The sequence below is a fragment of the Centruroides vittatus genome, unplaced genomic scaffold, assembly GCF_030686945.1.
Source record: "Centruroides vittatus isolate TY-2023 unplaced genomic scaffold, ASM3068694v2 contig_717, whole genome shotgun sequence".
NCBI classification, from domain to species: Eukaryota; Metazoa; Arthropoda; class Arachnida; order Scorpiones; family Buthidae; genus Centruroides; species Centruroides vittatus.
The window spans coordinates 1480019-1552107 of NW_027122456.1; the positions used below are offsets into that span (position 1 = coordinate 1480019).

Below are 72089 nucleotides of genomic sequence, written 5' to 3' on the forward strand. Positions count from 1 at the left end.
CTGAAAAACCAAAAACAAATTCAATTTTGTTTTCAAATTTAATTTCTTTTTTGAAAAAGCATTGGAATTTGACAAATACTTGATGAAACTATAATATATGGAAATCAGGATTTCGATTACGATACAAAAACTTACAACTGTAGACAGTCTACAGGGGACGGTTGGCAAACGTTTAAGATTACAGCTTATCACTATAAATGACCCTGTATAGAATCCTGTAAGGAAATCGATCCGTTCGAATTCTATTAACATACAGATCTAAGAATTTTTCGGAAGGTGGTCTGTCCGGATATGTCTCTTCTCGTTCTTCACCACCGGGCCATGGGTCTGACCTCAACCCAAAATGGGCTTGATAAAAAAAAGAGGCATATACACATTTTCAGTTGAGGAACCAGATTGTTTAACTTTATTTCATTTCCTGGAGAAACTTTCCCTGAGAAAATTTATTCTACTCTTTACGTTTTTCATAGTAATTTTGTCAGAAGTAGCCAATATTTTCGAAGTTTTTCCTATGCTTCCCGTCTTTTATATTTATTACTATAATCTTATGACTTCATAAATAAAATTTCTGCGTAGATCTAGAAAATCTGTTGTAAAATTCTAGGACCGAAAGAATCGAAACATTTTTCAAATACGACTAAAAATATAAATGTGCCAGCCTACAAGTTTCCGAGACGACTACAACCGAACAAATATGCTATGCATGCGCTTATCACTCGTTGACACGAAAATTACAAATACACCTTCACTCTTTTCTCATTCTACTCCATGACAAGCAGAATTCAATTAGAGTCGTAGTGCAAGCCAACGCTTGAAGGAGGCGTGAATTTAGGAATGAACGTACTGTAGGGCACATTGCACTGGCGAACTTTGAATGAACACTCAGTCGCGTTGGCGGTGATATTGTAAAATCAGCTTAACTCCGAATTATAATCAGGGGCAAATTCTCTGGGCTTGCTTAGCACGCGTCACACGCTTAAGAGAAAGGTTTGACTGTCAATGTATTTTTTATATGAGAACATATATGCCAATAATAACTTATTCTAACGTGTAAACTCTTTTATCATTTGTGTTTGCGCTTACATCGATAGCTAGCCGCTAGCCGTTTTAAGTTAGTGCCATGCTTGCCGGAGCTCGATCGCTCGCTCGTGTGAAGATTGCCACAGCAAACAAGTGCGCCAGTCGAAGCATTTAATAAAATAGATGGATTTAAGAAAAAAATTAATTTTTAGTTGGATAAGGTAAAAATAATAATGTTGATATATTTAATAATTATTCCGAGTTTGTTACTTCGCAGCAAGATATAAACTTATCAAAAATAAATATAATCATCGAGCAACACTTACAATCTTTAAGTAATAGTGTCGAAAAATATTTCCCGTCAGAAAAAAACCACACGTGAAAGGAATTTGTGGATAACAAACCCTTTCATAGTATATGATAGTAATAAATTATATTTAAGTAACAGAGAATACGAGTCCATCCTTGAAATTAGTTCAGTTATGCTGAAAACTAGATTTTCAACAATGTCTATAGATAAATTTTCGATCAAAAGGAAAAATGAATATCCATTTCTACACGAGAAAGGGATGAAAATGTTAATCCCCTTCTCAACAACATATTTATGTAAAGCGGAATTTTCGACTATGGGGGTAACAAAAATTAAATTTAGAAATCGACTTTCAATTATTTTACCGCTCCGACTCGGCTCGACTAATTTACAACCCACAGTTGAAAAGTTAATCGAAGAAGAGCAGCAGCAATCTTCTCATTAGCAATGTATACCAAATGAACAAAAATTTTAAATTTATAGTTTCTAGTAATCATAAGATTGATTTTTTTTGTTGTGTAAATATATGCAATAAATTTGTGATGTGTTCAAATAATTTTTCACAATATTTTGTTGTAATTTTTGACAAGGGTTTGTATTTATTAATAATTATAATTAAAAACAAGAATAAACTTTTAGTAAATACTATTAATTTAATTTTTTAGTAATCATAAGACTGATATTTTTATTGTCCTATATGCAATATTTTTGTGATATCGTGGTTTTCTGTGATTTTTGTCAAAGATTTATTTATATAAAATAATTATAATAATTACTTATATCGTACTATAATTGTTTCTTAAATTAATTTATCCAAAATCCATTTATTTTTTACGTCGGCTAGTCCGAAAAATCCATCGGAATAAAATGAAACGATAAATAATTTCTGGGTTTGTAAGCTGGTTCGAATAGCAGTCACATACCTAGAATTCTAGGTCACACCTGAAGCACCACTGCCCACGTACTTTACAGAAAATTCCTGATTAATTTATTCGATAGACAAACATTACTTATTTTATATATTTATTATAATATTTTATATTTTATAATTATTAATTATTTTATATTATATTATAAACATATAATAAATATATATCATTATATAAATTATAATTCCTTCGAGTTTATGAAAATACTGTATCAATACCCCTTCCGAGTTATCAAAAGTTTCATGAATTCGAGTTAACCGGCTTGATTTAACATGTAAATAAATCCCTATGCTAGTTCGCATATCTCAATCAGTTATAGGTTTATCACTGAAAATTTCTTGCGAATCTCTAGCCCCTGTCTCCATCTATCCACATCATCCACATGTGTCAATAAATAATACGCTATATTAGTAACATCCATACGAATCGTAACGTACCGTACGTATGTACATTCATAGACTAATAATAAAATATTATTACCAAAAGTAAAATGGCAAATTGTTTATTAATAATAATATTTTATTTACAAAATGAATTCTTATGTGAGCTTCTATTGTCTATTGTGTTATATTTACTCTCACATATTTAAAATATTTGCAAATAATGAATATATGACATTATTATTACAGAACAGAACACGTCAGTTCTGATTTACACTTCTTTGCAGGATTTTCTGCAGAATTTTTTTTTTTTTTTTTTGCAAAATAGATATATTTTTACATTTAAACAATTATAATTATATATATATTAAAAAGATAAATAATAAACATTAAAAGAGCATTTCAATTAATAGACATGACATATTTTACTTAAAACTGTGTTCCACGAATAGAATAATCTTATTACTGTAATTATGTTTTCAAGATAAACATATGGAGTGCCATCTATCGTTAGAAAAACCATTTAAGGAAGAGTGACCCGCCATCTATCGTTTGAAAAATCAGTTATATTAAGTAAGAGTAACCCGCCATCTATCGCAAACAATTTGAATTATTTATACGTTATTCGGAAAATCGTAAATAAAATATATTTTTAATAGAAAATGTGATTACATTCTTAAAAAATAACAATAAAAGACAATTATCATAATAACGGAGTCGATTCGATGTTTAAATAATTTATTATTTCGAAAATATCAACACAGTAATAAATTCAGTTTATTTATAAAAAATATGCTAATCTATCTATTAAGAAAAACCATTTCAAACAATTATGAAAGAATATAAAATTAAGTGAAATTATTGTTTATAATGACGAAACACGAAATACGTCACCACCCAAGATCACGTGAATACTCTATTTCCGCTACGTCAAACTAGTCTGACGAGTAACCGTTTAAATCTCTTTGTGTTTAAAAGGACAAAGAGAAATTTCCCTAAACGTTATATTTTAAAACTTTCTATAATAAAATAAAAATTTCAGTTTAATAATACTTTACAATGAAAACATATTAAAATATAAATATATAAATGAATTTTGTACAAATAAAATTTAAAAAAAATTATAATATAGCTAAAAATGTGTAATTTAATTACTACTAATATCTACCGATTAATTAAACAAACTAATTATATATTATAATAAATCTAATATATATTAAAGAATTTACGTAAATGTAAAAGCGTACGAAGACTGGCAGCACGGTAGAGAGTTTGACAAACAAAAAGACCGTTAAATAAAAATGAAATTCAAATTCAAATAAAAATAATTTACGATAAATGTAATATACTAATATTTGCATATAAACAGAAATAAATAGTATACTATCAGATAGTACAATAATTAAACTTAAAATTGTATTAATTGCATTCAAAAAACTCTTTTAAATGCCAATATATCGACTTTCTCACAGAAAAAAACAACTTAAATATATTACTTCTGACATTCTAAAAGTTAAGAATATTAAATAATATAATATTTAGAAGAACTGATAGTCATATCTCTAGTATAAAATTTAATATTCGACAAATTTCACGTCATCAATAATATGATCACAAATTTACATAATCAGCTTTTACAGGTCAGAGGATTGTTTCATATAATGTCTAATAATTCGCGAAGATATATAACTATACAAACATAATATATATGAAAATGTAGAAAACAAAATTCTTTATTTAAATAGCATATAGCCAAACAGAAAATATGAGTATAAATGATTTTCCTGCAATTTGATTGGACACGATTTTACAAGTCGTTAATGTAAACAAAACAAACGAATTTTTTTTGAAAAAAGTAAAAAATACAAGCGGATGTAAAGTGTACCAAACAAAACTACTGATATTTGCGTACTAGCAATATTTTTTTCATACTTCTAATATAAAAATTTGATTTTATACGAATTTTTTAAATAATACAAGTACATTCACTCAAATGACCTTCAACCTGCCCCGAGTCTTTTAGTGCAGGTCTGTAAAACAGCTTCCCCGCTACACGAGAGCAAGAGGGTTTTTTTTTTTTTAAACTCTTTCCGCCCTGTGGACACTAAGAGGGCCTCTTATAGACGGCCCATTATGGGTTCGGCCAGGCCCACAATGGGGCGGCCGGGTGGTGAGGGACGGGGACCGACATATCCGGACGGACCACCCCCGAAAAATTCCTGGGGATTTCTTCGTCCGGATTCGATCCCGGGTCCCCCAGGGCGGTAGGCTGCTAACCTTGACCGCTCGGCCATCGGCCGAGAGCAAGAGGGTTAACAACGCTGCTTTTTCATCGGAGGCATCACTCCCCATCAGGTAGTAAAACAATTAGATAGTAAAGTGATTAAGAAGGAAGTCTTTTTTTTTGTCAACAGGAAAGGGAGAGAAACAAAAGAAATTTTAAACCTAACTTAAATTTATAAATTTATCAAATACAAAATATACATTAATATGGCCAACGGCCACATCCCCTTTTCTAGACTAATTAAGAATTTTTAGATGGGTCTAAATATATGTTCGATTTCCCGCAAAAATGAAAAAAACTGCATCTGCGTCTTGCACGTCGTTCCTTTTAACACTTCCATTGTTACGTAGCACTTCCATTGTTGACACTTTCATTGTTACGTAACACTTCCATTGTCACTTAACACTTCCATCAACAATGGAAGTGTTAAGCCTTAATCCTGTCCCTCTCCCCCGTGGGAGGAATTTCGAGAAATCCCTTCTTACTGGGCGTTCTCGTGACATACCCTAACTATGTACCAAATTTCAACTTTCAACTCCTAACCGTTTGAGCTCATAACATTTCCATTGTTACGTAACACTTCCATTGTTGACACTTCCATTGTTACTTGACACTTCCATTGTTGACACTTCCATTGTTACTTGACACTTCCATTGTTACTTGACACTTCCATTGTCATTTAACACTTCCATTGTCACTTGACACTTCCATTGTTGACACTTCCATTGTTACTTGACACTTCCATTGTTACTTGACACTTCCATTGTCATTTAACACTTCCATTGTCACTTGACACTTCCATTGTTGACACTTCCATTGTTACTTGACACTTCCATTGTTACTTGACACTTCCATTGTCATTTAATACTTCCATTGTCACTTAACACTTCCAACAACAATGGAAGTGTTAAGCTTTAATCTTGTCTCTCTCCCCCGTGGGGAGGAATTTCGAAGAATCCCTTCTTAGTGTGCGTTCTCGTGACGTACCCTAACTGTGTAAAAAATTTCAACTTTCAACTCCTAACCGTTTGGGTTCTGCGCTGATTATTATTATTATTATTATTATCAACTCGTCTGGATTATATATATAGATTCACCATCAGTGCATGCTGAATGTCGACATTTGCCGGTATAAGTGAGAAATAATGGTATTTAACAAACATTTCGTTTATACGCGAAACGACTGTGTGAATGCTGACATTGACCAGAGAATCTCGACATTTTCCAGATATCGGTCTTTCGCAGTAACGTATATAAAAAACGAAAAAGTATTTGAATCGTGTCACATTTGATCCTCCGAGTTTTGAAGTTTAATAACTCCCGTGTTAAACCATCAGACTCCGATTCAAGATCGTGCCTTCCATATAGATCTAGCATTCGTACACGCAGAAAAAAACTTGAATCTTCGACTGTGAAAGAAAGTAAAAATGTAATCCCTGTGTGCTAAGTCACTAAGACATATTTTGTATTAGACGGCGCTATGTTGGCGAGCTTCACGTTTCTTTGGTCATAGGTCACACACCGTCTTGTTCGGTCTCCCCTCGTTCAGCTTTTATTCGTGTTACATTTAACTATATTTCTGTGCATCGTTAGATTCGTTTATTTTCTGACATCGATATTTCGAGGTGTCCCGAGTTTAAAAATGCAAAAATTTAGGGTGGGATCGTTTTTTGACCGATCGCTACACTTTTCGTCTGTTATATATAACAGCCGGAGAAGTAAAAATTATCGAATACATATTTATATATTGACTATGTCGTTACTTAGAGGAGTATTTTATCTTTGGAATAAAAAACTTTCTACGTTCTATCTTTATTGAAGCTTATATTCTGAGGTCACGTGATGACGTCAGAATTTTCGGGCCTACTTTGATAAAACCGTGCCAGTAAACTCCTATCGGTTGGGTTGTTATAAATCTAGTCTAGGGTGGGCAACCCTTTTTATAACATGGGCCAGAATAAATTTTACGTTTTTTTCCGCGCCGTAGTAGTTAATTGACGCCTTCTTGTGACTCGTAATTTTTTTAGTCTGCAAATATGAAATAAATAAATAAAAAGTTAATTACTACATTTATTTTTTTTATCGTTTTCGAAAATTACAAAGAATTGGAAAAATAACTAATTAATAGTTATTTTTCCAATTTAATAATCTATTAAAGATCTCGCGGGCCGGATAGAAACTCTTCGCCAGCCGTAACTGGCCCGCGGGTTGCCCGCCGTTGATCTAGTCTGCTTATGATTCACATAATCGGGCGAGGGTGGCCGAATATCTAGCAGGCGGCTAACAGCCCACAACCGTCCGGGATATAAAGTCGCGTACTCTTTACGCGTGTGTCGCTTCTACCAGCTAAACCGGGTGAGGTTGGTGCTCTGTAAACCGCATGTGCTAATGCCTATATAATCTGGCTGATTAGAAACTGACCCAGTTTTGACATTCCTTCCGCCACCGAATTATTCGAATATACAATAGCAATCTTATCGTTTTTTTTTCACATGTAGTATAGAAATTTGTAAAAGATACATAATGCAGTTATAATAAAATATTCATTTTAATTAATTCAAAGTACGTTCAAATATGAAAATTTATATTTTATAAAATACAAGGGAAGGTCATTGGAAGGTGGAATCGGCGCTTCCATCGCTTCCAATGACGGCACGCCACTGCTGCCGACCTAGAACTTCCAAAATCGCGGAAATCTTTTAAGCTTCTTTCGTGTCAAATAAACGGTTTCTTGTAACCGTTGAGTCTGTCTCAGTGCCGATCGCCCACATACGACCCTTCGCGACCGTTCGACCCTCTTGACATAGTCGGCACCCTGTCGGCAACTTACACATAGCATTTAGGCAAATGCGCTTCAAACGTGGAAATATATAATAGAAAAAAGAATGGCACTTAAAAACCCTTAAATCATTTCTTTCTACTTAGCTTTGTTTTTTATTTTTTATTTGTTTATTTATTTATTTAATATACACACTTCTTTCAATTTATTTTAAAGTTAAATTATTTTTTGAATTTTAAATATGTAAAATATTCGAAAACGGTACGTTCCATTTTGGAACATTTATAATATTAAACCTGACGATGGCCTATATTAGATAGGGTGAACACTTTCTATTCTAACAAACTACTTTATACCCATAGCAGCCGCCATTATGTAGTTCGCGCTAATACCGCTAGGTGTCAGATCTATCGTTGGCACAAACGAAAAATGTCTAAAAGAAACGTGAGATTAAAAAAGAATACACAGTATTTTTTAAAAATTACAAATCAGTTCACAATATAACTTAAAGCTTTCATAAACTATTTTATTCTTATAAATTACTTGGATTAATTTTTTATGAATCGATATTATTTTGTAAGAACTTAACATATGTTAATGAATTTATTGAGAAAATATTTTTTTCATAGGCAATTTTTTAATACTAAAATAAAAAACAAAGAAAAAAATTATTCTTGGGAAGAATAAATAGCGTGCATTTTTAAAGTAACGAAGATTTTTAAAAATACTTAAAAGCATTACGTTATTTATCTGATTTTATTTAAAAAATAAAAATTAATCGTGCAAACTTTGTCATTTATTAGGAAACGTGGCCTTGCAATTTTGAAAAAAGGCTTAACAGTTCCTTTTTCTGAATTTAAATATATTCGGAAAGGTCGTAATTTATATTTAGAAGTCAAGTTACGCGTTAGTTTCATATACGTTTTGTATACAGTCCCGTCTGCTTTGTGTGTGAGCGCTCCTATTGAGCAAAATGGCTAGACAGAAACTTCTGCTCTGCTCATAAACCAGATTATCTAGTAATCATGGTGTTCATAAACACTTATTTTTTTAAGACAGAAACTTCTATTATTATTGAACCCATTCAAAATGCAGAAAAGAAACTACATTCACGGATGCATTGAGCAAATAATACCCTTTTTTAAGGATAATAATTTGAATTACTACTTTGTCATTTTCTTATCCCGGTTCGAAAAAAAATAAATGTGGTAAGCCTAATTAGACATATCAGCAAGCAGTGTTTTTATAAGTTATTATAACTATGCCATGTTGAAAAAATGTTCCTATGCCCTTTTATGGTTAAAATTATTCAAAGAATCAACTCTTGAAATTCTTTGAATGAATTTAAAACCACATTGCATATGACCAATGATATTTAGTACTGTATAAGAATATTTTTAAACTACATTGCACTTTATATTGTATTATTCTATGAGATTAATAAGAATTTATACAGAGTTGGTCAAAATGTTTGGCCAGATAAAAATGAAGTAGCAAATAACCATTTTTATTTTTGAATATACAGTATTTCAAAATAACATCAGTATGCAGCCAAAGATATGCAACTGCAACTGTTTTACAATTGCACACAAAGTGATACAGCAGCACTCTGTGCACAGTTGCACTGGAGAAGGAATGCCATTGTGAAAAATGTCACTGTAGCCACTAAAACACCATTCTTTTGCTGTGGAAAATTACATAAAAATGATGAGTATCATCATTGTGCAAAGAATCTTCTATTGCTATTTCAAGCTGGGGCAGCATGCTAAAGTCCCTGACTGCCACACATCATTGAGGTGGGTGACACAGTTCCAGACTGACAAATTCAGATCATGCAAAAGTTTAAAGGGCATGGTAAAGTGTACCAAAGAATCTTTGTCGTGAATTTCCTAGGGCTCGGGCTTTGTTGGACATCACGACTGGCTGCCATTTTGAACTATCGGGGAGTGTAACAGGCAAAAATTTTCAAAATTTTACATTGGACAACCCTCCTGCTGCATGAAACACACATGGTGAAGTGCAGCATTGCATTGTTTGGTATGATAGGCCCATATTTCTTTGGTGACACTCAGGGTTATATTATTGCTGTTAACAGCAATTGCTATGTAATGATGTTAAATGAATTTTTCTTTCTGAAGCTGACTAATCTAAACTTACAAGTATGGTTCCAACAAGACAGAAACAGCCTATACTATGCAGCAGTCCATTGCAATCTTGCAATGGACTGCTAGTAGGCTGATTTCCAGATTTGGAAATATTCACTGCCCACAAGAAGCCTGAATCTAACCACTCTGGATTTCTTAAAAGGGGTACCTGAAGAATTAGGTGTTTGCTAAATGCCCTCAAACCCTGGTGGATCTGGAGAATTTTGTTTTTTGTTTTGTTTTTATTAAGTTATGGCAATGCAACACTTGGGCAATCTGGGGAATGCCTTCCAAGAGGTCTTTTTAAGAGTAACTGGCCCCTATTAAGGTGTTACATACGTGGAGAAAACCCAGAAAACTCAATGTGATCAATTAGACATAGACAAATCCTGTCTTGATGAGGCGTGAACCCACAACCAAACTCCCAGTGTTCAGGAAACAGAACCGCTTGGCCACTGGTGGGTGACGGATCTGAAGAACCATATACACAATGCCATGCAGAACATTCCCTTAGATATATTGAGTGTGTAAGGCAAACTTTCATCTGGCTCTTAGAAATGTGAAAATTCGAACCCGCCGGAACCAAGCCGTTAATAATAAAATTATTTTATTGCTTGGTTCCCACGGAGAAAATATGAATCAGGAGGAACAAGAGTCGAAAAACGCGGGTTGGCGAAACGGAATAACGTGACCGAGAGGATAAAAGGGCGACAAAGGAAGACAGGGGGGCCGGTTACGTTCTGTCAATTAGACTGTGTGTGTGCGCAATATCGAGGGAAACCGCCCGAAATCGACGGAATACGTTGACTACGAGGACCGACCCGGATCACGAGGTATGACCCGAATTTTTGTAAACTCTCCCTCCGTGGACCCGAAAAGAGGCGACCGTCGCGCGCCTCTTCTGTAATTATATCGTTAGCTTAAATAAATTTTTGTTGTTGTTATTATCCGTTGGCTATGTCTTTTATTCGGGTATCGTCACTGCCGCTCTATCGTCGGATCCATCCACTTCCTCCACTCGCCTAAAAACGCATAACGCGTAACACTTCAGAACCGCCATCTTGACGTGGGCAGGTCTAACAGACCTGTGAGCCGAAAAAAGGAGGAACGAGACTCCGTCCGCCTCCCGGCACCCACAAAAAATGCATTGCTTTTGATAGTGACCACCGGCTTGGCATAATATTCAGAAATGACTTTTGAAGATTGTGATATGCAAATGAAATATCTTTGGCTGTGTCTGATGTTAATTTGAAATATATTCATCCAGTGGTTATGTTTTGCTTTATTTATTTCTAACTGTACATCTTGTCCAAACCTTTATATAGTACTCAAATTATGTATTGTATATTTTGCACAGGTAACTTGAGAGTTATGTATATTTAAAAGTCGATTTGAAAGGGGCTGTGTTATATGATATTTTAAATTCCAATTATGAATCCACCAAATAGATTTTTCTTTATGTATTAGGAACCATTAGAAGATGGGATAAATTTACAAACTAACATATGACAATCTGCACTTTCAAATCTATTTAGTTTTCAATGGTGGACCCAGAAGTATTCAAAGGAAGAGGCAAACTTTAAAATTAAAACTCCTTGACTAATAAGATCATTTTATTAGCTTATGCCCAACAATTGTATTTTTGTCTTTTCTTTTTACTGTCTTCCCTTTGAAATTCTAACTTGTTCAATTAAAGAATGATTTGTCTTTTCTCTTCAGTGCTTGATGAGTTTATGTGACATATTACTTTGAAACAAAGCTATTGTTAATGTTTCCAATCACATCACTTATAGCCAACGAAAGATTTGTAAAGTTAAAGTTTCAGAAACTAACTTGCTGCAGAGATGTCATCCTGGCAATATGTTGAAAATCATGTGTTGTTGGATGTGCACAAAACCTTTATTTTGTGCACATCCAACAGATTTTTTTACCTTTGGCTTCCTTTTACATCTAACTAAAGTGATACAGCTATATTCATTAATGAAATGAAATGTCCCAAAATTTTTGATAATAAAATGTGTATGTAATTTATAAATTTTGACATTAACCATAATTTGATTGTTTTAGTATTTATTTACACTATTTGTATTTAAACTACTTCATAAAATAAACAATAGCGAAAAGTCAATAAACAACAAAAATTAATTATCAAAGTTAAAATATTAAAAATGAGACAATATTTTCTGTGCATATATTCGCACTTAGAGTTTATTTTACATCAAGTTTCTGTACATAGAACATCAAAACGAGTATTTTTGAGATTACACAATGCCTATCTTATGTTACAAATATTGACAAAACATAAACAAAATTCAACAAAATCACAAGATGGGTTTGGACATGTACAACAATTCATTGCATTCATGTTTTATATAAGAACTGCATTAATATGAATTTCTTAAATATTAGAAATCGAGTATTGCAAAAGCAAATTTGCTATTCTAATATTATACTGGACTGTATTTATCACAATTGTATTTTTCAAATACTCAATGCAAGTATTAATTTTATGAAGTTACCAATAATGTGACTGAAATCCTTTAAAAATATAATACATGAAGTAATACATCAATCATGAGTTAATCATTATAATCAGGAAAAATCTTAACATCAATCATTATTGATCATATTTATTTATTTATATTTAAATTGTATAACATGAAACTGAACAATTTAAGCTGCCATTAATAGATAGAATATTATCCACAAGAAAAATGAAATATATAACAAACTATAATGTCATATTAGTTTCATTCTCGTCTATATATTAAGAACCATATAAGGATTGATTCTGTTATGATCCATATAGTATTAATATATCTATTACATTAAAAACAATATTTCACAATATATCAATGCACACAGTAAACAGCAACTGACCTCACGCAACTCTGTTCATAATAGCTGTGGTAGCTTTGGCACATATCCAACATATTGATTTTAATATAATTTAAAATTGAACTTTCATAAAATTTATGATCAATTCTGCATATTCTAAAAATAGTTATGTATTAATACTAAAGGAATGAACTTATTCTTGTTACTGGTCCAAGATTTCCTCAATTCAGTAAAATAATGTATAGTTTGTTACATTAATATTTTAAAAACATGCTTAGCAAATTTATAAAAATGCTCTACCATTTATACAATACCATGACATGTTACCAGACATTAACATATATATGTATATATATAAAAACAAAAGCGAACAGTTGACTAGAGTTTTCCACAATATTGTTTTCCATATAAAACAGTTATTATTATTATTTAAGGAATTTTCAAATTAAAAAAATAAATAAATAAATAATAATAATAGTCTTTTGAAATACTTTGGAATTCTTCAAATAAACAAAAATTTATGGCAATTTTAAATTCCAGCATCAAATTTTGTCTGTATTTCTTTTACCTGCTGGCTTTTGGCACTCATCCATAATAACATCTTGAAAATATATATAAAACTAAATATATAAAAACTAATACATAGTAACTAAGCAGAAAAGATTTCCAAAGAACCAGAATAATAAAGAATAGATCATAAAAAGAACTAAAATATTCTATGCAAAAAGAAAACTAATAAAAGCTCATATTAATATATTAATCAAAGCTAAAATTAATTTAGTAACAATTTTAATATTTGAATAATTTATTTTATCATCTTTTATATGATTGACACATTAAATTATTTGAATAATAAACTATGCAGTAAGTATTAAAACCTATAATCTGAATCAAATTGATTTAAAATTTTATTTAAAGATCATTATCCTATATAAATTTTAAATTAAAAATCAAATGAATGAAGATATGAGGAATGAAAGCTGTTATTTGAGAATGCCAATTTAAAAACTAAACTGCATTTTTAAAAAATATTTACACCAATTATATGAAATTTTACTTTTCTTAACAATATTTTACAAGACCAACAATGTAAAAGTTATTTTAGGACAAAGAATTTTCAAATACTGTATTACTGGATGATAAAATTTTTCCAAAATTTTAAACTCTGATAAGAGTTTTAAATTAGTCTTAATATTTTTATATCAAAATATAAATGTTAATAAAAAATATCATCATCAAAATAAATTAAATTTTAATACAAATTTATTTGTATTATATTAAAAATATTATTTTCTAAGAATAGCTGAATCTTTAAAATTAATTTCAATTTAGAAAAATGTATAATTTACTGAAAATCCACAAATAACAAATATGTAGCAAGATGGTCATTCATTTTGCAAAACTGCAAAATTAAAACTATCAAAAGTACTTAATTGTTTTTAGAATATATAATGATAAATATATAAAATTTTAATATTTTTAATGTACATATTAATAATTTCATTTACTCTAGGCTCCAAAAGTTGCTGAGATTTATATATTAAACATATTTTTACAAAAGCTTTGAATTTACATATTTGTGTTAGCCAATATAATTTTACATATTTTGTAAAATAATGATTTTCAAATATGTTATAAAATGAATGAATTAATTAATTATCTTGTAGCAAACTTGAATATTCAATGTTCTCATTGAACTATATAGATAATGGCTGCCAAGATTATATTATACAAAGATCAATTTCCAGAGCTAATAAAGAATGAATTTTGTATCAAATCAAATCTTTATGGCATAACAACATTGTAATATCAAAGAAAATTCAATAGTAACCTCAATATGATTTGATGTTAGATAAATATATTGTATAGAAGACAACATTAACATAGATCTCCATGTAGTATTATTAGGATAAATTAAATTCTGCATATTGCATAAACTTATGTAATGTTGAAATGCTTTTTGGAAACTTAAAAATACTGCATAGAAAATTACAAATAATTTTAGAGATGAAAATATTTTAATGAATAACGAACCTACTGGAACTGGTATAATAGAGAGAAAACAACACCTTTCTTAAATTCCAGCAAAAGTTTAACTATATAAAAACGTTTTCAACTGATTTCATCAGTCTTCTTCAGTTACTCGAACAAAAAAACAAAAAGAACGAACCAAATTCAAATTTACAAAATCACGAGAATGGAAAGAATTCTCGTGATTGCGCAGACTATGCAAAAACGATGTACCGAATTATTTTAATTATTTTAATTGATTTAATTGACATGAATGTAATTAAAAATATTTTAATTACATTCATGTCCACAATTAAAGCAATACACACACATACAAAGGTAAATGGAAAAAGGAATGTCCTTCCATTGCAATGAATCATCCAAATGCCTTCTCTGAGGCATGCCTGATAAACTACTGATGTTTCATCACTATATTACACAGATGATTGTTTACCAGAAACAATTTTGCTGTATATGTAATGCATCATATTTTGTCACATAGATGTCTGATATCATACCTTATTTAGATGACACTGCTAATTCTGCTAATCATGTTCAATAATGTTGATTTTACACAGGTTTTGTGTTTGTTGCTTTAACTTTGGACACCAGTGTATAACACTGAATGATACCATTGATTTATTTGAAAACACTTTTGTTTATTGTACATTATGAAGATGTTCATAATGTACAATAAACAAAAGTGTTAAATAGAATGAGAAAAAAATAATTGCATATGTTTAGATTTTAAATTTTTAGAGAGATGTTTTGTAAAAACACTTTAAAATTTTAAATTTTTCCATACAAAATATACTGTAAAAATTCTTATATATATAGCAATGTAGATTCTTCCTTGATTTTGCTACAAGCCTTTTTAAGTGTAATTTAAATGTAATTTGTTCAGAAGCAATTTTCAGTAACCTAATTCTATATTTTTTTACTTTAATATTTTCATATAAATACAATTCTTTTATTATGTAATGTACTATGATTCTCAATTGCATACATTACTTTTGACAGCACACCACAGAGAACATGAGTTAAAATTTAATATCAACAGACTAATATTTTTGATCACAAACTGGATCTTTGTCAGGTCAATTACTACTCCAAAATGGAACATGTAGTAGAATATTATTTAAATACACAAAATCATTTGAAATGGCAGAAAAATGTAGAGCTGTGGGGTGTATTCCACTGTCCTATCTGTTTATGCCATAGATAATGATGTATGGTACATGTAGATCTCAGTAATGCAGTTATTATCAAACAATGCCATGACAAAGATCATTTCAGAATCCTAGAAGCTTTAGAAATACACAAATCACAGATGAGAGGTGGGTGTATCAACATGTACAGTACATCAACTACTAAGAACAGCAGCACCTCACATGTGTGGCAGCATTTTTATGAAAAACCTGGAGCATCATTTATACTTTTAATGACCTCTATGTTAACATGCTTTTATATGAATGGTTAAGCTTTGATATATTTATATTATTTTACTCTATTTTATTTATATTCATATTTAGAAACTTTGGTGCCATTTCAAATAATTTTATATATTTAAATAATGCATTCCATTTTGAAATTGGAAGTGACTTAATGAAGATCCAGTTTGCAATCAAAAACATTAGTTTTTTGATATTAAATTTTAACTGGTGTTAGAAAAGGTTCTGTGTAATGTGCTGTTTATGAGAATTATCCAGTTATGTTGAAAGCTAGAATGGTTAATTACTTTTCATAAATATATTTACTCATAGTGTTAAAATTTAATATTTCAGTAATGATAATGTATAAATTATTGAATACTTTTTGAGCCTAGTGTAAGCATATTAAAAATGAATAGATAAGACAAAATATTTTCCTAATAAATGTAAAAATTACAGATTTCATAAATTCCTTGCAATTTTTAAAATTTATTTTACACAATGAAACACTTTCAATATTTTAATTTTTTCATTTACCAATATTGTTTATTATATGTCTTAAACAACATTAGAAAATAAATGAATAATAATAAATAATTCACTTTAATAACTGTATGAATCAAATATTATATTTATAATTTTTATTATATTTTTTATTCAAATTGCTACATTATTATTATTTGCTGCAAGATTAAAAAATTACTTTCTTATTAAATTTTGATTATCCTACAAGTTTTTTTAATACTAAATATAAAATAAAATGTTTATTAGCATAAATTTCTTTATACTTAAGATTTAGATTTTACTGGAAGAAAATAAATCTGAAATTTTTTAAAAGTTTAAATTTATTCTTTTGTTGTTGTTTAAATATAATAATAATAATAATAATAATAATAATTTGTAAAAATATTAATAAAATTCATATAAAATGTTTAATGTATATATTGTTACAGTTATGAATTGTGAAAAAAATTTATAAAAAGGAATAAATTTGATTATTATATTTTGAATATTCAACAGTTCAACTAATATTTAAAATTTTTATAAAGTAAAATTTTTTTAAGTTTATATAAAGCAAAAGTAATAGTTCAGATTAAACATTTTATAAGTATAATTTGTCATATATTGAAAAAAAATTTAATTATACTGTTATCCTCTACAATATAGTATTGGTAATAAACAATAATCTGAATGTATAAATTGTGGGAGAGATGCCATAATTAATATTTCTTAAATGTATTAGTTATAGATTTATTTTTATCATTTCTTATATTCTAACAAGAATTTGTTATTATATAAATATAACTTTATGAAAATATTTAAAATTATTCATATTTTATAATATTGTTAGTACAAACTGTCATTGCAACATAACTGTTAACAATAAGCATGAATCCTTCTGCTATAATAATTTATCTAATAATAAATATCATCTTTCACAATGAAGCTGTCATTGTGAAAATTATTCCGTCACACAAAATTATATATTTTTATTAGGCTCAGCACAAATCAGCTACATCTTTTTTAATGATATAATAATCTACACTTTATAGTGGCAATAAACAACAGTATAACTATAACTCAACTGCATTATAACTAATATATTTATTTTTATTATTATTATTTATTACCAATGATTAATGATTACCTCTGTAGAAATTTAGTCACATGGCAAAAATATCCAGTGCAGTCTGAATGCACTATGAAATGAGATTATATGAATAACAATAAGCAATATATATTTTGTGGTTGTTGTTGCAAACTAACCACTACTTCCTATTTCATACTTTCAATTAAGTTTAAAAACAGCAAATACAGAACTAAATGCATTTTTTCATAGTCATTATTACTGATTAAATTCTAACTAGATTACTTTTTATTCACATTAAGATTCTTTTTCATAAAACAACTTTTAACATTTACTTTCCTTGCAAACTTTTAGACAATGCTTTTCAGTCTTAAAGTGAGGTATTTTGGCAAATGAATGCAAATTTTACAACTGATGCTAAAATTAAAAATTACTACATTCTATTTGGCATTGCATAGCTCATGGAATGATCTTACTATTCAATGCCAGAGTAATGATATTTTTAAATTTTTGTGATGCTAACTAAATTCATATGGATACTATAAATCTATTCAAATCAATAAATGCAAATTTCTTTATCCTTCCAAAAAAAACTATCACAAAATTATCTAAACATAAAAAACAGTGCACCTTATAACTGTTTCTTATGTTTATTTCTCCAGTTAGATCTTACTTACTTACCTAAATATTTTTTCAGATAAGCTGCAGAACTACTTCAGAAGGAATAATTCAGTTCAGAGCTGGGAATGTCATTTGAAATTTCAGGAGGGGTTGGCACTATATAAATCAACAATATTTTTTTGTCTATATTCTACATTTATTTCCACCAACTCAATTTTATGTTTCTTTGATTACTGCATTGCTGATGTTTATCACAGCACCAACATTTATTTTCTTATCTACAAATTGCACAGATTCACTGTCTTTAATTAATACAGTGATATTTGCATTCTTGTATTATTGCCTGTTATTATTTCAGATGGCATTTTGCCTCTATGATTAGTGTATCATTAATATTTATTGTTGATATTAAAGATTTCTGCATGTTAATTTTATAATTTATAATTATTATATACTAAGTTAATACATGTAATTATAATGTTAGTATTTCTTAAATTAAGATAATTTAAAAATGTGCTTATAGTAGCATTTAGAAACAAAATTAATAACTTAGCTAAACAAAAAAAAAATATTTTTTTTTTGTTCGGCTAATATTATGCCTCTAAAATTTAATTAATTTATTTTTATTAAATTAGTAGTTAAATTACAAATTTAAATATAAAATATTTTTTAAGTTATATTTTCTATTCAATAGGTATATAATAAGATTATATTTAATATGAGTTACCTTTTATGACATCTAAATTGCAAAATCTGATGATTATTTTTGATAATCAGACATTTAAACTTTGAAACATATTTGCAGTAAATATTAGATATTTCATTTTATTTTAAAAATATTTTAAAGAAATTAAATGTTCCTTTTTCAGCATTAAGAAACTATAAATAAAATAATATAATGAACAAAACTTTCTAAAATAATAATCAGCTTTATATGGATGAATAAAGTCATATACAATAATATATACAAGGAATGTTTCAAATAGTTTTATATTGTTTATATTCTCTTAGTTTAGTTATAGTATAAAATTATCAGTTATAATATACATTTAATATTATAACTTCAGAATATTATTATTATTATTATTATTATATGGCATCTCTCTCTCAATCAAATATTAACAAATTAACATTTTCCAAAAAAAAAAAAAAAATACTCATATTATTAAAAGATCTAAACAAACATGAAAAAATTCACAAATAATAACATATAACACGGACAGTATTTATTTAGTATAAAAACTTAAGAATTGTTAAGGAATGAAATTATAAATCAAAACTTACTGTTCAATCAGTATATAAAATTAATAAATAAATATAATTAACACTTCTTAAGAAGCATATTATGTACTTGTTCTAAAGGTATTGGTGGAAGAGGTCTCTTGTGAAATCCTTCAAGGACAGAGCCACCTGAGTGAGACGGCAAGATACCCTTTTGGAACTGAGACGGTGCATCTTCAGTGTGCAAAATTTTTACTTTAGCCATTGTTGGTAATGATGGACCATTATTATCAACTTTTACTGCTTTTCTTCCAAGAGAATAAGTCTGTCGAGTAGATATTTTTTGAGGAAAATTAGGTACAGGAGAAGCAGGAACTGAATTGGACCATTTTGGAATAGTGGAATGCAATGATTGTTGTATTGGTTTAGGAAGGTAAACTTGAGTATTAGGTGGACTTTTTTTCCCTTCTGAAGGAAAAAAAGCTGCATTATCATAAGCACCATTATTAATTAAATCGTTGGGAGTTTGAAGCTCATTGTCTATTCCAGAATATGTATGTACTGCATATGGGGAACAGTTGGGAACTTCAATTTTATTTGTTTCAAAACCTGGTGTCACATCAAGTTCTGCATATATTGGTGTTCCGGGCGATTTATTTTCTTCAGATTCTGTAAATGACTCATTACCTATTATATATTGAGAGCCATCTCTATGCAGAGGATATTCCTGACTAGATTCTCGCTGCCAATATTTCAAACTAGATTTTAATTTTGTTTCTTTGGTCTTCTGTTTGGTGAGAGTTGGAGAATCCATGCTTTTGGGTGAAGTTTCATTTGATGAATGTTTACTATTCAAAAAGTTTTCAGGCAAAATTGGGCAAGAATCTGCTAAGAAAATTTATTATTTTAATTGAATTTATAATTTTATAAAAATAATTATTTTATATTTGCATGAATAATACATCATATAGTTTTAAAAAATCTTAAGAATTCATTCATTTTATTTTTTTAAATATAATGTAAAATCTGTAAGAACAATCATACACAAGAACTTTATATATGTGATTTGCACTAAAACAGAAGTAGGAGCATTTTTAGTTTAAAAAGGAATGTAAGATGTAAAAATAAAGTAACTGAAAGACAGAAAAAGAAATCAAAAATAGTGCTTTAAAAAAATTAAAAAAATAAAAAAAATTGCCAAAAAATTATATATTGGCTATAAAAAGAACAGTAATAAAATATCATTTTTTATAAGGATACTTTTTCACATTATAATATTCTAATCTCATAATTTCCTTTCATTATTTTGTGTTCTAATTCAGTAAATAGATTTCTGACCATAGAACAAACATACACAAAATTTATGTTTGTTTTATGATCAGAAGTCTATCCAAAGTCAATTAAAAATAAGCAAAGTTATTTTTTTGTATAATAATTTATCTTAGCTTGATCAAATAAAATCAAAATTAAACAAAAAAGTTGAGATAAAATATTTTTTTAATTTCTATATTTTAAAAACTTAAATATCTGATAATTACAAAATAATGCCAGTTTTCATACAATTTGTTAATCTGTCAAACTATATAAATAAAACTGCTTTCTTCAGGAAGTCAAATTTTATCTATTGCAATAGAAATCTTTTTCACCTATTTTAGGTCATCTTCAGCTTGAAATCACAAATGTTCAAAAACAGAATATTTGATATAAAGTTAACTTAAATAGAATACCGATATTTAAAATTATATAATATATAAATAATTTATATAAGGATATTATATACAATACTAGCTGACCCGGCCACGCGTTGTTGTGGCTCAAAATGTATCTATTATAAATGTGTAACACTTCCCCCATGGGGGGAATTTCAAAAAATCCCTTTTTAGTGAATATTCTGTTGACATCACCTATTAAAACGCAATTAAAAACGCAAAACACGGCATGTAAAATAGTATAAATAGAAGCCGAGTTCTTCACGGTAAGCCTTAATCCTGTCCCTTTCCCCGCTGGGGAATATCGAAAAATCCCTTTTTAGTGTATATTCTGTTGACGTCACCTATTAAAACGCAATTAAAAACGCAAAAAACCGCATGTAAAATAGTATAAATAGAAGCGGAGTTCTTCGCGGTAAGCTTTAATCCCGTCCATCTCCCCCCGTAGGGGAATTTCGACATGTATATTATATAAAAACACGTGCATATTCGAATGCAACGTTGTGTCAAAATTTCAAAGGAATCGGTAGGAACAAACAAACGTTGTATTTTATTTATATAGATAGGTAGAAAATGATCTGCTTAGGTCCATTCTCACTGAAAAGCATAATGCCTTACAGAAAAGCAAACTTAGGTCGTCGGAAGTTAGCGCCATCTGTTGGACATAAAAGCCTTAATCCATATATAAATATATTTTTGAAAGGGGGGAAATGGTGATCTTCACATATGCCACAAACCTTCGTGGGAATGTATTAAACAACTTCCCAAAGTTTCATGGCAATCGGATAAATGGTGTGGTAATGCATGAAGGACAAACACACACACACACACACACACACACACAGACATACATTCGTTTTTATATATATAGATAAATACAACAACAACATGATAAAATTGTTCTTATTACTGTATTTCTTAAATATCACCACATACACTTCTATTTTTTACTTCTCTGAAATTAAAATATGCATTACAGTCAGCAAATGTCTGACACACAACCTCAAGTTTCCTCCGCTCATTTGCAGAGTAAGTAGCTAACAGTGTAGTTAGTTACTTACCCATGACTGAACTTTCTCTGTTGGTAACAACTTCTTTCAAAGATTTATGTACAGCTTTAGATCTATCAAAATGTGATTTGATTAAATCTTTTATAGCACTAAAAAGAAAACTATATGATATTGCTATCTGTATAATTCTATTAAACTCAGTTTCTATTTACTAGCAAAGAGGAATGGGATACAGCTGTTTATCAGTGCATGTAAGGCTACTAACTTATGTGATATTATATCATATAAATGCCAATTTATATATGCATCAACTGCATTTACTTTCCAATGTACTTTGGTTAAGTATTTGTCATATGACTTAAAAAATGTGAGATGTAAGCAGTTAATAGCACCAAATCCTGTTTATAAAACTTACTATTCCATTTAAAATATGAATTTGATAAAATAATATCTAAATTTGATACTTATACCACTGTGTTTAAGTTTGCTTTCTCACAGATTAAATTTCTGGTTAAAGTTATAACTGTTTCAATCTTTATGGATGGAAAGATACTAGTATAATCAAAAACAGTTGAAACATCATTCCTGTGTGACATAACATGAAACAGATTCAATTACTTCTAAAAGTGTTATTGGCAGCATATAAAGTTTTAAATCCTATCTTCATTAAGTGTTTATGTAATACTCATTCTAAAGTAATAGTGGAGAGAGACATTTCTCAAGTACTAGTCTTAGAGACCATCTAGGCTCATGTAACTTAACTACTCCAAATATCCTGAGTGCAACAACTCATTTTGGATGTCTGGATACCAAAACCATTGGAAGAAATCTTCTGTATTAATTTGCTGTTTTCTGTAACAAACTGTTAGTCCAAGCAGCTTAAACAAGACCTAACTATTAGATAATTGAAATAATTGAGTGTCTGCTTTTAGCATTTCACACAATTCTAAAAATTTATTTTGAAAAACTATTGAATTTAATAATTGAATTTATTTGAAAAACTAAAAATTTTCCAAATAAAATTTAGAAATAGTAATATAAAAGAATTCTACAAAACTTCAAGAAGTTTAAGGAAAAATTTAAGTCTGAAATGAGTAATATAGAAATAACATATGTGATAAAATATATATCAAAAGTTTAATCAAACATAACAGAATTTTAATGTTTGATTAAATAAGCAAAAATTTAAAATCGAAAAATGTGTGGATAAAACAGACTTTGGGTCCTGTTTCAAATCTGGAGCAGTACAATTGCAAATATGCATAACAATAATGCTTAAATTGCTTTTCTGATCCTTGCAATAAGAATTATAATAATTCTATATTTTTTTAGTATTTTAATATTCATTTTAGTTGAATATGTACTAATTTAAGTCTAACAGAGTTCACAATTAAGTAAAATTGTCTAAAAAGAACTCTTCAAAAATGGAAAATAATCTCAGAATGTAATGATTTGCTACATAAAATACTATTATAAGTTAGAAACCTATGTAATGTAGAAATGGAAGACTTTTGAAATCAATTGCATAACAATCTAAGTAAAATTTTTTGGCATAATAGCAATTAAATTTAAATCATAATTAGTGTTGCAATCTCAAACTCAAATCATGATCAACTTCTTGGTTATCAATCATCTCTTTTTATTTAAGATAATACTTTTACTGTGTTTAAAGGTAACTGTGACCATATGATACCAATGTTTCTTCTACACTCTGCAGAAGTGTAACTGATTCCCAGGAGTAACAAATATTTAAAAAATATGTTAAAAATCTGAAACAACAATTACTAAAAATAAAATAAAGTTGATGTATTTTTACAAATATAAGCTATCAACTGATTATAGTAAAATGTTTTAGAACAAAATACTTCTACTTTATATTAGCCAGACAAAAGTGTCACCTAACAAAACCTTTAGAACTAGTTAAAATTCACTTCTATGTTACTGAGATGAAAAATAACAAAAATTAATTCCTAAGAGCAATTATTCATAGAAATGAGAAAGCAAATAATATGAATAATTAAACATAACTATAAACTAAAACTCTCAACTACTTTACACTATTTATTCATCTAAACCAGTGTTTATCAACTGCTGGTCCACAAAAAAATTTCACTGGTCTGAAGAAAAATATCTGAAGCTGGCACAGCTGATTATGTGACATTTAAATAATAATCTACAGTTACTGTATATAACAATGTATAGTATTTCTAGATAATCATATATAAGTTTAATAAATAAGCATAATCCATAGTTGATATAATGTAATTACTTGATCCATTTACTGGTCCACAATGAGAAAAAGATTGAAAAACACTAATCTAAATTCCTATAAAAATTGTTAAAACTTAAATTTATAAATAACAAAAAATTATCTTACCTGCTACAGGAAATATTTTCCATCTGAAATTACAAAGAATATTTTATTAAATTATTTTGTACCTTTTATTAAATTATTTTGTAATATATGTTTATACATTGATTAAATCAATATTATTAATAATCAAATATTATTAATTTAGACTTACTTCTACTCAAACCGAACAGTGCTAATTTCGCTATATTTCTTTCTTGACTTGAGTAGAAGTAAGTCTGAATTTACAGTGTGTCTAGAAGTTTTTGTATATTATTAATTTAATCAATATATAAACATATCTTATTAAATCAGACACATTTAATAATTTTGAGAGAATGTTATATATTTAGAGAACACATTTTCTATGCACACATGTACAGTGTATGTATGTATGTATGTATGTATGTATGTATGTATGTATGTATATATATATATATATATATATATATTACAATAGAGAATCGATTATCCAAATTCTGATCAGTCGAAACATTGGTTAACCAAAAGCATTTCAGTCCGCAAATTCAAATTTCCTTCTGCTAGTGCTGTGGTGCTGTGGCACTCTCCCTCTCCCTACCAACCTAAACTATAGGCCTAGTTTAATGTACTACATTATGTAAGGTATGTATTTGTAAGATGTGTGATACAAAATATATACAGTACAATTTTAAGTTTAATATATTTTTCATAAATGATCAGTTATCCAAACAACCCCAATCCCGAATTGTTTTGGATAATTGATGCTCTACTGTATATACAATTTCACTTTAAAAAATTTTTATTCTGTATTATTTTATGAAAATTTAAATTTTGATATAGAGGAAACATATTCCCCTCATTAGCACAGTTAGCGGAGAAGTTTCAAAAAAAGTCAGGAAAAATGTTCAATTACATTAAAAAAAAATTCATTATATAGCAATTGAATAAAGAAAAACATTAATTTTTTTACACTGTGTACATGTATTATATATTTATTCATTAAATAATCCAAACTTATAAATATTAGCCATTATGTTATAAGTCTACCTCTCTTTAAAACACTTTACAATATATTTTGTTATTAAAAATGGCAAAACATAAAATGCAAGTGTAATTTTGCCATATTTTAAATGAAATGAATATAATCTATTGAGGATTTGCATACAGATGAATTACTAATGAGATTAAATAAAACTATTACATAATTATAAAAATATATTAAGCAATTTTTAAGTTATGAAAAAACATATACTTACTTTTTACATTTCATAAAAAATATTGCAATAATGGCACCAACAGCAATTGAAGCTATGCTCACAACAATTAAAATGCAAATCCAAGTATTGGCAAAGTGAACTATAAAAACAAAATTAAATCAGTTATTGAATTCATATTTATTATTAATTTCAACATTAACTGAAATAGTAGACAAAGTTAGAAATTATAAGTCACAATTTGAAATACAAAAACTTGATTTTAAAAAAAAATTTCCCTTTCCCATCAGTGCAAAGTTTTGGGTTATTAGAGAGGTTGCAGCCGATGTTTTCATCGTGAAAACATGAACGTCAGACATTCAACACTGCCTTTCTGTAAGCCTAGAAGTTTGACAATGGTGTTTGGAACATCAAGCATGACTCCAGACATTCCAAACGCCATTGTCAAACTTCTAGGCTTACAGGATGGAGGCACTGAACGTCCGACATATATGTTTTTGCGTTGAAAACTTTAACCTCTCTAATAACAGTGTAAGGGAAGATAAAATGTACTGATAATTTTTATCATTGTAATTTTACTAAGCTTTCAAAGTTTCACAGCAGATTCAGTACAAAGTGGTATTTCATCTATGCATGGTAGTTGTTACAAAATTAAAATTAAAGACAATTAATAGATAATTAAAAAAAATGAGTATTTGTTCACTTTGCCCAACCACCAGGGTAAATTAGATATTTGCAACTCACTTCAACATTGAATGATATGCTTTCAACATTAATAAAACTAATAAACATAGTAAATAGCCAGGATGATAATTACATTTAAAATTTACAAGAAAATTCTTTAAAAAAATTTTCACAATAGATTAAGGAAACACAAGACTTCATTTTCCTTCATCCTACACCCTTTTTCACACCTCAGGTAAAAACTCTTAGAGCAGGATCAACCCTTTATTTTTGACTTGCTAGCAATGGCTGAAATCATGAATGTGTACACAGTATATTAACAGTAATAAAACTAGTAAAAAGTTGTTTTCTTCTGTTAACCTATTGTGAAAAAAAAGCTTTCATATGAAAGAAAACCTAAAAATCTTTATTTATTCCCATTTCGGTGAAATCTACATTCATCACATTAATTTTAGTATATGAGCCAGGATTGTAAAAATCTCTTTGTCCATAAAAGATACTACTATCTTCATATAATCTGAAGTTACATAAAGCTAATAAATTTAATATAATAATGCAATAAAATTTAAAAACAAATAATTTATTTATTAAGGTTAAACAAAAAAAAATAGTATATCCCCTTTATCCATTAGACATCATGATGGAAAATTACTACAGCAGTAATGTAATAACATAAAAATTTAATACTTCATAATTTTAACAGTATAACAACATTTCATATGCTATCTCAAAAGTTTCTCAATGCAAAAATTATCACCTATAAAATGTCTGATTGTATTCTATCAAAATAATAAGAATTTTAAAAGTATTAAACTCATGCCCTAACCCACAACATCCATCAACATGTCTGAACACATTGTCTTGCTACTTCATGCATACAGTCTTTTCAGCAATAATATTCTCAGAATAATCTCTTATTCACTATGCCTAGTATGTTCAACTTTGCCTGAACTTTCCCTAAACAAGGTTTTCAACATTTGGAGTTTGATGTTGAAGTAGCTCCTGTGATTAACCTGTTGGTCAATCCTGAAATATTTAATGACAAGGTATGCTGCAACTGACATTTAGTTTTTCATGTGTGCCATAGCAGTGGTGTCTACAGACTATAAAAATGGGCATGATACATTCATTATGCAAAGTGTGTGGGTGGGTGTGTGTGTATATAGGTATCCATTGATTAATTAAACCCTTAATGCTACTGCATATATTAAAATCATATTAATCAAATACAGTAGTACCTCTGTACTTGACTCTTGTACTTGACCAATCACAACCTTCTAGAACAAATTCAGTTAATAACAAATTATATTCATAGCTCAAATTTTAATGTTAATTTTATCAGTAAAAATAACAATACACCACACCAAGAAATATGTAATGGCAAACATAGAACCAATAACCAGTTTGAAGAAACAAAAAACTATCTCAAGACAAGCATTTTCTAACTCCTTTCTGAGTTCTTCAGGTGCTATAATGGTTACCAGATAGAACCACGTTTCAGAACATAAAAACTTTTTGAAAGAAATGTAAATTCTAACCACAATTTGAACTATGAGTATAAAAAATTTACCCACTCTTCTACCCCCAAGCTCTTGATTCTGATTTAGTGCTAATAGAAAGTTAGCCATTGCCCATGGTTACCCAAAAGTTATATGTCAGCTGATTGATCTATACCACCAGACCCACCCAAGATCCACACTGTGAGTCAACACATCTGTAACTGACCAAGCTGAGAAATGCAAAAACATATCTCAGACATGCAATATGCTAGAACTTCCACAGCCCTCTCTACCGGACTAGTCTTCTACCTGTACAGCAGATCTGGAATTTTGGCAGCTTTCATGTAGGCCAAACTCCCACTCACAACATTCCACACGAAGCGCCTCAGATTGTTGAAGGCCATAAAAATCTTTAAAGCTTATTTTGCATCATCTTGTATAAATTTTACAGAGGAAATGATGTTGTCGATGGCCTGGTAGGATCTATTTGACACAACGGTATAGTCATTTCTTAAATCTTCATTGTGTGCTGAACAACACATGCACAGCTTTGAACTTTTTATATTCATAGCTCAAATTGTGGTTCAAATTTACATTTCTTTTGAAAAGCTTTTATGTTCTTAAATGACATTCCATCTTGTAACAGTTATAGCATACGAAGAAGAACTCAGGAGGAGTTAGAAAATGGTTGTCTTGAGATAGCTTTTTGATTCTTCACACTGGTTGTTGGTTCTGTGTTTGTCATTATCAGTAAAAAATTTTCTGTGATAAAAATGAGTAATTAATTTAAAAATAAAATAAAACCTTACAGCTGCCTTGAGGATTAAGAAAAGGGCAACCTGACGACAAAGGGGGCAGTTTTCGTAGGATGTATTATACTTTTCATTTTATTTAAACAAATTTTATTAAGATTTTATACCAGATCTGCGAGTAAATTGTAAGAAAATGGTTTGTGATAGACTTGCCGAATCGAAAGCTAAAGCACAGAATTATGATGATAAAAATGAAGTGACCATAATTATTCCGAACAATGAGGAAATATTTATGAAAAATTTTTCCAAGATGTCAGTGAAATTAGAGAATATCTTAATGAAATCAAAAGGAACATTAAGGCTGTTGAAATAAATCATAACAATATCATATTTTCTGATCTTGAAAAAGAAAAAAAAATTAAAGTTGAATTAGATGAATTAATGGATTCTATTAGAAGATTACCCAATAAAACACAAGCAAAATTAAAATTAATGGAACAAGACATTGAAGATGAGAAATCTAATACTGTTACAACTGAATTTAGGATTCGTCAAGCGCAGTTAAATGCTCTCACTCAGCAACTTGTAGATATAATGTCAGATTTTAATCAAATTCAAACAGAATATAAGAAAAAGTATGAAGATCACATTAAAAAACAGTTAAAAATCACTGGTCAAGAAATTACTGATGAGCAATTACAAGATATGTTGGAACAGAGAAATCCTTCTATTTTTATTAAAAATATTGTAATGGAAACTAAAAAAGCTCAAGAAACACTGGATGATATTAATGCTTGCCATGCTGACATTATGAAGTTAGAAAGAAATATTATAGAATTACATGAAATGTTTATGGATATGACCATGATAATAGAGAATCAGGGTGAGATTATTGATAGAATTGAATTCAATGTTCAGAATACTGTTGAATATGCTGAAAAAGCAAAAACTGAAATTGTTCAAACATTAGAATTACAGAAAAAGTCTAGAAAGCTGAAGATTATCATTCATTGCAGTTGTACTTGTTATCATTATTGTTATAGCTGTACCTGTTGCTGTAAAGCATTTTCTGAATGGTGGTACATTGTCACCAATAACAATGGCTACAATGTTACCACCATTCAGAAAATGCTTATCAGTAATAACCACCACCATTACATCACCCTTAACTGGGTCCGTGGCCACTCTGGGGTGGAGGAGAATGAGGCAGCTGATGCTCTTGCCAAAAGAGCTGCATTCTCGTCCCTTCCTTGTTCTTACAGCAAGATACCGCCTTCCACTATCCATAAATGGATCTATAACCAACTTTTGCAAACTTGGCAAGAAGACTGGAACAACTGCACTACAGGCCATCCCACTCATGGCGTCATTCCAGACATCTCTGTCAGGCATCTTGTTCCCAACTTTGCCTTGACTCAAGTTCTCACTGGCCATGGGAACTTCAACGCTTACCTCCACCAGTTCTGGCTACGGGACAGCGAGACCTGCAAGTGCGACACGAACACCAAACAAGATTACCTTCACCTATTGTTTGACTGTCCACTCTTCGACAGCAACAGAGACATACTCATTGAGGCTGCACTTTGTAATAACCATAACTGTCCGTGTCCTCTACAAGCCCTAATATATGAGAAAGATGTGTACAATCATCTGAATAATTATTTGCAGAGCATCAAAGTGCTTACAGAGAGGACAAGAAACACTTAGGCAGTGGCAGTAACATTCTTGTTATTGTTAGTGTATTTTTTACTGAACATTTCCTTATAAAACACCGTCGTGGGACGCCCATGGATCCCAACCCTTTTTTCATCCCCTTTCCTTTCTCACCCCACCCCCACCTTTCCCATAACACAGGTTGTACCAAGAGTGATACCTGTCTTACTACTACTAGCTGTTACTGTCCAATCATCATAGTTGCAGATTTACCAAGAAATTTGATGTACAGTGTTCTTTTCTTTTGTGTTAAATGTGCCACAAAGGATAACAATATTGTATATTTTATACATGAGTATTTATAAACAGTTTTATAATTAACACTTTTAATTAAAAAAATAATTATTTTAAATATATACAAATTCAAAAAAGTACAAAATAATGAAATAATGCATTTCTTAAGATTTTTTACAAATATTTTTATATATTTTAAACATTAATTTACACTTAAATGCCAATGACTGTAGTTATTTTTATTACATATTTTTTATAAAACTGTTTATAGGTCTAATTAAATTTGTATACCTATTGCTCCCTGGCCAAAAGCAATAAAAAGGTACAAAACCATTGTTCCTTTAATTTTTAATTAATGAAATCTACTTTAATAAAATTTTGTTTTTACACTAAATTTACAAATAAGCAAATAATAATTTAGCTTTTTTTATAATCTTAGAAATTATAGTGTGTTTCATTATAAATGAAACTTCATAAATTTATTTATTTTGAAATATTTATAACCAAGTAATTTGGAGTTTTAAAATACTTATAATTTTACTTACTTGAAGATTGGGGAAAGAGTTCCTCTTCACTTTTTGATATTCCGGTTGTAAAAATATTACAAAGATTGCAGCTTCCATTGCTTGATTTATTGGCATTTAAACTTTCCAAAAGAAAATTTGGTACGGGTGGAGGAGGAATTGTTAAAATAGTATCAGGTGGAGGACCAAGTATTTCAAGAGCATTACAAGAAAGTTGGCATCCACCTCCATTTAATGACAGAAACATGGGATTATCTTCAGTTTGTGATATAGCAAATGAAGCCTCTGCAGGACCAAGAATTCCAGCCAAACTTTGACTTATGTTGACTGATATTAGGCACAGCTAAAATAAAATTTTGGTTGTTTAAAAACCAGTCTCTAATTATAAATATTTTAGAATTAAAATACATTCACCATTTCATTATTTTTTTAAATTTTCAGATATTACAAAATAGGCTTTTTCCATTTTTTAAAATTACACAAAAACAATAAACATTTAATTTGGAAAAAAGCTTTTAAACTAATTACAATAATTCTTACTCTTTTTTTAACATTAATAATTTATACCAGTAATATCCTCATATCCTCACAAAATTTTAATATCAATTATTAGAAAAATTAATACTAACAGATACTAATTTACCCACTGATAAATTCAATGCAAAAAAATTATCTTATTAGCAAGATTTAAAACTATCTTATTGTCTCAAACTACAATAGATTGCTTAGTTTTATTTATTTATATAACACTAATAGTAACAGTTTAGGTAACACTTTTATGCAACAGTTTATGTAACACAATAACATTTATGTAACACTAGCAGTAATTTATAGATATGCTATATACCTCAAATATTTTTAAACATAAAAACAAGTTTCAGAAACTCAAACTACAAAAATTCTTTAAATAATTTTTTCTGTGCTTAAAAGACATTACTGTATATCTTGGCAGATAAGATGATAGTTGAATCATAAAAAAAAAGCCCCTGAAATCCGGGGTCGTCTTATAGGACAGATACAAAAAAATTAGATTGAAATTTATATAAATTAAAACCATTATAAAAAACAGACAAACCGTAATTATTTACTAGTAGAGAGTAGGGTATGTGCACAAAATAGAATAGCCCATATGACGTTTTTGTGAATAGTCAAGGTCATTGTCGAATCAGTGTGAATGTTTGCAACAATCACAAGGCAGTGCTACCAGATGCAAGAAAATAAAATTTGTTCATTCAAAAAATTACAAATAGGACATAATTCTGTATATGCTATACAGTATTATTATTCAGATAATGATCGCTGATCTAAACTAAATTCATAGGCCATTGATAGTTTGGGGGTCGTCTTATAGGACAGATATATGCTAAAACTATAACACTTCGACGAAAATTTATACCTTATCTTATCTGCCGAGATATACGGTAATTGCTATTAAACAAAAGCAAAAACATACTATTCATACTTACTCCAGCACTTGAATTTTAATATAAACATAAATGTTTTCACCACATTTAGAAGCCTTCATCAGGTAAGAGTCATTCTGTAAATTGAAAAAGCTATAAAACTTTCTGCAAGTTTTGTAATTTATTCATTTTATAGAATACTTGATGAAGGCCCCTAAATGTGGCCAAAAACATTGTCTTTATATTAAAATTAAAGTGCTGAAATAAGTTTGAGTGGTTTTTTTTATTTTTTTGCTTTTAATCAATAGTTCTAGCTTTTGTGTGACTTTAGATGCTAGTAGACATTTAAACAATACAAGCTAAATTTCTATACATCATTAAAATACAGCTGACCCTTGATAATCCGACAGGTATGGGACAAAAGGGGTGTCGGATTACCAAAAGTGTCCAGATTACTGAAAGTGATTACATATTTGGCATTGTTTTGCTAGCAGTAGCCTACAATATTCCTACATTTTATGAGTAAAATGCTGCCTAGGTTAATATGGAAATGAAACACCCATTTCGGTTAACTAAAACACATTTATTAAAAAAAATATGGAAGCCAATAAATGTACGTACTTACAGTATGTATAGGCATAAATAATACAGTACGTACAGAACTGCTCATGGAAAACACAAGAAATGTGTGTCATCGTGTAAGAATTGGGTGGGGAGATTCATGTTGTGACATCCTTCTGTACAAGCAGACACGTAACCGGACGGAGACTACGGTGACCTTGACAGGAGGTGCATTGGACTACTGAGCATGTCGGATTACAAAAGTGTCAGATTATCAAGGGTCAGCTGTAATTTATAATTTTATATAAAAATATACTTATCACTAAATGCTCTTACATATTTTTGATATACAGTTGTCAATTATTAATTAGGGCAACAATATTAATTATCATTTAAACAAAATATATGTATATTCCATTTATTTGTAATATTATAATTAAATCAATATAATACAGGTATCCTTTGTACAACACGGTACTTCTATAACACAGTTTCACTCTAACACAATTTGAAAATTGGGGATAGCCCCATACAACACAACTTCCATTTTGCTCTAATACAGTTCAAAAAAACAGGAAATCCTCCATAAAAAATTTCACAATTTTTCAGTGCAAACTCAGTTATTCAATATTTTTTATACAAGTAAGCATACATGTCATCTCAAATTTGTTCATGGATTTTACAATGTTGAAATTTTTTATTTCTTTTATGCCTTTCATCAGGTTTAGTTTAATGAAAACTGACAGTGCAATGTTTTTCTTCCTCGTTGATAGGAAACCATGTGCTGTCGTCGTTGCTTTCAAACTTTAGCATTTAAGAACGTCACTGCATTTTGTTTTTATACATTAGTTTTCATTGTTTGTAAAAGTTTATTTAAACATTTTTAGGTAAGTGTTATTAAACCTTTTTTTTACCTGTAGAAAAGTAATCAATCATAAAACAACAAATAAAATATCTTCGTATTCAAACAGACGAAGCCAGCAATTCAAGGACACACTTTTTGGATCTCAATATCAGCATTATAAACAGATTTATCCATATAAATATTTATTATAAATCATCACACCTTCCATTATTTATACCTGCAAACTCCTATGATCCATACATCTACAAAATAGCTGCATTTTGATCTCTAACCAAATGTGCTTTTACTCCCTGCATGAATTACAGAGACACATTAAAAGAACTAAAACATCTGGAGAATATAGCTATAGAATATGGTTACCAAAAACACTTTATTCGTAAATTAGCTAATGCATATTCCAACAGGGGTACTCGTTCTATACCCACTAACAATACATCGCAGATTGGGAACACATATGTGCCACATTGTTCTAGATTATAACCATATGATAAGCTTATATAAAGAAACTGCTCATCAGAAAGGTGATAGATTAACTTATAAACGTGTTCTCACTATCTATAATATCCTCAGAAACAGAAAGGACAACACTAACATCCTTAGGGTACCAGGAGTTTATAGGATGTCGAATGTGATCTTGAGTACATTGGTGTCACATTTGATCACTCAAAATAAGGCTTGCAGTACACAGATATGATATTGATCAATGAAAATACAACACCACCCTAGCCAGGTATGCCACAGACAACAATGTTTAAGCCTATCTAGACAAAGCTTCCATTATACAATAATCTAACCAGCCAAATCAGGTCACTAAAAGCTCTCGATATATTCAAATCTGGAAAGATGTGCTTTTGTATCAATTTCAAGGATAAAAACAATTATCTTATGCTGGCAATCTTTATACCAACAACGACAGTAGATATAAAAAAATAAAATGAATTAATAATTTTTATAAATTCTCATTTATACTTATATTTTATTATGTATTACAGAATTTACGTTATTTTGTATCACATTGTATACACTTTTTCAATTTTTAGGTATTTGAGGGTTTTCAAATAATTTTAAAATGTTCCTTTCCTAGCATTCCATTTTGGAACGCATTAACCTGAAGATCTCCTATGTAGATCGAAAGCATTTGTGTTTTATCTGCATTAAACTATGCTGAAATTTCATTTATAAGGTTCAGAGGTTTCCATTTCTTATGAAATACTTTATTCCATTCTTCCAGTGTTTGAACTATTTAAGAGAAAATGGAGAACAAGTCTTCTAACTGCAACTTTGTAGCTAGTAGAGGTTGATTTGAGCAATTTAAAAAATGTTACACATTACAAAGATATACAGTGAGAAACTGCATCAGTCGATAATGAAGCTGCCAAAAAAATATCCAAAAGGAAATGCAACAAATTATTGAATGAGACAGATTCACAAAGCACAAGATTTTTAATGCAGATGAGACAAGTCTTTGGTAGAAAAAAAATGCTCAAGAGAACATTTATTTCGAAAAAAGAAAAAACTGCATCAGGTTTTAAAGCAGGTAACATTAGTGTGTAGTAACGCATCAGGAGTTCACACGGTAAAACCTATGCTAGTTTACAAATCCCTCCATCCTCAAGTAATGAAAAACCTACATAAGAGTGCCTTACCTGTATATGGGACCGAAAATAGAAAAGCTTGGATAACTGCTGATTTATTTAAAAAATGGTTTCTAAACTATTTTGTACCAAATATGGAAAAGTACTTAAAGAAAAAAATCTAGATTTTAAAGTTTTACTAATATTGGATAATGCATCAAGCCACTTGAAAAACTAAAATACCCAAATCAAATACCAAAAGTCAGTTTTGGCCAAAATCAAAACCAAATCTTATGCTATTTTTAGTTAAGTTACATGTTACACTTATATAGTAAATATTAATGACCAAAAATCAATAAATTTATTACATGAAATTTCATTTTCAGAATCTATATACAGTATGCTTAGAATTCAGATTATTATTTATAAATAATTTGCCAATTAAATCAAAAACTTGAAAATACATTAAAATCTCAAATCAACTGATATAGTGATAACACTTAGTTTATATTAGAAATCATTTTTAATAATTTGTTAATAGTAACTGACTAGAATGAAGCATATTATTTATATTAAAATTATAAGTTTCAATAACACAAAACATTTAAAAATAAAGCCATAGACTAAATAGCAACAGCTGGCAAGATTTCTAATTTTGATACATGATATCAATCCTGGCTGGTATCGATACTTTAAGATTAATACAAATACCAATACTGATGCTTTAAAACGACTCATAATACCAGTATCAATAGTTTTGTGGTATTAGGACATCCCTAACTGTAACAGATTATAACGAAAAGATCTATGCCAAATAAATCAATCAATATATCATTTTGATATAGAGAAACTGAGCTAATTTTAAAACTAGCTCAATATTTTAAGTCATGTTTGAATGGTTTTAAATATTTTACTAAGTCATCAATGCTAATAAGCAAAAAATTTAAAAAATAATTTAAGTGGTTTTAAGAGATGATGTAGAACCTAAAAATATCTCAAAAATAGTCAGCAATAGTCATAAATAACTGAAATTTTATTTTAATAGATTGCAATTGGCATATATTTTTTGCAATGCCAAAGTTCAGTGCAAAACAACATACTCGTTTGCTAGATGCATAGACATAATACACCAGTTGGCAATTGCTTTCTCTCAGTATTACAATTGAGGATATTGTAAAAATAGGGCTTATAGCAGTGCTTTTCAAATTCTGAGTTAACAAATCAGTTTCCTCATTCTAATACCTCACAAACTAGTATTTTTGTGTAATTAAATAAAAATTAAAGAAAGAAAGAATGAAGTTCAAATGCAATAAGTTATACAGCACCTTTATTCAAGCATGTTACTTGGGAATACCCAATAGCACCAAGAGAAGGTATACAGATGGAAAGGCTTAGCAATGTGAATTATCAGTTAAACTGTATCTAAAAAAAATAGGACACTTTCACCAATCATACCACAGAGTTTGGATTTGACAAAACACAGAAAGCAAGAACCCAAACACATCCAGTACATGACAAAATCCATAATAAGGATTGAGAAGGCACTACAAACATTTATTGAAGACTAGCTGACCCGGCCACGCGTTGTTGTGGCTCAAAATGTATGTATTATAAATGTATAACACTTCCCCCATGGAGGGAATTTCAAAAATCCCTTCTTAGTCTACATTCTCTTGACGTACCCTATTAAAAAGCAATCAAAAACGCATCTAAAATAGTATAATAAAAGCAGAGTTCTTCACAGTAAGCCTTAATCCTGTCCCTCTCCCCGCAAGGAAATATCGAAAAATCCCTTTTTAGTGTATATTCTGTTGACGTAACCTATTAAAACGCAAAACACTGCATCTAAAATAGTATAACAGAAGCCAAGTTCTTCACGGTAAGCCTTAATCCTGTCCATCTCCACCCAGTGGGGGAATTTCGACATGTATATTATACAAAAACACGTGCGTATTCGAATGCAACATTGTGTCAAAATTTCAAAGGAATCGGTAGGAACAAACAAACATTATATTTTATTTATATAGATAGATAGAAAATGATCTGCTTTAGTCCATTCTCACAGAAAAGCAAACTTAGGTCGTCAGAGTTAGCACCATCTGTTGGATATAAAAACCTTAATCCATATATAAAGATATTTTTGGAAGGGGGGAAATGGTGGTCTTCACATATGCCACAAACCTTCGTGAGAGTGTATTAAACAACTTCCCAAAGTTTCATGGAAATCGAATAAATGGTGTAGTAATGCATTAAGGACAAACACACACACAGACAGACATACATTCGTTTTGATATATATATATATATAGATAATATGCACCATCTTAGGTTTAGAATATTGGACACCGAGTCTTATTGAAAAATTAAGTGAATTTTTATTAACAAAGAAAAAATATATCACAATATATTTTAAATCATTAAATCATCTATTAAAATAAAACATTGTTTTTTATAAATTCAGGTATTTCCTTTTTTGAGCATACTGATATGACTGAGCTTTATCACAAACAAATGCTGGAGCTCAACCATTTAACATGTAACTCTTCATTTTTCAAAGTTTATGACACAATATTAAACCAAACATCAGAATGAATTCAAATATAGAATCAGCATAAGCATTCCACAATTTGAATTTCATGTTGCTTTTTAAAAACTTTTGTGTGTTCTTGTTCCAAAATTGTTAGAATATTCAATGCAGTTTTATTTGCCTGAAGACCTTTACAGTTAAAAATGTTAGCATTGGTAAAATGAACTTGCTGGAGTAAAGATGTACAACTTATTATAACTTTGAACACAGGTTAGTTGTATTAAAATGCATTTTTTAAATTTTTACACTGAATTAGAAAAATTTGATAACAAAATTTGGTTCTAATTGTTTTAAAAAAATGATCTGTGGGCCATTTTTATGCAATTCTCTGGGTTAATATTGATTGACAGTCCACCCCTGACATTAAGTGTTTAAAAAAAGAGAAATGAAAGTAATAAAATAATGTGTGATAAACAATTTTTAAAAGCATTTTTTTAATTGTTATATTAACATAATATATGAAATTATGAGAATTCATTAAGTGAAATCTCATTGCAGCCTATATGAAACTGTTCATGAACAGCACTGGTCTGTAGACCACAATTTGGGTAGCACTGGTTTATAGAATGTACAACTTAATATTTCTGATATGCTAAATAATCTTCTCCTTTAACAAATTTAAACAAAGCAATACAATCAACTCTTTACTTTATAATAATAATGAAACAAATAATTTATGTAATATGAAAGTCATCAAAAGTTGGCACAACAACAATGATAACCAATTGCTAAAATTCCGATTAACAAACAGATTATTTAATCAGAAGTATTTTTGATCATGTCTTTGGTTATTGTCAACTTACAGAATAAATAGAATTTGTTTATTCTGTAAGCTGAAGATGACCAAAAACATGATCAAAAACGCTTCTGATTAAATAATCTATTTGTTAATCGGAATTTGAGCAATTGGTTACCATTGTTAATTTAAATAATTTATTTCAAATCAACAATTCTTATCTTAGTAAATTAAATGTAATGAGCAATTATTTATTGTGACAATGTCACAATGCTAGGCTGCAATTTTTAATCATGTTTTAAATTTAATTTAAAATGTATTCTCTCCACCTCAAATTAATACTGACTTGCCCCTGTACATCATACTTTTCCTTTAACAATTGAGTTGTGCCAACCATCTATAACACCTTTCAGGGGAAATTGTTTGAACTGAAACGATATGACTTCTGGTGCAAATCAGAAGTTTGAACGTAGTTAATTGAGGCCTCCTGCCGCTAAGATTTCCATATTTGGTCTCATCTTTCATCTATCTAACTCCATTCTTGAGATTAAGGAAAGACAGATGGACAGACAACAGTGAAAATTTATAGGTCTATAACTTTTTAAAATCGCAGCCCAACAAATTTTATAATTAAGAAAATATCATGAAAGAAGACATGTTATGTTAAAAGGTTGTTTACATAAATTTGATAAACATTTTTGAAATATTATTTTCATCTTTGAATCTTGGAACTCATTCAAATTAATCAAACATAATCAGCACTTTGTGATTTTGAAACATTTTAAACTTCTTGGCATTTTGCCAATTTTATGAAACTTATCTTTTAAGTTAGAATAAGGATTCATTTATTGAAATAAAATAAAATTATGTGAGAGTGATATAGAATGAAACAGAATACTACTATGCTAGAAGTATAAAAACTCAGAAATAAATTAATAGTAATATTAAAAGCAAACATAAATTAAAAATTATATGATGTGTATATCTAGCTCTTCCATTCAGAACAATACAGAAATTATTCATTGCCCACTAGAAAACATAAAGTACCAATTGAAATAAATAAAAAAAAAGGTCTCCTAAAGAATCTTATTTGAATCATTTTGAATTTTATAAAACAGAAAAAAAAGTTTGAAAAGTTCACAAATCACGAAATATTGGTTATGTTAGATTTACTTTGAATGAATTCAAAGATTTTAATTTGATTTTTTAGATCTGAAAATAACATCTTGAAAATATTTATCAAAATTTATAGAAAATAATTCTGTAAAGTAAGAAATTTATTATATTAAATTGTCCAGATTTGAATAATCCTGATTAATAATGTATTAATTAATTAATTAAAGTAATGCTTATAATTAATTAAATATTTTGCAAAATTATTAAGCATTAATAATTAAAGGATGTATCATTAGTATTAAATTAATTTCCAAGGTCCATGCAGTCTTGAAAGCTGACAGATTTTTTAAAAAAAGAAAGAATTAGAGTTTTATTACATCTTAAGAAGTAAGTTATTAATATTTTTTAAAATTTTTATATTAAAATAGAGTTAAATAACAAAATTAGTTCTTTATTGATAAGTAACTCTATATCATCCATAAGACAAATTTTTAATGAGTCAGTTTATTACTTTATAAAACTTTCTCAAAATTATTATATTTCGACAGTTCCAAACTTAACTGAACCTAAACATAAGAAATACAGGGTATAACACCACAGTTAAACCCTGTATTTCTTATATTTAAGTTATAACAGCACAGTTACTAAACAAAAATTTCAAAAAGTTGATGATTTTTTTAGCTACTAATGCAAATGATTTACTTATAAATAATTAAATTGTGCGCTAAAAAACAAATTTATTTGCATGTTTTATTTATACTGAAACTACCATATTGACCCATAGATATTTTTGATGAATTAAATGGGAAAATATTAATATATTTTATGTATTTTTCCTAATACATTCTTTTAGCTCGTAAATTTTTAATGATTCAAAAAATTTTTAAAAATTTGCAAAATTTAGAAGAAACACTAAAATGTCTTCACAATTTTATCTTCTATCACACTTCCTGAACTAACAGTCTTATGGTAGAGTTGACATTTATTAGTATATTATTTTAATAATTTTAAAATTGTTAAAAATTTCCATCATCAGATGGAAGTTTTTTAACATGTTTTGCATATTGAGGCAGACAAGAACCTAAAGAAAAAGATCCACACCACTGTAAGACTATTAGTTCCTGAGGTGTGATAAAAGATGAAATTGTGAAGATATTTTAGTGTTTCTTCTAAATTTTGCGAATCTTTTAAAGATTATTTATCATACTGGTAAATTTTTATTAAAAAAATTAAATATATGCTTTCTAGCATATTTTATATTTGTTTCTACAAAAATTTAATAAAATAATTTTAAAATTAATATGTACAATTTTATTGAATTTTTAGATAACAGAATTATCAAAAAAGAAATTAAATTATATAAATTACAAACTCTGATTTAAAAATATTTCATGTATATTTTCTGTTAAGTTGAATAACTTTATAAGTAATTGCATTAAAATAATTTCATGCAGAATTCTCTTTTAACTTTATCTGGAATTTTTATAGTTTTGTCATTACGATTATTTTTACCTTTAATAGACCAAGATTAAATTTAAAACATGTAAAATAATATCACATTAAACTGACACCAATACACAACTGGTCAGTCATGTTTTCAACTTACAGAATTCATTAAAAACTGATCATATCTGAAATGATTTATCAATAAGTCTAATGAAATAAAAATTTCATCAGTTTCTACTTTATTTATGTAAGTAATTCAATAAAAACTCAATGGTTTTTTAAAGTATCCTATTATTAAAACAATTTGATAATCAGGTGTGATAAAAAAATTAATCCACGTATACAATTCAAAATACAATACAACATCAATCTCAATGCACAACTATTACATCTTTACACGTGTTTTTTTACTCATTATCCCATGTTTTATAACGAATTTACATACTTTTCATCGGTTATTTACATTCATAACATTAAATGATATATAAAAACATTTGAGATTTCTAATGTAAAATTATATATAGACAAGATAATAAACATACGGATATGTTTCATGCCAGTTTAAAATATTTAGAAATATTTACCCATTTGTACAAGTACAACTTCGAAAAGATCCAAATCCACTTCATATTGTAACTCATTAATTCTTTATTGTGTATTATTGAATATTCCCAAATTTGACATTATTCATTTTATAATGCTGCAGAGATTAATCAGTTGAATGGAATAGACACTCAATCTATATATGACATTCTTTTTGTGAATTTGATTATATCCGTAAAAGATGTACTCTGCTTAGATAAACAAAGCAGACAAAAACAATCTCATCCACACCCACATTCGTTTGATATCCGCAATGAAGGACCTAACCGACCCATCATCCAACAGTGTTTGTTATCGTTGATTGGCTAGCTTCTTCAACTCATTGCAACAGTTTATTGGTTAAACACAGAATGACGTGTTGATAAAAAGAAAACAAATAGAAATGAACAGAAAAAATAATTGCAGAATTTCGAAATAATTTTCGTGTTTAATAAAAGTGGATTATATAAAATAATATAAAAATTCATTAAATTGTTAATAATAATAATAGTAACGTTGGAATTGTGAACTGAACGCAGGCTGATTAGGACGGGTCGTAGCTGCCCCGCAAATCTGGGGGTAGTGGTCTATTGCAGGTGCGTCAACGGAAGAAAAACGTGTCCTTGCTTATTATATTAATAATTGCTAAGAATGGGCACTAAATCAAAACCTGCTGAAGGTTCGAGGCACAAAAAAAGAATATCGCCAAAAAAGTTTGAAGAAAAGAGCAGAAGGTTGGAAGAAGGTACTGCACGGCTAATTTCTGAAAAAGATTGACGGGAAAATGGACAAATCCAAAGCTTGGCAGTGGTTGACAACGGGAACATTAAAGAAAGAAACTTGAAAGCTTTATTCTCGCTGCACAAGAACAAGCGATTAGAACAACTATACATGATGTAATTTGTCAGAAATTATGAAAAGAAATAAACCTACAATGACGACCGGATGGTCGACGGGTTAAGACGTCAGCCTACAGCTGCGGGGGATCGAACCTCGCCAAATTTTTCAGGAACGGTTTCCGGATACCGCCAATGTCCTCATCACCGTGAATTTGACCGTTCCCATTATAGGCCTGACCGAATACGGGATGGCTATTATTATTTTTTACTCTTTTCGTCTTGTGGGCACCATGAGGGCTTTTTTCTATATCCAACATGGGTTCGGACAAGCTCACAATGCACAGGCGTAGCGATGGAAGGCAGAGTAAAATTTTGGATATAGAAAGTACTGCTATCTAGCGTCGTCTGGCTAGAACAGTCACCATTTTAGATCGATTTAAACTTAGCCGGACGGTGAAAACGTAGGGAAAATGGTGTAATGACGCGATTATTTCTTTTTTTGATTGAATCAGGTGTATAAACAGCGATGTTAAATTAATTTTAATTTCAATTTTTGTAATTAAAATGTATGACGATCGGTTTTTTTTAATTCATAAAAATTGTCAAACAGGCGATCGATGTCATTATAGCATCCCATGTTAAACATCGTTTATTAATCGTTATGACAACTAAATGGGCCCATCAGTGGCCAAGCGGTTCCGCTCCCTAAACACTGGCAGTCGATTGCAGAGACAACGTTTAGAGGCCGACGGCGGTTTACAGATCGGGTAGACCGCGGTTCAGAAAAATTTCATTGCAGAGACAGTGTTTCGAGCTTGCCACAATGTGGACAGCGATTAGAAACAAGTTATTTGACCTACTTTCTAGATTTACTCGACAGCAGGTTCAGAGGGCTTTTTAATTCGAGTGGTAGTTTTGTTGGTGGAATAGTTTAAATAAAAGTGGATATCATTCCTTTGATAAATGTTGTAAACGGTACGAATCGACAAAATTATTCATTAATTAATTGCTTGGAGCAAAAATAACAAAAATATCGTAAATTTGTTTTAAATGTTCCAATTCCGATATTCAAATGGGTGAAGACTTAAAACTACGATTAATGTAAATCAGATGCATTTATTTATTAATACGATTCGAGTATTGTGTCGGTTATAAAATGTTAATGCATTTCGGAGTCATTGTAGTTAATCACTAGTTAGTCAGAACGTTCTGTTAAACAAACGAGACAATTTTAATAATTACCGAAATCTTTTTATAGAAATAAAAAATGAATACTTTTAAATATTTTATTATTACTATTACATTTCGACAGTTACGAAGGGAGACGATGTCGAAATAATTCCTTAAAAATCTATTCCGAAGACGAATTTCGAATTCGGTATAAATTTTCTAAATATATGGATTTGTTTGTATTTTAAACCATATTGACGACGAAATTAAATATCGAAATGGAAAAGAATTGTCATTAATTGCTGAACAATAGTTGTTGACGGCCTTAAGATTTTATTTCCGGAAGCTTTCGGAATATAGCTGGTGACCGTTTCTGACGTCACAAACGAATAACCCGATTGGCCGAACGACTCCTAAAACAGGGGAGTAATGGCGAAGAAAGTAAGAGCCAATGTTTTGCCGAAGTTCCTTTAGAGAGCATCAGTGGCGTGCCGTGACATTTGATGATAGGGAAGCTGTGTTTCTGTAAGAAGCCGACTTCCAGGGTCAATCAGTTAATTGCGCGTCAGTGATGGCCCAGGGTCCATTCGTACGTGCGTGGTGGCGGAAGAGGAAGACGACAAGTATCTGATAAAAACCGTTTATTTTTAACATAAAATAAACATACACTATGTACAAAATAGTTTCCTTTAGGACAGGGATGGCGAACCTTTTTGAGTCCGCGTGCCATATTATAAGCAAACTTAGCTTTAAAGATGTTAATGCGTGCCAAAGTCTTAGACTTCGAATAATGATATTTAAAGAAATTAAACGAATACGCTTTAATTCGAACAAATGTAAAAAATCTGATTGAAAAAAGGATGATCAAGTGATAAACAGAAAGGGTGATTGAAAAAGACAGAAATCATATGATACATTACGTGCCAGACGATTTCTCCCACGTGCCATAGGTTCGCCATCCCTGCTTTAGGACAATCAGCCGTTCGGACATTCTGGGTGTCGATGTGGTTCTTCGATGGTCGATCGAAGGTGGCTTCGGGACAGTGGCGTTGACAAGTCTGTAGGGCACGGGGAGACTTCCTCTGTTGGAGTCGGGGACACGGTCTAAATCCGAAGTGGCAAGGGTTACAGGTTGGCACAATAGACGAGAAACTGTTTTTTTTTTTTTTTTTTTTTTTTTTTGCGCGTTGATACACGGCGTTTTGGTTATTCGGAACGTTAACCGAGTGCCAGGTGTCCTCGATTGTCGGAGAGATTATTTCAATCTCCGTTCTTTCTTTCATCCATTTTAATTGGTCGTTCTCCCTCAATCACGCTTCCCGAGTGGTTGGTCCCTCGTTATTAAACGTAACGAGATAGACGGCCGGATGGCCGAGCGGTAAAGGTGGCAGCCTACCGCTCTGGGGGACCCGGGATCGAATCCGAACGGGTCGAATAATCCCCAGGAATTTTTCGGGGGTGGTCCGTTCGGATATGTTGGGCCCCGTCCCTCACCACCCGGTCGCCCCATTGTGGGCCTGGCCGAACCCATAATGGGCCTACTAAAAGAGGCCCTCTTAGTGCCCACAGGGCGGAAAGAGTTAAAAAAAAAAAAAAAAAAAACGTAACGAGACTCTTACCTGGAACGCGAGAAAAGTCAAAATCGAAGATGAATTCGATCTTCTACCGATCATAGGACGACTTCCTTCCGCGATTTACGGTTTCTGCCTGGCAGTTTGATAAACAATGGGTGTCCGATTACAAACGACTTTTACCTATGTTTTTTTAAACTAATAAATTTGTCGGGCTCTCGACGAAAGAAAATCCAATCGCGGACCACCATAAACAATCGCAAAACCTGCCGGTCGACTACTTTTTTTTTTTAACTCTTTCTGCCCTGTGGGCACTAAGAGGGCCTCTTTTAGAAGGCCCATTATGGGTTCGGCCAGGCCCACAATGGGGCGACCGGGTGGTGAGGGACGGGGCCCGACATATCCGAACGGACCACTTCCCGAAAAATTCCTGGGGATTATTCGACGCGCCCGGATTCGATCCCGGGTGCCCCAGAGCGGTAGGCTGCCGCCTTGACCGCTCGGCCATCCGGCCTGCCGGTCGACTACTGGGTAAACAGTCCGTGATTAATTTTTTTTATAATGTAAAAAAGATCTAATAAAAACTGTTGTTTTTTCATGACAAGTATAGAACAAACTTTGTTTTCATATATAAATTTTCAAGGGCGTCGCCAGCCAATGGGCCAGGGGGGGCAAGATGATAGAGGATATGAATTGTATGTAGGTAAAATAAAAACGATTCATAAATTTTAAGAAGCTTAAGAAGATTATTTTAATTAAAACATAATCTCTTGGGTTTTTCGCGCGAGAATTATAAATCGGGCAATAAATGACTTAGCATTTAAATAATTTTTTTCGCATGTCTAGGGAGGGGCAGCTGCCCCTCTGCCCCCCTCTGGCGACGCCCTTGTAAATGAATTTGTTTTTCATGTTACTACACATCATAATAAAAAATATCAAAGACCAAAACAGCTTTAAATTCTCAACTACCGATGCCATTACCCTATAATATAAATTTTAAAAATCAAAAACACATTATTTGAATTTTAATATTTACTTAATATTCCACTCCAGCATTTATTTTAAATGACACGTATTGACTAGTGTGAAAATATTGAAATAGTTATTCGTTTATTAATAAATATGTCAGTTCATTAAAGACATATAAAATTAAAAAACCATTTGATTATGTATATAGAAATAATTAAGATGAATATTTTGTATAAAGTATTTCTTGTACAATTATGAAATTATAAAGACGTAAGCTGTTGGTTAAGAAAAAATAACCTCCAAAATAACAGGCAATGTTTTGCTTTCCATAACACCACGTGGATCTGGTTTTATTAATCTCGAACCGGAAAATAATGACGGAGATGAATGAACATTTAATCGAATACAAACCAATAATAATTTAATATAGAAAACTGTAATTATTTCGCAATCAGATATTCATTTTATAATTAATCATTAGAGATCCTCCAGTTTTATCCTCGTAACACTTGAGTAATATAGGAAATAATGCAATAAATTATTCTAATTATGAAAAGCGTGAAAATTAAGATTTAAACCTTCGTAACAATCCCGTTGACCACAATATAAACCTTCTATAAAACCTTCTGCTAAAGAGAAACAACTAAATATTCCGATCAGCAAAACTTTCAACCACATTTTTAAACTGCCTTCAGATGACCACAATCGCCACCTCACAGATGTTTATTTTTACTCAAATTTTTTGAATTTTTTTAAAATTAAAAATCATATATAAAAACTATTTTAGTTTATTAATTTTATATAATGATAGCATTAAATAAAAATGATAATATTTTAATGTTTTCTCTACCCGTGTTAGATAAAATGAAAAAGCAACCTATGGTGACGCGTTATTAATCGTTCGATACTCGATTAATCGATAAATTTTTTTTTGGTCGATTAACAATTAATCGGTTAAATTGTTTTTCGATTACTCATCAACTGATCAATTAGTTTTCAATTGTAAATTTGAATCGGCATATCGCTTAAAAATTCTTTCTAGTTAGTTTAAAAGCGCGTGGTAATTGATATCTCGGAAACTATAGATTTAGCATTGGATGGGAATAAAATGATGATGGCGGCAAAGCGTAGTAAAACAAATGAAAAATTTAAGAATTCGATCCAATTGTTAGTATGACTTTTTTTTTTACTGGAAATGAATAAATAAATACAGCTGAATTATGTAAACTGTGCTCAAGGTTTTTTTTTTAACTCTTTACGCCCTGTGGGCACTAAGAAGGCCTCTTTTAGTAGGCCCATTATGGGTTCGGCCAGGCCCACAATGGGGCGACCGGGTGGTGAGGGACGGGGCCCGACATATCCGAACGGACCAACCCCCGAAAAATTCCTGGGGATTATTCGACCCGTTCGGATTCGATCCCGGGTCCCCCAGAGCGGTAGGCTGCCACCTTTACCGCTCGGCCATCCGGCCAATAGTAAGAGTTTGCGGAAATACGTCAAATTTATTAATCATCTAATCGCCATGTAGAATTCGTGCAATGATTACGGATAAAAGAAAAATTTACAGCTTGTTTTACGAATCTCGGTCGGGTTGTAAAATTGCAGTAGCAGGATCAACGGGTTGGCCGTGTGGAATTTTCTTAATTTTTTTTTTTTTTTTTTTTCTTCAGATGTGGAACACCTAGATAAGGTAAGCTCGTTTTCCATAGAAAATCTACCTAGAATGGTATCCCCCTCTGGCAGATGGATCTTGTGTTGTGTCGCCTTATCCCATCAAAGAAAACACGATCAAAAAGCATTTTTCAATGGAACGAATTCTCTAATAGTTAACCTGATACTGTGTAATTTTAAAAAATACACATTAATATATTACACATTTAAAAAAATTATATTAAAGACGTTTACAGACTTTCTCACTGTAATTCATATATTTCGTTTCACCCATTCTTTTGTTTTAATCTGCATTTTACTTTCAAATTCTAAATACAATACTGTATTCGTGTGAGGTCGCCGATCCGCGCGTAATAACAGGATATCCGAGCAGTTCTGAATCGTATGTGGGAAAGTTAGGCACAGAGACAACTCTCCAGTTACATAAATTTCTTCCCGATTTCTTGTAACTTAAAAATATAGCTTACAATAACAATATTCTTCGATCTGACAGCGGACACTAGACCTTCAGATTTCCTTTTCTGAGAACGAAGGTCCTAAGACAAAGGTCGTTCGATGTTCCTTTCGGAGTCGACAGTCCCGGAGCGTAGTTGTAGGAAGTCCGAAGTGGGGATGTTTGGTCCTGTTTTTAGTTGAGGATGAAGATAATTCTTCCAAGGAAGGCGTGGCACAATAGGAAGCAATAGAGAGAAACTCCCAGTGTCCTTGAAATTCTGATTTTTATAACTTATTTGGGTTCCAGATCGACCACTCCGATTGGTTGTTTCTACTCACCCCGTTTTCTAATTGGTCGTCACTCGTTACTAAATGTAGGGTTACTCATTTCCCGGTTTTTTGCTTGTCCCAGGATTCCGGGAAAAAAGTGAACTGTTTCCCGGAATATAATTATTTTTAAAATATAAAAAATGTCTTGAAATCGAATGATTTAAAAATGTAATATAATTATAAGTAATTTAATACGTTCTGCAACCTCCAAAATCATAATATTAATAGTGCTGTGTAAAATATATATTAAAATTATCTTTGAATTACGTAGAAATTTTCACAAATAGAAAAAAATTATAAAAGTTTGTAGGAAACTGCTTACAAAAAAAAAATGCCTTTGAATTGTTGAGTTTAAAATTTAAAGAAATAATTAACTTAGAAGGTAATTTTCGTTTTTTAATTAAACATAACACAAAATATTATTGTAAATTTTTATAATAATTTTGAAAACCGAAAGTGGTCAATACTCCGATCACTCAATCTGGTTATTATTTTAATAGCGAAAAGTCCCGGTACCGAGAATGCCCTTTCCGATTCAATGGATGTGGGTGGAATCGTCTTTAATGCATTTAAGAGAAGACAAATGTTACGTGTTTTTTTCACCCGTAGCCTGGAAGATTTCTAGTTTCGTTTTCGTTGCAGTGCTACTTTTGCTCCCAACTATTCTTGATTTGTCTACCTCGGCTGCTTTAATAGCGATATCGAGCTTACAGCCCGATAATTCGGCAGTTCGTTTGGCTTTAATAATCAGGTTTATGAAGAAAAACTTCATACTTGCATACTTCGTACTCGTTTGTATCCTTGCCCAATTTGCACAACCTGGCGTTACGCAGTTATTAAAGCTACTGGGCCCGTTCGGATATGTCGGGCCCCGTCCCTCACCACCCGGTCGTCCCATTGTGGGCCTGGCCGAACCCATAATGGGCCGTCTATAAGAGGCCCTCTTAGTGCCCACAGGGCGGAAAGAGTTAAAAAAAAAAAAAAAAAAAAAAGCTACTGGGCATGGTTAAAAATCAAGAAAGCGTAAGCACAATTATTCCAGATATTACAGGCTCTGACAAGTAAAGAATTTTCAGAGTCCTGCCACAAATACATATTGATTATTGACAATATGTGAGATATCATAACAAGCAAAAATTTAAAAAACGAATAAGCGAGCTTAAAATTATTAAATACAAATGTATTCTGACAGTTTATGAGTTAATTATACTTTCTATTTGCAAAATTTTCGTATGGACTTATTACAATTAAATATATAATCCTTATTGATTGACGTATTTCAGTTTAGCACACCCTCGATTTAGTACTAATTCCATAAACGAGTGGCAACGTTAAATCGAGGTTTGACTGTATATTATATATATTGTATATATTTATATTCCCGAGAGCCACAAATGCACCATACTTCCCTGATTTCATTTTTTAAAGATTCACTATACAGCAAATCTGTGGCACTTAAAAAGTACACTGTAAAGGCATTTTAAATTGAAATAATATCCAATTCTTAAAAGTACAGTATACAATTAATAAATTAATTAATAAAAACTTAAATTGTTTCTGGTCGTACAAATTGAAATCTGTAATACTTCAATAAGCAAAATTCATGTTTAATTTTTTTTTTAATTTTGTTTCTAAATTATTAAAACTCGCCATTCCATTATTAACGATTACACTTGACTAATGAGAACAAATAAATAAATATCAATTTATGAGTTAAACGTATTCAAATTTTTAAAAATATTTTTTATTTTGAAAATAATAACAAAAATTAAATTAATTTATTTCCTATTATTTTATTTTATTAATGTATTAAATTTATACTTCACTACTTACACCACTACTGAAATAGGTACTACTCGACTGTCTCTTCTAAAATGTAGATTTATAATATATTTTATATTAATTTATATATGCAAAAATGAATAATAATATAACAAATATAACTCGAAACTATTTTCAAATATTACTGATATATCTATTTTAATTTAAACTGCTATTAAACCTATTAGCCTATATACCAGTGGTGGCAAAAGAATAAAAATATATTTTATTCTTTTTGAAATCATAACGATACACAAAAGATTTAAATTTCTAATTTCGTTATGGCAAAACAGAATCCACTAATTGAAAAATATTGCTTTAAGAAACTATTTTTGAATGTAAATGTCAAAACGTATCAACAATATTTGAGATAACGTGAAGTAACAATTCGAAATAATGTTTTATGCAACAATATCCAACAATCGGTTTAAGAACAATGCTTCATTATCGAATGAAAAATCAGACAAGAAGAATTTCCAAGAATTTGTGCATTTGGATACTCACATATTTGACATTTCTATATATTTTATCATAAGTATATCATATAAACATATTTAAATTTCGTTTTCTCTAGTAGGGGAATCGATGGAGCCTTCATCATTAATGTTTGTCTTTCGTTGCTGTCTGATATTTGTTGCATCTTAGATTAACGAAACAGTTAAGAAAAATTTCATTTTTTCTAATTAAATTCTTAATATTTTTTTAAGTTCAGATTAAAATTTATTATAATTTTTAATTTAGGATAAATAAGGATTTTGGAAATCCTCATACCACTACTGAGGCAGTAGAAAAAGAGATTGATCTTAAACGGAAAAAGAAAATCGTTTGTTTTGTTATTAAAAGGTTTGTAAAAATTTGTATAACTTGTGTTTGTACATATGTATTATAGGTAATTAAAAGAATCTGTGGCCCGTGAGAGCGAAGATCCTTCGGGAGTCAAAATACATTCCGAGGAAACAGTTCTGATCGGTGACGCACAATAGACAGGAGAGAAATATTCCAGTCAGGTGATTTACAGCATTGTACCGTGCCCGAAGCCGAATTATCTGCCATTTATAGGGCGCTATCCTATATCCTACACCTAAGAAATTATATTGGACGGGTTAGGATTTGCACGGATAGTCAAACTGCACTGCGAAGGATCAATGGTAACAACAGACAATGTCACACGACCAATCACATTCATGAGATTTTAAATACTATCAGGAACTTCAAAGTCAGCTTTTCCTGGATTAGGGGTCATAGTGGAATACAAGGAAATGAAGATGCCGATAAAATTGCGAAACAGTACGCCAACAATACTGGGGAAATTATTTTTCCTCATCTTACGTATAAAAACATCAAAACTCTGCTTGAGAATACGGCGTTGCAACTCTGGCAAACCGAATGGAGTGCAGGTGATACAGGAAGAGTCACGTTTGATTTCTTCCCCAACGTGCTGCAGCGGCTTCATATGAAACACTTCAAACTGAACCACATCATAACGCTAACGCTTACTGGCCATGGTAACTTTAAAAAATACCTTCATAGGTTCGGGCACAGTGAGGAAGATACGTGTGAGTGTGACGGATCTACTGTCCAAGACCGTGCATCATTTCATCTTCCAATGTGAAACATACAACCGGGAACGAAGACGCCTCACTCAAAAGACTCTGCAAAACGGTCAGAATTGGCCATGCCCGTTATGGTGTCTTGTGTCCACTAGTGAAGTATTCGGGGAATTTACTACATATATCACTGTGACTAGAGCACTTAAAACGAACTTTAACTGAACTTTAACTGAACGCTGCATACGGTACAATGTGGATCTCTGTGAACAGTGTTCTGAATTTCTGTGAACAACGTTTGGCGTTGGGGGTTTATGGCTCCAAGTGAGAGCTGGGTTTTTGTGATTGTGTCTCACCCCACGCATACGTTCATCCGTACAACGATTTATGGTACTTGTTCGTTTTGCAATTGTAATGATGACAAGTAGTCATATGTATAGTATTTAATTTGTGAGTATGTAATATGGTGTTTTGTGTAAGCAAATTATAGTATACACTTGCATTTAATTGGTTCCACGTAGACAATATTGTCGGGTTACATTTTGTATTATTACTTTTGTTCAAACGGCCTAGAGCCGCATGTACATATTTTAATTTTCATTAATAAAAACGGCAGGACGCCCATGAGACTTCCCTTTTCATCCCCTTTCCTATCTTTCTTTCCTTTCCCCTTCACCTCTTCTCTAACTTCTTTCTCCTTCCTCTCACCCCAGGCAATACCAGTGAGTAGTCCTGGGTCTTCATCCCCTTTACGCTACCAATAAGCTACCAATCGTCCAAACAGAACAAAAAAGAAAAGTCATCTGCAGGTCTGCGCTTTCCAAGTCTGCAAGAAGTGTTGCTTTTCACGACGCAAAAACAAATCTATGAAAAAGAAACGGGAATTCGACGATGCAGGGTGCATTTTCTGCAGTGAAAAACATTTCTCTACGAGTTACCGTGAAATGTGGAGGCAGTGCTCGGGGTGTAAGCAATAGCCTCGTCAATTCTTTGTTGGAATGGACAGACTGATGAGAGTATCTATGTTAGCTTTGTAAATAAGTAATTAATTAATAAACTTGTACTGTACGTATATAGAAAACAACTTCTGATCATTCGAAATTAAATGGTCTCTGTGGATCGTTTTACTAAGCTGGGGAATAAAATGGCAGGAAAATAAGATAACTTATGGATACTGCTTTTGTTGTCAAAATGTCTAAATTATTGAAATTATGAGAGAGGACCGTCGTTACCAGATTATAAATTTAAAAAACTTATTTCGATATCTATACGATAGAAGTTTTTCCTAAGGGGGGAGCATTTTCTGTATTATGGAAGCATAAGACAAAAAAATAACTCCAAATAAAGGCAAATTATTATAAAATTTTAAAATTTACAATACAATAAGAGGAGAGGATGATTCTGCGCATTTAACTGGAATAAATTATTTCATACTAAATAAAATACAGTGGAACCTCGGTATACGACCTTAATCCGTTCCTGATGCAAACATCAGGAACGGCAACTTGGACTTATACCGAATAGGACGTATACCAAACCAACCTGTCCGATAAGAAGTAATGTAAAAATGATTAATCCGTTCTCATGTAAAAAAAACCCTCTTGATATGGTATATTAATGGGGTTGTAAAATAATTTAAACACTGTTTGAGCAAATTAATAAAAAAATAAATTTTATTATAGATTTTTAAAGTTATTACAGTATATTGTATTATATTATTTAAATCATTAAATCAAATCAAATCAAATCAAATCAAACTCTCCTTAATACTAATAATCTGTTCAGAAATTGATTTAACCCTTAGCAGATTTAATCATGTATTTATTTTTCACGATTGTCGATATCGTCGTTCTCGGAATACGGTATGCAACAGTTAAATCTCGAAACGAATGCCACCTTCATATTTTCTCAACACTCTCTTTCTTCAGTTCCATTGTGATTCTAGTCATTTTTTTAGTTTTCTGTTGCTTTTCATTTGCCTTTTTGCAATTCATGAATAATAAAAACAATAAAATTTTACTTACAAATTAAAATCAGAAGAAATTTAACAAAGTTATAAACCGTGGCACCGCGAACGTTTAGCCTGATCTAGTAAACCGATAGTATTACTTGTTCATAGATGGCGCGAATAATTGAATTAAGTCGTATACCGAACAAAATTTGTTTCGTCCAAACAGGACGTATTCCAAATTGGACGTATTCTAAAGCAGACGTATACAGAGGTTCCACTGTACATAAATATCAGTTTCTCTGATATTTGATACATAGGTGTGAAACATAGGATACATCTGAAGCACAATACTAAATATAAATTTAAAAAAAAAATTTTATATCGGTTTTTACATCGGTGAAACGAAACGAAGATTAAAGATCAGACTGTCCGAACACCTGGCTGCTGTAAGGTTAAAAAATAGTAATTCTCCTATCTTCCAGCACTGTAATATTAATAATTGTCAGATCAACACTAATAAATTAAAAATTATCTTTAGGGAAAAAACAATGTAAAACGGAAAGTAAAAGAACATTTCGCTATCATTATGCAGAACAACAATGTAAATTTGAATACGGGAATGTTAACAGCGGAATGCTGGGAATTCTTTGTGAACTATATAAGTGGTTTCTCTTAACGATTATTGTAGGAATATGAACTGTGTATGAACAAACCTACTGAAGAGGCCTTTCGTGAGAGGCGAAAAGCATTTAGGAAGTTTGTTAATGTAAATAAAAAGTTTCTTCTCTCAAGTTGACTTCCTTTTGCCTTTTTAACTTTAATCTTTTTATTCATTGTTCATACAATGTTTTAAAAAATTTTTAAGTTATACAATATTTGTAAGTCAGAACTGGAAGAAAAATATAATTTTTTCGTATATTTTACAATTAAAAAGTAAGAAGAATAAATTTTTTTTATACCGGTCAACGAAATGAGAGAAAAAAAGTTTTAATTTTCAGAGGCATTAAACTCTCGAAAGGAAGATTTTTACTCACGAATTTAAAACATGCACTTACATAACATCACCTTACATCGATACCCACAAATTCGAACAAATACAGAATGGTCGCATCCATTCAATTATATACCATGCGTAAACATCATAACTAACACAATGAAATAACCCGAACACTGCTTCCCAAAATCCATCCCCTGGGTCCTCGTCCCGGGAAGTGGTAACGCTTTCTGATAATTTATCAATTGGCGGCTGAAGGGGCACTGGTACACATTTAATCTGCTTTTCATACTCATATTTGCCGTTATGAAATAAAAAGCACATTTGAAAATTTCAAGCATCTATTGTGAGTTTTTTACTTGTGTAACCTGAACGCGAAAATTTAAGGAAAAAAAAGGAAGAATGGTAAAAAGAGGGGAAAAACAGAGATAGAGTGGAAATATCATTGACAATAAGCATTTTATTATCCATTATTATCATAATCAGAGTTTTGCTACACTTCAAATACGTTCAGAATACGCAATATTTGAAGAAACATAATCTATATAGAGTTAGTGGAAGGAACGACGAAACTAGATCGTGGCGCCTCTAACGGCGACGCCGAATAACAGAATCGGGGCTACAAAGCCGGTACCAGTTTGTTCCACCTAATACTTTTGTACTAATCTAGTACCTTTTTACTTGTTCCAGTATCAAGATACCCAACACCATTTTCCTAGTACTATTCATGAAATCCTAATACCTTTCCTTTCAATTTAGCACCTTTCAAAACATTCGTTTTTATTCTATATTTCTATATTTTTTACTTTACTTTGGCAGTAAATAGATGCTTTTATTGCTTCCTCATTCAGCAGTTGAACGTATTTTTCGCAATTAAATTTAATAAAAACTAAACTACATAATCGAGTTCTTACCGATTCTTGTGAAGCACTGTTTGGAGCTACTTAAAAGCACCAACGATAAAACGTTACACTTGGAAACCATCATCTGCTTCAACCATACAAAAACATTCTAGTGAGGAAGATTCTGATGACAATGATCTTACCAGCGATTTTTCAATGTGATAATTTTAAAGTTTAGTACTTCATGTTCATTACTTTTGTTTCAACATTTTGCTCATTTGATTGTTATTGGGGAATAATAGTATTCTTGCAATATATGAATTTTGTATGCTACATGTAACACTAAATATATTTTAATGAATAGAAACTTGATAAATTATAAATTTATATATTATTTATAAGTATATATTTAAATAATATATAATATATACGTACAGTACATTCAGCAGTTTACGGTCAAATTAATGCCAGCATTAGTCAATACAGTCACTTCCCGGCTTACGACGGGGTTCAGTTCTGCAACTTCGGACGTAAGTTGAGAAGTGACTGTACTTACAACAAAACAGTTAGCCATCTTACACAAGCACACGTTGGACGTTCATCGCCGCTTTCTTGTAAGCCTAGAAGTTTGACAATGGCATTTGGAATGTCGAGCATGATTCCACTGACTTTCCAAACACCATTGTCAAACTTCTACGCTTACAGGAAAGCGGCGCTGAACGTCAGACGTACAGTACACGTTTTTGCGTTTAAAAACTTCGGCCTCAACCTCGCTAACGATGAGAAGGCAGACTGGCGGCATCGTCTGGAGGGCTGTGTGGACCGATAGCATCGCTTGCTTTTTAGAAGGCTCTCAGCTTTCCGCTCAAAAAGTACACTGTGTATATTTGAGTCGATTTCGAAAAGTGCTTACAGAAGCGACAATTCTTCTATCGTACTATATTTCTGTGTTTCTATATTTTGCTCGTATTAAGTAACATTATAATATATGTAATCTGTTTATTTGTATTTCACAAGTGTTAAGACTCACTTTGGGTGAAGTAAGAGCCGATTATCATTGCCATGCACGAACGCGGCGTGACTCTGTACACAGGGGTAGAAAAGTAGTTTCTGTCGTGAAGTTGCGGAGGTTTTCATCTCCTACCAGAAGAGCATCCAGCTTCGTGGTAAAGGTTTACAAGTCGCGGTGATGCTCCTCCCATGTCACTGTTCGTACAGCAGACATGACATTCAATATTGACCAGCATTTTCGCTGATTCCAAAGCTCGAAATTCAGTATTGTTTTTCGAACGACGAAACATCGGTATATAATCTGTGATTCATACTATTTATAATATTAAAAATGATTTACGTTAATTATAGAAACTTTATTATTCTCTGATATTATGAACAAAATTTCATTTCTTTAACAGCATTTACGGCTTCCAATGGTTTGTTTCTTCTAGGGTTTCTCGTTTCCCGGTCCCGGGATTCCGGGATAAAAGTGAACTGTTTCTCGGGATGATAATTAATTCTATCCCGGGAAATCCCGGAATAAAATTAATTATTTTTAAGATATACAAAATATCTTGAAATCAAATGATATAATTATTTTTCATTTTTTAAAGTAATTTAATACGTTTGCAACCTCCAAAATCATATTAATTACGCTGTGTAAGATATATATTAAAAATTATCTTTGAATTACGTAGAAATGTCCACCAATAGAAAAAAACTAAAGAAAGTTTTTTTAAAAGTTTTCTGGAAACTGCATACAACAATAAAAAAAATGTGACTTTGAATTAAGTTGAAAATTTAAAGAAAAAATGAATTTAGATCAAACTCCTAACTTAGAAGGTAATTTTTGTTTTTTAAATAAAACATAATATAAAATATTATTGTAAATTTTTATAAGATTTTAAAAAGCAAAGATGGTCAATACTCCGATCACTCAATCTAATTCTTATTTTAGTAATAAAGTCTTGCTACCGAGAATGCCCTTTCCGATTCAATTGATGTGATTGGAATCGTGTTTAATGCATTTAAGAGAAAACAGTTATGTGTTTTTTCACCTGTAACCTGGAGATTTCTAGTTCGTTTTCGAGATTGTAGTACTTCTTTTGCTCTCTAGCATTCTTGATTTGTCTACCTCGACTGCTTTAATAACCCGGTATTAAGCTTGTAGCCCGATAATTGGACAGTTTGTTTGTCTTTAATAATTAGGTTTATGGAAAAAAACTTCATACTTGCAGACTTCGTACTCGTTTGTATCCTAACCCAATTTGCACAACCTGGCGTTACGCAGTTATTGAAGTTACTGGGCATGATTAAAAACTAAAACAGCATAATCACAATTATTCCAGATATTACAGGTTCCGACAAGTAAAGAATTTTCAGAATCCTGCACAAATAAGCTACTCATTGATTATTGACCATTTGTGACATGCCATAGACGAGCAAAAATTTTAAAAACTAATAAGTAGGTTTAAAATTAATAAATACAAATGTATTCTGACAGTTTATGAGTTAATTATACTTTCTATTTGCAAAATTTCCTGAACTTTAACACAAAATAAGAAAAAAGTGAATTTTTAATAAATTTGCGGGATTTCCCGGGATATTTCCCGGGTTAAAAAACAACCGGGATCCCGGGATTCTGTTTGAGAAACCCTAGTTTCTTCTTTTGTAATTTTTTTAGAGATTCCTAGTAACGACTAGTCTGACGAATTAATTTATCAGCGTAAACTATTGCTGTACCTCCTCTGTGTTATAAAACTTTTGATAATAAAATTAATGCATATAACACGTCATAGATTAGAGACAAATTTAGCAGAAACTGTTTACATGACATTTTATTTTTAGTAATCTAACGAACATAGATTATTTGATTTTTGTATGGTTTTCATCTGCAGAGTATGATGATGATTGCATAAAAACTCAAAATTTTGCCAAACAGCACTGATCTAAACGAACTAGTGCCCACTCATTCCCAATACTCTTCCAATCATTTTAATTTCTTCTCCTAAATTCTCTTCACACGATTCTAACTCTCTGCGATTTTTTGAAGATTGGTGATGTAGATGTCTATCCCATAAATATTTGAAAATAGTTAATTCCGTTCACTTCTACTATAGTATCTTTGACAGATAACTCGTGACTCGATTTGCACAGTGCCACGTAATCGGATTTGGATATTTATTCAATAATTTTTTAACAACAATTGACGTTTTCCTAACACAACATTTGAGCTATTTCTCGTAAATGAAATTAAAATGTGCGTTAAATAATTGTCATCGAATTCATAATTTGCAAAGATTTTTAAAAGGCATTCTGGTTATAATGACCGGTGTTTTATTTGCTAATTCAATTAAAGTAAGAAAAGGAATTACGAATATTTTATTTACCACGCTTTTTAGAAAAATTATTAAAGCGGACTTTTTGTCCAGTGTCGTAGACTCATCAATGAGAATTTACATTTACAATTGATTTCAGTAATTGCTTTACGTACTCTTGATTTCATATTTTTGCAATATGGTATATTATGTTAGTAGGATGTTAGTAGGACTATAAGTTGATCTCAGCTGCAGTCCAGGATCAATAACTGTTCCATTCAACTCCCAAAGTTCTAATAAATCAAAGCAATAGTCGATCATGATTTATATAAGTTGCTCTAAAGAATACATGCACTGTTAACTGTGGGATTATTTAAGAAATTAATTGATATTTCTATTAGTGTTTTTCTTTATTTTTTAACATTTATTCGGCATTAATGTGTACCTATTGTTTTCGAATGTTCATTTTTATCCTTGCCGTAATAGAATACTAATGTTGAACTTCACTGTTTTGAAATACTGACTTCTTGTGTTTTAGATGTTCCCAAATTTTTTACTATAGCACAAATCGTACATCCTAATTTTTCTGAATGGTAAATATTCCATGGAAAACTCTTTTTTACTTCTTGGCCCACATGTCAGCTACCCCAAGTTAGTTTTGATTCTCCGACAACGTCACCACTTCTAGGCGTTGATGGTGAGGAACTAGATATTATAACTTCATTATTATTTCCACTAGACTGTGTGTAGCAAGTACTTTTATTGGAATATTTTATTAACTTATAGTTTTTACTCGATCAAATCAACTTAATAGTTTTTAAATCAAACTTAATAGTTTTTACTCGATCAAAAGTAAAGATAAAAAGATTCAAAAACAGGATTTTTGAATCTTCAAATTATTTCAAAATTAGAATTGGATAATAGTTTAATTTTCAGAATTGCGACCCTATATTTATTTTGTAACAAATAGAAGCTTAATAGTGTTGTGTTTCTACTTAATTTCTAAAGCGCACTCTTGTGCAATTTTGAGTTCATAATTGTGTACCTTGATACTCTTAAATCCAACATCCTCTTCTGATTCTCTCTCTCTCTCTTTCTCTTCCCTCTTCATTTTGTCCGAAAGGACAGAAAAAGTTAAAATTTTTAATTCCAAATTTAATCGCAGATTCTGTCAATTTCAACAGAAAAATTACGTTTTATTTATTAAATGTTTTCCGGGATAAGAAGAGTCAGATGAATTCTTTCTAATGTACTCGAAATTTAATGACGATAAAATAAATTTATTTAATATTTTAATAAATTTTTATTTGTAAACAATATCATCGGTAATTTATACGACTTCTATCTACTCTTCGAATCATTTGCTTTAGAAGCGACACCGAGCTGCTAATGCATGGCTTGGTTCCTAGTTTATTGTAAAGTGCTTCCATCTGTTGATAACTTTCATAGAAAATAAATATACTTTGTTTTTAATAAAAATACATTTTTAAAATGATTTCAGAGTACAGTATATAAGCTTTTTCTAGTGTTCGAATATAGCCAATAAAATTCAAATTTTTGAATTTTTTAATTTGATAGACTATCAAAGTAATATTTTAAAATTAAATCAAAATAGATTTTGCGTTTTTATAATTATCATATCGTTTTATAATAAAAATTGGAATTAAAAAATTATATTTTAAATTTGGAGACTGATTAAATGTATTAATGCAGTTAAAAACTATTGGAAATTATAATAAATTATTAATACCATAGTACATAACTAGGAAACAACTATAGTGATCATTATGGGAGGAAAAATTGATTACACCAAAATATTTTAAATGAATTTTATCTAATATCTTACATTAAATAGCTTTGATGTTAGAAAATTGTTATCTTTTATTATATTTATTCGAGTAAATTGTATATATAAATCATATTTATGTTAATCTTCAAATTCATATGAATTTCATTTGAATACGATATTTGTAATTTAATTTACGATTTAAATCCTTATTGCCTATTTTAATTAATGTTGTGTAAATTAATTGAAATGAGCATGTATATTTGCTATAGATATCTTGCTTGGTGGTTTTTTACAAATAAATTATGATAAAAAAATGCTCATAAAACCTTGCACACTTTAAAGCTGCAATAACTTATTATTTTTTACTCTCTTTTTCTCTTTTTTCTCGCTTTTTTAGTATGGAACGTTGAAATGTACTGCTTGTCAAATGACAAGCAGTACATTTTATCATCTTATTTACTATTTCATATATATCCTATATTCTACTTATTACCCACATACATTATTTATGTATTTATGTATGTATATGTGTATCTATATATATTTTCCACGTAAAAATTAATTTAAATTACGATGAAATCGCAAATACTTGTAGGGTTTAAATTGTGAATATGTTTTATTTACAATTTAAACTCTACAAATATCTTTATTTTTAATTTTAACTCTTACATAAATTTATAAAATACGTTTTTATCTTTCTAAAATATTAAAATATTGAAAGAAAATAATGATATACTCTATTTCATGAAATTCACAAAAATTTATTGTTTATTTCATTCAAATGAGATGTATAGTCTTTTTTAAAATTTAATATATACAGGTATACAGTAGCAAAAATATTAATTTATACGAAAGACTCAATGATCAGAATTTATCACGTTCTTGTAATATGGTTTATTACTTTTAGAAATGCTAATAGTAAAAATAATAATTAATTATTAATATAAATATTTTTATATTTTGTTCTTGTTGAGTTTGATATTTTGTTCTCGTGGAGGTGGTGCTGACTGTCGAGGCGCTGGCGTGTTTTTTTTTTCCCCCCTTTTCTTTTAAACGAAGCCTGTCTATAGTCTTTTAATCTATCACTTGAACTTAATTACTGTGGATTCTGTACAAGTATCATAATGTGAAAAATTACCAATTGATTAATTAATTACCAGACAAATAATTAATCTTAAAATTAATTATTTGTCTTCTAATAATGGCTGGGATAGAACCCAATCCTGGTCCTTTCCTCCGTTTTCCTCAAGAGGTGTGCAGTTCCGATATGCAAAAGAGGGGGCGAGGCCGGCCCCGAAAAGAAAGTGCTAAAGAATTAAACACAGATTATCCAGAAGAAGAAATTTTGAGTGAGGAATTTTTACAGCTGGAGGAGGATTCTACTGGATATAACTTAGGATCTTTCAAACCTTCGAAAATCTCTGAATACTTTGAACCTTCATCTGCTAAGGAACCTCAGGTACAAACAGACTCACAATATTCCTTAAAATCAATTTACGAATTGATACAAAACAATTTCTCTCAGTTAAGCCACGATATACAAGGCATTAAGAATGAACTATAACATATGAAAGAAGAGAATAAAAGATATCAAGAAGAAATGCAGAAATTATCTCAAGAAATGAAAAAGCTAGATGCACTAGTTAAGCAAAATATCACCTAAAAGGTACGTTAGAGTTTGAATTAGATAAATTGATTAATGAAAAAACAAAAAACAAAAAACAATATTATCGTTATAAATTACCCTTTCTCTACTACGGATTATACAAATGAAATTAACCAATTTATTAGAGGGACATTAGAAATAGAAAACTGCTCCTTAGAAAGTCTAATTAGATTAAGTGATAAAAGTACTAATTCTATGGTCAAAATAACAGTAGATTCCGAATACAGTAGAAATCTAATACTTAAAAAATTTTGGAAATCAAGAGCTAATTTTAACAATGAAGGATATAGGAAAGTGATTTTTACTACAGATATATGTAAGAGATCTAGAATCAGACGAAAAAAATTATTTCCTAATATCAAACAAGAAAGAATAAAAGGAAATAAAATAGTCATCAGAGACGATTATTATATTTACGATAAGAAAATATTCTCCTATGATATCAACCTAGATTCAGTTATTTAATTGGACAACTTTTTAGGATAAACTTGAATAAATCCTTAGAATTTAACAAGATAAATACAGAAAAAGCTTTATTCAATTCCAATACTGTCAAAATACCATTTAATAATGAGGTAAATATTAATATAGCTATACAGGTTGAGTCTGATAAATCCATTAATTGCTATTCCTATACCAAGGCAAATACTAATGATAATTATAATCTATTATTTGGTTTCTGGAATATTCAAGGACTACAGGGAAAACTTCAAAGCGAAGATATAAGAAAATATATAAAACATTATTTTATTGTAGGATTTACAGAAACCTGGATTAATGATTTTTGTGAAGAAGATAAGAAACTATACAATACCATGCAATATTAGTTAGTAAAGCCCTGAGATATAGCAAATTCGGACGTCCTTCCGGCGGCCTTATATTATTGATAAAGAAAATATTTGGCAAAATATTCTCATGTCATATAACCAACGCTTTTATATTTCTGGTAATAGATATTAATCAGAATCTTCAATCATTGTGGGGAGAGTCACGAATTGGCCTAATACTTGTATATTTTTCTCCTTCAGCTGATAAAAAAAAAAACAAATTTACAAGACTTGCAAAAAGCTATCAATCCATGGACTAATATTATAAACTATTGGATATTTGGTGGTGATTTTAACATTCGCATTGGAGAAACCGTGGATCTAAAATATAAAGCAATAGTGACACTATTAAAAATATAAGACTATTGTAAGATAAATCCGTATCTACAGATACTTATATGCTGTTTATCTTTGCACTAGAAAATGATTTAATCCTATTGAATGGTAGAATGAAAGGTGATTATCCGGCTGAATTTACCTTCATTTCTCACATAGGAAAACCTATTATAGATTTTGTGTGTTTTCAACCTATGACGGATCAATGTTTGTCCATGGAAGTTTTAAATATGCATATGTCTGACCACTTTCCTATAAATCTAGTATTAAGAGGGGATAAGGATACAACCAACCTAACGAAACAGTCTGATGTCCTCTCAAAATCTTTGAATAGACCGAGAGCAAAGTTTAATATTCAAAGATTTCTAAGAGAATTGGTTTTCAAATCCGACGAATTGTTATCACAAGAAAAGATTAGTAATCCGTATAAGAATTATGAATATCTAATGAAGTTATTAGTCATTTCTTTTTAAAAATAGTATGAATGAAACGTCTAGCAAATTTAAACAGAGTTGGTTCGGTAAAAAATGCTATTACTACAAAATTAAAAAACAAAAAAGTCTACAGAAATTCCTGAAGACTAATTTGACCTATCATTTAACGCAATATCTGTTAAACAAAAAAAAAATATATAGAAATATAATTAAAGCCAAAAATAAAAAAAATATTTTTCTTTAATAAGCGACTCCTTGATCGGCCAGAAGGAACCAAATTTTATTGGAAAGTTATAAACAGTTTTCGTAAATATCCAAAATTGAATAAGTGGTACAATTATTTTAAGGATCTTTCAATATGGTTTTCAACTTACAACAGAATGAGTATAACTTCTCATGTTCAACAAAATATTCAACCATATGAAGAACTGTTTAATACGGAAATCTTATATTCCCATATTAAAAAATTAAAAGAAAAACTGCCCCGGGATATGATGCAATACCAAATCTGGCAATAAAGAAATTGGTTGAGTATTTAGTCAAAATATTTAATGATTTGTATAACATAGGTATAGTACCCAATGAATAGAACGAAATATTTTATATATAATTTTCAAAAAAGGCGATAGAACACAACCAGCCAACTATAGACCGATCGCTTTATTATCTGGATTTCGAAAGTTATATACATCTTTATTAATGACTAAATTTAACGAATGGACTGCAACGAATAATTATAGAAATAACACCCAATATGCTTTCAACAAAGATGGTGGCACTCTGATAGCACTATTTCTACTCCTGGCACTAATACAACTACAACTTCAAAGAAAAAGACAAAGTATTCGCACTTTTTTTGGACTTAGAGAAGGCCTACGATTCAGTTCTGATATCAAATCTACAAAATAAAATGTCTAAATGTCGAGCGGATGCTAAAATGATTAGAGCTGTAGGCTTGCTTTTTGGTCAGTACAATATCATTATAAAAACAGAACAATAGTGTATGGCCAGCCTTTGAAATAAATCGTGGATTGTTACAGGGTGACTCGTGGTCCCCTATTTATTCAACTTTTATACATATGACTTGAATGACTGCTTTACAAATGAAAATGATGATTTTTTCCTTTAAAGATCAAATAATTCATTCATTCCATATGCTGATGATATAGTAGTTTTAGCTCCGACCGCAGCTGCGCTCCGACGAAAAATATATGCTCTAGAAAAATATTATGAAGAATTAAAATTGAAAATTAATTCAAAAAAATCCTTTATTATGATTTTTCAAAACGGTTCCACATTGCCAAAAAAATACATGTCCTTCTATCTCAACTAAGAAAAGCTTTTAATAGTCCCAGAGATAAAATTCTTGGATGTAGTGCTTACTCCGTCTTTGTCTTTTGAGAAGCATTTCAAGAAAGTCAAGACAAAGTCTACTACTTTGATTAACAATTTAGTTAAATTATTTGCTAAACTAAAAATACGTAACATCAGAGTCCAATTCAGATTTTGTTCCATTATCCTAAATGCTTTTGGGTATACTGCTCCCATTTGGAGCCTATTCTAATTTTAATAATAATCCAAAACAAATTTGTACGCAAAGTTTTTTCTCTAGATTATAATGTTCCTGGTGCGGCGCTTCGCCTTGAATTAAATAGAGTTAGATTGGGCCCGTTTTTTATTAAAGGATACATTAAATTCCTTAGTCGTTTAAGAGATAATTCATGACATTTATAATGTAAGGAATCGTATTAATTCTGCTTGTTATAATATAATTTTAGATTATCCAAACATTAACGACTATATGGACACGGATCTATCCTTCAATGTTAAAAAATTCTTTATTCAATTGAGATTGAATAGAGAAATTATAATTATTAATAATAATATTTACCAATTTTCTAAATTATTCTGTATAAGTTGTGACGTACCCATGTCAAAAATTCATTTATTTTGTACTTGTAACAAAGCACAAGAGTTACGTAAACGGTATAATCTCGAAGCTTTGGGCTCCATGAACAATGAAAATTCCATGTATCTTTTCTTCCGTATAGCAAAAAGCAATACAATATTTAATCTGTATAACTACGCACAAAAATATTTTACCATTAGTCAACCAAATATGATGTCTTTGTAATTGTTTCTTTGTTAAATACAAACAAAACTATGAATATGTTGATGCTTCTTTTACGAAAATTGTAAGAGATTGTCCTTTTGGACTATTTGTCTCAAACTGTTTCTATGTTACTCTTTTTTCAAATAATTTGTTATAATAAATAATACCACCCTCTTGTAACAAGCATAAGCCTATTATAAATAAAGTTTATTTATGATGATAACGATATTTTGTTCTTGTTGAGTTTGAAATTTGATTTTTATTTGTTGTTAATTGTATTGCATTAATTTCACATTACATTTATCATAATTAATGTCATATGCATTAGAATATTTTACGAGAAAATTGTAGATAATATAGTAGTAGTCAATATTTTTTCATAGAATTTTTCTATTGTTTAGTTTTTTGAAATAAACAATTTTTAGGGTCGTACGTCACGAGGAATTATAATGTTGGCTAGATCATAAACGTAACAGTATATTAAAATCATTCTGGATTTCGAATTGTTGTTACGTATACACTACGACTTGAAATCCATAATGTGCCCGACACAGTATGTCCGTTAGAAAATCAAAATTTAGTTACCTTCACTGTTAATATGATGTAAAAACTTAAAGAACTAAGTTATCTTCAGTTTTTTTATTGTTATATTGATTATTTAATTATATTTTACATTTGTAAAAGGTTACATCATTACTTTTATTTAAAATTTAATGTCTTTTTAGAATAAAGATTCTACATTATTAAATTAAAAATAGTTTTTTTTATAAGCAAATCTCCATCTAAGTTTCAGGATGTTTCATGGAGTATGGAACTAAGATCCAATTTAAGCTATATAACTTAAATATGAACCATGATTGCAATCACCTAAGGAAATATTAGAGGAAATAAAACTAATCAAGAAAAATATTCTATGAATATGGTTGAATCTTTAAAAAATTTGGACAGATAACGGAAAAGATATAAGAATTTAATAAAAATTAATTATTTAGAAGATTGACTTTGCTAAATCTCTAAATATCTTATTTTTATAAAACTTCTTTTATTTTTATTGTTGAATCTGAAATTATTAAGGGATGACTACTTGGAGAGAAATTATCCGAAAGCTTTAATCTTGAATTATTGAAGAAGTCGCGCATTGCAATATGGAATCTATTTCTAATCTGGATTTTCTAATAAAAACTTGATTTGTTTATGCAGAAGCATTGATTATATAGTTGACTGCATATGATTTATAATGACTATTGAAATATATTTATTTGTAATAATATAATTAGCCAAAAGTTTTTAATTTATTAGTTACTTGAATCGATGTATTAATCATATATATTATCAATCAAATTTACATAACTTGAATAAAAAAAGTTAATGCCATATTGAAAAATTGGATGGAATGTAGAAAATTTAAATATAGTATTTAAATGTATAATTTATCATCTTATTTATATTTTAAATGCGAAAATTTATTTTTGTCAGTTGTTGAAAGCTTATCATCTCTATCGAGATAAATTCTTAAATGCTTCTTCCATCAAGCGACAAACTTACGAAATTGTGATTTAAAATGTAAAACTTTCATAATTGCATTTATTTTAAAAATATCTGTAATTCTTCTAGTAAATGATTTTGATAAATTAATTCATTCCATGAATATATGGTTTTATGATTATTGGTTAATTTGATTGGATATTTTGATATTTTTACAGCGTTTTTTTATTTCTCTTAAACGAATAAACTTCGTTCAGACAATCTTATTTTAATGAAATCTTATAACATCTTTTACTGATTTTTCCTTCTAAATCTCTTTGAAAATTTTTTTTTATTCAAATTATTTTGTAATTTGTTTCTTCTATCATCTCTCAAGATTTAAGACATTATTTTACATTATATAAATGTATAGTAAAAGACTTATGATAATTTTAATGTAAGTTTTAAAAAAAATATCTTTTAAGATAAGGAACTATATTTAGTAATTCTATAAAAATTTATGTAATTTGGTCATTCCTACTTCACTAAAAGTTAAGGTTGTAGGATATTATATTACAGGTGAATAGGATACAGATTAAAACGAATCTTCGTTTCATTATATACAAAAATCAACTTTTTATTAGAAGATATATTTTTAAAATGTTACTTTTGATTTATTTGATTTTATTAAACTTTTTATAAAAATTAATAATGAAAGTAGAAGTAGGCTACATCAATTAAAAGTGAATTATACAATTGAGTAAAATAATTCTTCTAATCTTAACATATTATCAAGTTACTGCAGTTCAGCTTTAAAAAAAAAAAGTTTGATAGAAATGCCGGACGGACAAAAGATGACAAAAATAAGATAGATAGATAATGTCAAAAAAGACTGCCGTATCTATAGGTAGAATCTGAAATTGGATCATTTTTTTCTTTTAGTGATAGGAAGTGATGAAGCAACATATAAGACTCATTATTTTCATTTAAATTGATTAATAATAGATGTGTTACATCACAAACTATTGACACATTACAAAAATAGATTAAAGGATTTTTTAAAAGTTGTAATTATCGATATAGAATTATGCAAACGTAATAACATTTCATAGGATTTTTACATCATGTTGGAGAATCGTGACGGTGTAAGTTCAATTGGGTTAAAAATTATTATGTTTTTTTTAATTCACACTTTAAAAATTTTGTCATTTTTTTCTGTTTAATAATTGCCAGTCGCTAAGTGCATAAATTTGTAATTTAATTGAAATTCATATACATTTCAAACATTTATAAAAAGAAAAAAAAAGTCGCTATTTCAAAATTTAATTTAGTTGGATCTAGAATTATAGTTTTAAAGTTTTATATTTGATTTAAATTGACCCAAATGATATGCCTTATCCTAGAGCGGCTTATCGCTTCTTATGTTCAATAAATAATTCAAGTCAGACTAAATAAAGAATAAAAACAGCAACTCCGATTTTCTAGCACAGAGAATAGCGACTGCCACCTGTTACCAAATGCATGCCTGAAGGGGCCATGACAGGGGATATACCTCTAGGCCATTAAGTTTAAGTAGTTCTCTCATGAGTTTCCAGAAATTTGACCGATTGTGACCGCGCCGACCATACAATTACTCCTTCCTGTAACACAAAAGTATTTGGAGTAGTAATGAAAAACCAGTGGACCAAGTAGCTGAGGGATGCTGACCACGACTTATCGCTTATATGAACAGTGGCTCGACGTGTCTAACATATTTTACGTTCTTTAAAGTAATTTAATTGATTACAAAAACGAAGTAATGAGGAGAGGAAATAATGAGACTACCATTGTCACCTGAATTTTTCTTAAGAGAATCTAAGAGAATACTAATTGTCAATGAATTTATCAAAACTAACATAAATTAATAAAGTTTCCTCGCTGAATTTTTTAAAACCGAAAAGATTTGTAAAATGGGCTTAGTTTATGCAGATTTATATTAAAATTAGCTTATTAAATATATAGTAACCATTGAATTGTTAGATTAAAATCAAATAATTGATTTTAATCTAACAAATTAATAGAAAATATCATTTAATCCCATATTAAATTTAAATATTTAAAATTTAAATAATTGTAGTAAATAATGACAAATTAATTCAGATTCATTTATTTTTTGGATGAGACTAACTAAAGTGTAAGCCTAATTGTTGTATTAAATGTAAACCTTATAAAATTATATGATTAATTGTATTAAAAGGATAAACAGTCATAAGGTAAAATAAAAATATTCATTTCAAACTTTGGAAAATTACAAACCTGTAAAAAGAAGTATCTAATATACTGTATCATATTGAATAGCCTATATATTGTAATGTAAAAAGTGATTATTTAATAAATAAACAGTTTTAAATAATTATTTTTTTATTAAATAATTAATGCAGATTATAAAAATAATTTTATTTAGTAGTGTTAAAAGCATCAATAAATTATTTTGATTCAAAATAATTTAGAGACTGTTATTCATTTCTCTGATATATTTCATTTCAAAGATATTTTTAATAATAATTGATATTTAGGCCTGCACATGATGCCGTATCGTCCCATAAAACACACAAGTATTAACAATAAAAAAATAAATATAACTTCTCTTTATAATTAGTCACTGCAATAAGATGATGATAAAAGAATAACGCAACATATGGAAATTGTTCAAGATATATGCAGTATTAAGAAATTTCAATAGACAATGCTTTGAGTGAATATAGGAAAGGAGCTCTAAAGGACTATTTTTCTATTCGAGAAAGAATTGTTTAAAAAAGTAAAAGTAACATGTTTTCTTATCTACTAATGTTAATTATTGATAAGTTCCTGCAATTAGTGCTTTTATTTAGATATTATCTGAGTAAAAATCAAATTAATTCTTAAATACGACTTCATTTGCGTTAGTTAAATTTTTATTTATTATATTTCATGAGAATTTAATTCAATTTTTTCTTTTATATTTTGCCAACCAGACACTAATAAGTCTCTTAATGCTATGAGGGATTGATGTCTGATTTGGATTCTCGAAAACTTTTGTGAGCTGATCGGCTCAGAATGTCGTATCGCAACCTTCATTCATTTTTCAATCATCATTGGAGTGAATTGTGTCCGTAATTCCCAAAAATTATTGACACTATAAAAGTCTTACAAGCAGTGTCTAAAGTAGAAATCTATTCTTCAATTTTCAAAAAAATATTAAGTTTATTCCTTATGAAAAATAACAGTATAGCTAGTTGACAGGACGAATTTAAATATGTTGTTTTAAGTAAAATTGCTAAAATCCGAAATTACTATAGAAATTGATTAGGCTAAATTTATAATTCCATGATCGATAATAGGCCTACTCTGCAATTAATAATTTCGTTTTTATTCATTACGAATGTGTCTGATTCATAGTTAGGTCGACTAGCAGAAAGGAGTGATAGATTATTCGAATTGCTTATAAAAATAGATCAAATCTGAATATTACACGACTGAAATATAACCCGTTATCTATTGCCTGATACAGTGCCGTCTTTTCTTATCACGTTAGATTCGATTAAGAAATCATTTCTAGAAGTTCAAATAATCTAAATATATCAGGTATTAACGCCCAAGAATATAAAGCATTTGTTAATATGATAATTTAATCAAAATATTTAGGTTTAGAATGAGATAACGATTTTTTAAAGAGTATGAAAATCATTTGAGTACAGAACAACAGAATTTCAATAAAAATCTCGGATTCAATTTTCCTTTGTTCCAAACCAATCTTATTTTCCCCAATAGTTAAAATAAACTTATGACAGAGGACATAAAATAAATATGCTTTGAACTATGTATTTTATTTTGCTCTCCTGAGAATTTCTACTGAGATTTCTAAAAATAAAACTAGACATAATCTTAAAAATAAT

At 29.9% G+C, this 72089-nt stretch overlaps 2 protein-coding genes across 3 annotated transcripts; one reads left to right on the forward strand and one right to left on the reverse strand.

The window, feature by feature from the left end:
- Positions 1–12025: 12025 nt before the first annotated feature.
- Positions 12026–42411, reverse strand: LOC136980678 (uncharacterized). Of its 2 annotated transcripts, XM_067276841.1 has the most exons (6): positions 42098–42411; positions 31247–31568; positions 25862–25961; positions 24651–24673; positions 19618–20442; positions 12026–13285 (listed from the first exon to the last, which is right to left on the reverse strand). In XM_067276841.1, exons 1-5 carry the CDS (start codon positions 42152–42154, stop codon positions 19655–19657), a joined length of 1290 nt encoding a protein of 429 aa, XP_067132942.1. In that variant the 5' UTR covers positions 42155–42411; the 3' UTR covers positions 12026–13285; positions 19618–19654. The 2 variants fall into 2 exon arrangements, with proteins under 2 accessions (XP_067132942.1, XP_067132943.1); XM_067276842.1 differs by lacking the exon at positions 12026–13285 and having other exon boundaries at positions 19384–20439; positions 42098–42410.
- Positions 28863–30788, forward strand: LOC136980599 (syntaxin-like). The gene is made up of 2 exons (XM_067276740.1): positions 28863–29797; positions 30640–30788. The coding sequence occupies exons 1-2, from the start codon at positions 29196–29198 to the stop codon at positions 30770–30772; spliced, it is 735 nt and encodes a 244-aa protein (XP_067132841.1). The 5' UTR covers positions 28863–29195; the 3' UTR covers positions 30773–30788.
- Positions 42412–72089: the final 29678 nt, after the last annotated feature.

Bases quoted from the DNA above. Each gene is read 5' to 3' on its own strand.
- LOC136980678 (XM_067276841.1), bottom strand. From the start codon at position 42,154: ATGAGTTACAATATGAAGTGGATTTGGATCTTTTCGAAGTTGTACTTG. The intron at 24,674-25,861 runs GTAAGTATATGT...TTGTAATTTCAG, and splicing joins TTTTTTATGAAATGTAAAAA to ATGGAAAATATTTCCTGTAG. The intron at 20,443-24,650 runs GTAAGATAATTT...AAATTTTCTTAG, and splicing joins GAAAATATTTCCTGTAGCAG to CAGATTCTTGCCCAATTTTG.
- LOC136980599 (XM_067276740.1), top strand. From the start codon at position 29,196: ATGGATTCTATTAGAAGATTACCCAATAAAACACAAGCAAAATTAAAA. The intron at 29,798-30,639 runs CTGTACCTGTTG...CTGTCTTACTAC, and splicing joins TGTTATCATTATTGTTATAG to TACTAGCTGTTACTGTCCAA.